Here is a 60,948-nt window from a genome sequence, read left to right as displayed (position 1 = left end):
CCAAATTAGAAATCTATTTCCTTCCAAAATGAGTCAAAAAAAAAAAAAAAGACATTTTCAGACAAATAAATGTTGAGCGAATTTTCCTCCAGTAGTACTGTATTACAAGAAATGACAATTGAAGTTTTCCAGATTGAAGGAGAATGATCCCAGATGGAATCATGGAACTGCACAATGAAAGAAAAAACAGCCAAGTGGATTAATATAACACAGTTTTTAATATAAAAAGACTATCAACTGTTTAAAACAACAACAACTATGTATTGTAGGTATTATAACAAATATATATGTAAACTATATGTCAACAATAGCATAAAGGGCAGGAGGAAGGTAAATAGGTTTATACCATAAGATTCTTACATTGCCCATGAAATGGCAAAACACTAAGTCAAGGTAGGCTGTGATACATTAAAAATCCATATTGTAATTCCTAGAGTACCACCTCAAACAATGTAAACTTTTCCAGGGTGAAGATAATATTGTATATTTAAGTTGTATGAGGGCATGCATTTGTTGAAACTCACCACATGGAAAATTTTAGTTTACTCATTTCATTGAATGCAGAGTTTATCTCAAAAGAAAGTAAAAGCATTTAACAATCAGAATAATTTAAAAGCCAATAGATGAAATAAGATGGAATAATAAAACTACTTGAATTAATCCAAAAGAAGTCAGGAAAACAGAAATAAAGAAACAACAAATAGGACAAATAAAAAACAAAGCATTCAGGGGATAGGATTAAACCCACCTGTAATAGTAGTTACACTAAATGTAAATAGAATAAATACTCCATTTAGAAAACAGAAATTATCAGACAACATAAAGACAAGACAAAATAAGAGATCCAACTAAATGCTGTTTACAAAAGACACACTTTAAATAAAAGGGTACACATTGTTGAAAATAAAAGGACAGAAAATAATATAGCATGCAAACATTAACCATAAAACAGCTGATGCAAATACCTTAGTATCAAACAAAGTAGACATAAATAAACAACAACAAAAAGTCTCTGGCAAAATTGATCAACAAAAAGAGAAAAGGCTTAGAATAATGTAATGAATGAAAATGGGGACATAACTAGAGATACACTATTTTTTTTAAATAATGAGAGAACATTAGTTAAAACTTCATGTCACAGTGATAGATACATAGATCAATAGAATAGAATTGAGAGTCCAGAAATGCACCCATACATTTATGGTCAATTGATTATTGACAAGAGTGCCAGGAACCTTCAATGAGGGAAGAATAGTCTTTTCAAGAAATGGTGCTGGGATTCAACAATGGATAGCCAAATGCAAAAGAAAGAAGTTGGTCCTCTCCCTCACACCATATATAAAAATTAACTCAAAATGTGTAAAAGACCTAAATGTAAAAACTAAAACTATAAAACACAGAGAAGAAAACATAGGGGTAAATCTTTACCTTGTGTTAGGCAAAAGTTTTCTAAATATAACACCAACAGCACAAACAAAAGAAAAAATAAATTGGACTTTATCAAAAGTATAACTGTAAGCTTCAAAGGATATTTTCAAGAAAATGAAAAGACAAGCTACCAAAATGGAAGAAATTGTTTGTAAATCATACATCTGAAAAGGGTCTAGTATCCAGAATATATAAAAAACACTTAAAACTCAACAATAAAAAGAGAAATAGTCAACTTTTAATATGGGCTAAGGATTTTAGCAGACACGTCTCCAAAGAGGATATACAAATGACCGATAAGCATATAAAAAGATGCTGAATATCAATAGTCACTAGGGAAATGCATATCTACACCTAGTGAGATATTACTTCATAAAAACTAGGATGGCTGTAATTAAAAAGACTGCCAATAGCAAGTGTTGATGAGGATGTGGTGGAACAACACTCCACTACACACGCGCGTACAAACACACACACTCTGCTGTGGTGGGAATGTAAATGATGCAGCCACTTTGGGAAACAATCTGGCAGTTCCTCAAAAAGTTAAAACATAGAATTACCATACGGTCCAGCAATCCTATTACTAGATGTATATCTAAGAGAATTAAAATCATATGTTCACACAAAATCTTGTTGGCAAATGTTCACAGCGGCACTATTCATAATAACCAAATGTGGAAACCACCAAATATCCATCAACTTGTAAGTGAATAAACAAAATGCAGTGTATCCACACAATGGAATATCATTTGGCATTTAACAGAAGTAAGTTTTGACACATGCTATAACACGAAGCTTGAAAACGTTAAGTGAGAGATGCCAGACACAAAAGGGGACGATATGGTATGATTCCATCACATGAAATGTTCAGAACAGGTGCCTCCGTAGAGACAGAAAGCTGATTAGTGTTTGCCTGGGCTAGGGTTCAGGAGGAATAGTGGTTATTAATGGGTATGGAGCTTCTTTTGGGACGCTGAAAATGTTCTGGGATTAGATGGTAGTGATGGTTGCACAACTTGTTGATATTTTAAAGAACCCTGAATTGTACACACTTTAAAAGAGGTGAATTTTATGTTGTTTGAGTTCTATCTAAATTTAAAAAAATTGTGTCATTATATTTTTAAAATATGACAATGTGGATAAATTCTTGGAAAAATATAACCTAACCAACCTGATTGAAGAAAAAATGGAAAACCTGGATAGTCTGATTATTCAAAAAAATTGAAGCAGTAGTTAAAATCTTAACCCAAAGAAAATACAAGTCCCAAATGACTTTTGAAGTAGATTCTACAAAACTTTCAATGAACTCTTTCAGAGAATAAAAATTCCTTCTATGAGGCTAGTATACACATACAAAAGCAATGACGGTATGAAAAAGAAAAATGATAAGCTTATTTTACTCATAAATATAGATGCAGAAATTCTAAATAAAATATCAACAAATCAAATCCAACAGTTATAAAAATGATAATAATATCATTTTAATATTTATTTCATAAATAATGAAAATAAAAATGACCAAGATGGGTTTACCCAGCATTGCAGTGATGCTTTAATATTATTAAATAGATGTCACTCACTTTTGTTAAGTAAATGAGAAAAAAAATTTTATACTACATCAATAGTGTAGTAAAATAATTTGATAAAATTCAATACCTGTTTGTGGGAAAACAAAAAGTCTTAGTAAACTATGACTAAAAGAGAACCTATGTAAGCTGATAAAATGTACTCCTAAAAACACATAAAAATCATTCTAGGAGGATGGAGCAGAGGCACTGCCTCACGGAGGGCCTGCATGGGCTCAGCCTTCAAGATCCACAGGTGGGGGGTGCCGCTGGGTGTGGGAGGGAACCCCCACTTTTCCTAGTGGCTCTGTTTCAGCCTCAGTCCAGCAGGTAATAGGGCCCGTGAAAATCAACAAGAACTTGCCATCAGGAAAACATGAAGAAATCCCAGGAAATTAGCAAGGGAAAAAGAAAGGAGTTTACCTTGACTACCTCTCAGAGGAAGCAGAGGGACTCTGAGATCACACAGCACAAGCAAAAGGCAGCTGATGAGAAGTAGTCTGTGCAGATAAGAGAAAAATGCTGAGTGACTGTCTGGAAAGCCCGGTGCTGCTTCCAACTAGATGTATCATAAGTTCTGTGAGCGAGATTTTGTAGAGTGAACAGTCATTACATATGTTATAACAGATCCTTATAAAACTATTTTAAATTTTACTGTACAGCTTGTGTTGGTGTGATGTTTCAGACCCATTCTTCAAAAATAAAACACTAACCATGCATATGAAAAAAAATGATTCTAAATGAAGAAATGTGTAGGAATAAGACAAAGATCCTCACCACCGCCATTTCACATCAACATTGTACTGTATGATTTAGGTGATATAGACAAGAAACAAAATTAAAAGTGGAGAAATAGAAAGAAAAACTGATAATGTTGGTGGATTATATAATGGTCTATACATAAAATCCAAACTAATTTAAATAACTAGAGGAGATTCCTAAATTTTATCATTTCACTGTGGTTGTGTAAGAGATTGTCCTTGTTCTCAATAAATACACGATGCGTTATTTAGAGGTGAAGGGTCACGATCTTTGCAATTCACTCTTTTTTTTTTTTTTAAGATTTTATTTATTTATTTGACAGAGAGAAACACAGCGAGAGAGGGAACACAAGTAGGGGGAGTAGGAGAGGGAGAAGCAGGCTTCCTGCTGAGCAGGGAGCCCGATGCGGGGCTCGATCCCAGGACCCTGGGATCATGACCTGAGCCGAAGGCAGACGCTTAACGACTGAGCCACCCAGGCGCCCCTTTGTAATTCACTCTTGAATGATTTTGCAAAACTAGAATATGAGTAGTAAATAATCCCTATTATATTACATTATGTATCTACACAGGGAGATAAAACAAATCTGGCAAATATTATCTATCAATGAATTTAGGTGAAGGATAATGGGAGTTCATTGTAACATTCTTGCCAGTTTTCTATAGATTTTGGATTTTTTCAAACTAACAAGGTTAATAAAAGTAATCCAAAAGTCTAGTAAGGTAATTGGATATAAGATTAGTAATAAAAGTCAATTGCATTTCTTTGCATTAGCAACCAGACAATTAGGAATTAAAACTTTTTCTAAAGGACTGAATTTTTAATCACAAAACTGTATCACAAAACTATCGCAAAACTATAAACTACTTAGGAATAAATCTAAGAACAAAAGTGTGGAAGATCTATGTAGGAAATCACAAAGCTTTTTGGAAAACATTAGGAAAGGCCTAAATTAATGGAGAGACAAGCCATGTTAATGGCTAGGAAGAATTAGTATCTTAAAGAGATCATTCTCCCCAAATTAATCTACAGATGCAATGCAAGATCAATACAATTACCAAAAGGCTTTTTTGAATTTTGGTTTTTGTGGAATTTAAGAAGCTTGCATGTTATGTCAATGGTGAAGGAGAGACTATTTAAGAAACAGAACTTGTAAAACTAGTTACTTAAAGGGGGAAAAATAAAATTGGCTTGTAAATTATCCATATGTAAAAATCATCTCCACTTGGATTAAGAACAAATGTCAAAAGCAAAACTTTATCATTTTTTTTTTAAGTAATATCTACACCCAACATGGGGTTTGAACCCACAACCCTGAGATCAAGAGTCACATGCTCCACCAACTGAGCCAGCCAGGTACCCCTCAAAAGTAAAACTTTTTTTTTTTTTAAGATTTTATTTATTTATTTTTTTGAGAAACAGAGACAGAGCATAAGCAAGGGTAGGGGCAGAGGGAGAGAGAGAAGCAGACTCCCCAGTGATCAGGGAGCTGACTCGGTGCTTGATCCCAGGACCCCTGAGATTATGACCTGAGCCGAAGGCAGCTGCTTAACTGACTGAGCCACCCAGGTGCTCCTCAAAAGCAAAACTTTAAATGTTTTTAGAGGACAATATTGTTGAAAATCCTTCTGACCTTGAGGGTAAAGAAAGATTGGTTAAGAAACAAAAAATGCAGGGCGCCTGGGTGGCTCAGTTGGTTAAGCGACTGCCTTCGGCTCAGGTCATGATCCTGGAGTCCTGGGATCGAGTCCCACATCGGGCTCCCTGCTCAGCAGGGAGTCTGCTTCTCCCTCTGACCCTCCTCCCTCTCGTGCTCTCTCTCATTCTCTCTCTCGCAAAAAAAAAATTAAAATTAAAATTAAAAAATAAAAATTTAAAAAAAAAAGAAACAAAAATGCAAACATTTTTAAAGATTTTATTTCTTTAAGAGAGAGAGTGAACGAGTGAGGGCAGGAGCAGAGGGAGAGGGACAAGCAAACTCTGGGCTGAGCACAGAGCCCGACATAGGGCGTGATCCCATGACCCTGAGATCATGACCTGAGATAAAATCAAGAGTTAAATGTTTGACCAACTGAGCCACCCAGGTGCCCCCCCCAAAAATGCTAACTTTTTAAAAAAGATTAAGAATTTTGACAATATTAAGAACTATGTTCATCAAAACCTTAAAGAAAATGAAAAAATGAGAAGATATTTGTAATGCCTAAAACTGACAAAGGACCAGATCCATAATATATAAAGAACTCCTACAAATCAATAAAAAGGAAAAAAGAGCTCAACTTAAAAATAGGCAAAAGCCATGACTAAAACATTTCTTAGAAGAAGGAAAACATTTGGTCCATAAATATATGAAGAAATGTTAAATATCAGGGAAATACAAATTAAAACCACAATTATATACCACTATATACCTATTAGAATGTCTAAAATTAAAAAGACCAACCAATCCAAGTGTTGACAAAGATGTGGAAAAACTCAAAGTCTCATATACTACTGATGGGAGTATAAAATGGTTCAACTACTTTGGAAAATAGTTTGGCTTTTGCCTAAAAATTTAATTCAATGACCTAGCTATTCCACTCCTAGGTATTTACCCAAGAGAAATTAAAGTATATATCCAAACGAAGACTTGTATACAATGCTCATAGCTGTCTTATTTGTAATAACCCAAAACTGGAAACAACCCAAATATCCATGAATAGATGAATGGATAAACAAACTGTGGTATATCCATATAATGGAACAGTCAGCAATAAAAGGAATGAAATCGATACTTGCATCAACATGAATGAGTCTCAAAGTAAGTATACTGAGTGAAGAAAGCCAGATTTAAAAAGTATACCAACTATATGCTTCCATTTATATAAAATTCTAAAAAATGCAAACTAAATTATATCAAAACAGAAAGCAACTCAGTAGTTAACTGAGTAAAAGGAAAGAGAAACAGGGCAGAAAGGAGGTATTACAAAGGGTCACAAGGAAACTTGGCGGTGCAATGTTTATTATCTTGATTGTGTTAATGATATCATAGCTTGAAATATTGGCAGTTTGCTGCATGTCAAGGAAAAAAGTTCGCTGTAGCTTGACTGTAAGAGAACAGAATAATTCCTTTTAGAGAGAAAATCCCTCTTTTTATTCAAATACCTCAATGGGAACTTTTTGGCTGGGAAAGGTGAGGTCCCCTGGGCTGGCGTAGGGTTAGAGACTGTAGAAGAGTCATTAGCTCTATGAAACAAAACGCTGGGAATTTTTCATTTTATGGAAAGAGTCCAGAATTCATAGAAGAGAAGGATATGAGAAAGAAGCTTGCAGAGGAATTGGGGAGAATCCATAATCCATGTAACCAGCAGAGCCTATGGAGAATGATGGCCAGTGAAAAATTCTCTGGGGGGCGCCTGGGTGGCTCAGTTGGTTAAGCGACTGCCTTTGGCTCAGGTCATGATCCTGGAGTCCCGGGATCGAGTCCCGCATCAGGCTCCCTGCTCGGCAGGGGGTCTGCTTCTCCCTCTGACCCTCCCCCCTCTCATGCTCGCTCTATCTCATTCTTTCTCTCAAATAAATAAATAAAATCTTTAAAAAATAAAAAATAAAAAAAAAAGAAAAATTCTCTGGGGTGGAGACAGTCATAGAAATTTGATATCTAATATTCATATTTAAGTTGTTTCCTATTCTGTGAAGTAGTCCCTGTTCCATGGTCTCCAAGCCTTTAGTTCAGTCTGTTCCAAACACTAGCCTTGAGTTAATGGTGTTTGGGGAATCCAAGAGGAAGGGACAGTTCTGTACATCAGACAAAACAGAGAGAGAGAGAATGGCAACCCCTGCAGGAATTGTGACATCGGCTAAGATGAGTGGAAGCAGTTTACTGGAGGCAGGAATAAGAGGAGTAACTGGAAGATGTAAGCATTTCATTCAGGAGTGTTGAAATGTGAGTGCAGGAGACAGTCCTCTCTGCAGCATGTGGGATATGAACCATTTTATTTGAGTATTAGAGGAAAGAATGACTCCAGACTGGCTGACTTTGTGAAAGGTACTCTAGACTGTCACAGAGGTGACTCGGCAGGAACTGGGTCACATACAGACAGTGATTCCATACAGACTGGAATTGTCCCTGTGCTGTTAATGCATCCCTGCTTTTTAGGTCAATCCCCCAAACCATTCTGATTCCCTAAATTATCAATAACCTACCTTTCTGCTATCTCTCTTTCTTTCTTATATATTAAAACAAAACAAAACAAAACAAAACTGAAAGATTTCATTTTCTCACCAGCATCATTCTTTCCCTGGCTGGAACAGAAAGGAATTCAACTCTTCTACTCTAATTGACCCTCTTAGTTCACCCCAAATATGAGCTACCAGATCCCTCTATCATCCCTGACTTGGCCCAAGTCCCATCCTTCCTCTAACAAAATATGGTTCGCGAGGAGTTTCAACTGTGAAATAGTACAAGAGGGAATATATCAAGACAGTGGAGGTGGAAGGAAGGGGTTGTGAGAAACGCATTTCTCTCAATTGCCATTCTTTACCCATCTGCATACCTGGGCAATCAGCTTGGAAGGACTTTTGGGTTGATGTTCAAGGTGACCACACCAATCAGACAGGCCCCCTAACAATATAGCAACCACCATAACACAACTACCTCACATGCGTACCAGTGGCTCATAGCTTATCCCAGTGTCCACGTATTTAGCTTGTATAGTTGGCATAACCTTGTTAGCTGTTATATGTGAGGAAATTGCAGCTCAGAAAGGTTGAATAGCATGCCTGATTCTTTCTGAGTCCAAACCACACTGCCTCTCCGCCATCTAAGATGCTTTCCCTAATTAAGTGCCAGGTTTAGTAGGACATTTCCGTCAGAGATTATTAACCTAAGCCCCCACAGGAAAGACCCCCAAAATGGGGAGTCCCTAAGCTTCTTTGGGACTTATTTTCAATCACCTCTAATTGAAATTTGGCATTTCCTTCCATTTTGGATGCAGACAACAAACCACAGTACTGGCAGCAGCCCCTGGGACTCTGTCTCCAGGAGAAACCGTGGACATTTTCATGTCTGCACTGTGGTTGCAAATGTCTCAAAATACTACTGTTTCTACTCATCAGGATTTCAGAATTATGGTTGTTATCAGGTTCCTGCTGGATCTCATTACAGTGCAATAAAAAATAAGCACATATGTTACTTTAATCTAATAATTGTAATTCAATACCATTGGCTTCCCTTGTACCCCTACATATTTTAGGCATTTAGAAGCATTAGGTGGGGCGCCTACGGGTGGCAGAGTTGGTTGGGCAGCCGACTCTCAATTTTGGCTCAGGTCGTGATCTCTGGGTCATGAGATTGAGCCCCACATCAGGCTCCACGCTCAGCACAGAGTCTGCTTAAGACTCTCTCCCAGGGACACCTGGGTGGCTCAGATGGTTCGGCATCTGCCTTTGGCGCAGGTCATGATCCTGGGGTCCTGGGATTGCGTCCCACTTTGGGTTCCTAGCTCGGTGGGGAGTCTGCTTCTCCCTCTGCATCTCCCCCTGCTTGTGCTCTCTCTGTCTCTCTCAAATGAATAAATAGGATCTTTTAAAAAAAAAAAAAATTCTCTCTCCCTCGCCCTCTGCCCCTCCCCCCACCATGCTCACACTCTCTTTCTCTCTAATAAATAAATCTTTAAAAAAAGAAGCATTATGAGAAAGGATCTGTAGGCTCTGCATGATTGCCAAAGGGGTTTATGGTGCACATGTACACACACGCATACACATATATACTCCCACACAGGCTGAGAGTTCCTGATCTAAAGGACGAAGCACGTGGTCAGGAATTGTGTTCTCCTCTTGTTCCTGTTTACCATATTGTATTGCAGGTATTTATATGTCTTTCCCTCCTTGCTAGCATGTGAATTCTAATAAAGCAGGAGTGCTATCTTCTATTCCTTTGGGTCCTCGGTGCCTAGAACAGGGCTTGGCATTCACTGAACGATCATTTATAGAGTATCTCATGTGTATAAGGCTCAGGTCCCATTGGGGGAGGCTAAAGAATGAAGAGATTCAAGGGAGAGCAATAAATTCATTCACATACTTGTTTGAACATTCATTCATTCATTCATTCATTCATTCATCCATTTAGAGAATTATCTAATGGCTATTCAATGCCAGTCACTGTGGTAGGCTTTGGGGAAAATAGGAAAGATGAGATCCAAGTCCTTATTCTCACAGAGCCCCCATTCCAGCTAATGGGAAGAAGAGTACACAAGATTTCTGAAGACAGACAAATGGGAATAAGGTCACTTCTTCTGGAGAGTCAGAGTCATGGGGAAAACCTAGTTCTTAAATCTATCAGCTCTTTTTAGCCAAAAGGTTACTGGGAGAAACTAACCACAGGGTAGAAATGTAGACTAAGATGCCCCTCCTAAGAGGAAAAGTCGGGTCCACATGAGGATGATTTACCTTGTTGGTGTGGCTGCTGGTCTTGCCTAGTAAACTTTGAGGAGAAGTTAGCCTTCCATTGCCCCTGGTGTTTCAGGGGCTGGCCTGTCCAAAGACAGCAAGATGAATGTGTGCCCTCTCAGCAGTTCCGTTCTGATTCAAAGATTCTATGATGCTCTTAATTAGTCAGAATGTGCAAGGTTGCCTAGATACCTTGGGGGTTCTTTTTCTGGTAAGAGCCCAGAGCTGGATGAGCTCCTCAAACCTGCCAAATATGTGGTGAGGGACCAGGTATGGGACAATGTAATGGTCCAAGTGCCTGCATCTCTGGGCCAGCTCACCCATCCAGGTGGGAGGGTGGAGGCAGAGACTCCCATCAGAAGCAGGAGGAAAAGGGACTGGGGGGCTGGGTGTGTCTTACCAAGGAAACAGAGAACTGGGGAGAGATAACAAGGGCAACAGGTTTGGGGTTGATGAAGACAAAATCAGATAAGGTGGAAGATTTCCTGAAAGTATAACTTCAAAATATAAAAAGATAAATTCAATAAATCCATACAACATCTCCCCAGAGAGGTATAACCTTAAAATTAAAAAAAAAAAATTCATTTTGGTAAATCTAGGCCCCACCCACAGAAGTATCTCTCTACATGTTTACTGAATGTATGAAAAAATATTTCCTAGGGAACCTCAGCTCCCTCATCTGTCCCCAGCCCTAGCTGGCCTCTCTAACCCTCCTTCAGCCTCCTCCATTCTGTCTGTCTGAACATCCTGCTTCAACAAATGGTGACAATTATCACTAGGAATTAAGTACATAAATCAAAATAAAATCAGCCTGGATGATCTGGGATATTATCTCTTCAGTCTGTAGCCCATGATAATGGCCTCTACATTTTCCAAAGAAATTTTCTTGGAACACTTCATTTTTCAATCATGCCTCCATCTAGTAAGTGTTTAATAAGAACAGCATCTTCCTGGGTTCACTGGAGCAATACAAAAATGTATTTAACAAAGAGCTTTCAGTCTCCTAGGCTAGATGAGAAACACATACGGGCACCTCTGTGATGAGGTAGGAAGTCACAGGTGGTTCGGATTAATGGGTGGTGGGGAGGTTGAGAAAAAGCAAGGACATCCAGCGGGGAAATGGTCAGGGACAGGTCAACTCCACTTAGTTCTGGAGGCTAGAATGCAGACTAATGGGACTGGTGGGGACGGCTGAGTTCCAGTGAGGTAGAAGTCAGCTTGGAAATCAAAAGGACCTCCAGCCAACTTTAGCTGTTCAAAAGCAAGGGCTGTAGGATCATGTGGTAAATGCCCAGGCACGAGAAGTATTCGTTCAAATGAGATTTGGATAAACTGTTAAAGGTATTATAGAAGATATTCCATATATTTCCCCCTGTTGGGAAGAAGCCTGGGCTAGAGGGATGCTCTCAGAAACTTCAGTGTCCCTTATTCCACCAGCAGAGCATGAAGTTAGCAAGCGAGCCTCCCAAATGAAATATTGATACCTCATGCAAAGATTCTTAGGAAATCAAATATTTTTTATTCATTTACTGGATTTCATATACCTAACAGTCCTTAAAACAACTACCCACAGTAGCAACACAAACCACATGTAAAATGAAAACAGGTGCCCCAAACGGCACCCCTCCCCATCACACATGCAATATTGAGAAACAAAATCCTACAGATGCTAACATAACTCACTTTAAGCATGAAAGGATTTCTGCAGGGCCGCCTGGCAACCAACCCTTCTTCATCCTGGGGCTGATACTCCCAAGTCTTTATTCTCTTTCCATGTTCCAGGTCAGCATGATGAGTTAAGGACAAGTTAGATTAGATCTCCAGTTTATTACATGAATCCCTATCCTTCTCAAATGTGCATCCACAGGTGAGGACCCAATCTACTACAATCAATGGCTGAAGTTCCCCGGTGGGGAGCCAGCCAGCCAGGCCACATGGGCAACAGCCACAGGACCCAAAGCCATAGAGAACTACCAGCTCCGTCCTCAACTGAAAATTTGCTAAAAGGGGACCTCAGGCCCAAATGCTTTGATTTTACAAGTTGGCCCATCTTTGGCCCAAATATGCGAATCAGAAATATCATTTAATGCCCCTGAAAGCACCGAGTAACCAAATGCTAGAAGTACCCGAGAACCCGGGGTTCTCTTTCGGCCATCCAGAATGTGAAGTCAGCTAGAAGCCTGCTTCTGGTCCCTGACCAACGCATCTGCCAGAGGAAAGGCAAGCCAGTATCCAAGGCACATGGGGCCCAAGCCCGAGGGGGTTCCTAGTCCTCCTTCTGGGCCTGCTGTAACCTCTTGGCCACAGCAGTGATCAGAGCGGCTCCTTTTCCACTCCCATCTTCGGACAGCATGAGCGTCACATCACATCGAGGTGCTAGTTCTTTCACAGTTTCCTGTAATATCCGAGAAAAGCTATAAGAGAGAGAAAGAGAAACATCATCAGCACTTACATATAGGATCAACATATTTATGAATGATTCCAATCTAGTTTGTTCCTTCCAGCTTGCTTCTCCAGGCTGTAGAATGGCTTCCTATACTGCTTGCTAAAGAGCTGTTTTAATTGTACCTTTTATTGAGCAGCTACTAATGCCAGAGACTATTCTAGGTGTTTTATATACAGAATATACATATAGTCAAAGTGTAATAAATAACAGTTTTTGGGGGGGTTTGGTTTTTTTTTTTTTTTTTTTTAAGATTTTATTTATTTGACAGTGAGAGAATGAGCACAAGTAGAGGGAGTGGCCGGCAGATGGAGAGGGAGAAGCAGGGAGTCCGACGCGGGGCTCGATCCCAGGAGCCTGGAATCATGACCTGAGCCAAAGGCAGACGCTTAACGACTGAGCCCCAGGCACCCTTAAATAACAGTTTAAAAACAATTATTAGGGGGCGCCCGGGTGGCTCAGTCGGTGAAACATCCAACTCTTGATTTTGGCTCAGGTCATGGTCTCAGGTTCATGAGATCAAATCCCACATCCCTCTCCCTCTCTCTCCCCCTCAGCCCCTCCCCCCCTGCTGGCTCACTCTCTCATAAATAAATAAATAAATAAATAAATAAATAAATAAATAAATAAATAAATAAAATCTTTAAAAAAAAAAAAAAGAAAAAGAAACGATCACTTGGTTTTTGTCCCTTGGTCAAGTTTTGGTTCAAGAGAGAGGCTTGTAGGGATCACATCAGAAATAAGTGACTCTTCTGGAACCAAAGTAGTGAAAATATTCTTTAACTAATTTTGCTAGAATTAGAGTTCTTCAACTCTACACTCCATAGTATATATCACTTCATAAACAATCCCAGCACAATGGACCAACTTAAATAAAGATGTTTATCCAGGGGTCTCATTTGAGAGGACAAGAAGTTCTATTTCTACATCCATTTTTATTTCTATAATCCCAATTCTCTTATACCTAAAATCTCAACATTAAGGATATACTCTCTTTTGATAAGATTGGCCTATTTCCTTTGATTTTAAAATACAGATAAGCCTTAAAGTGTTAGGGCAGAGATGTGGGTGACAGAGGGAAAGGGGTGTGAAGTGCTGGTTACTAAGTAGGTCCATAAACCCTGCCTTTCGGCATATTGACCTTGGTGGTTAGATTGGCCATGGGATGCTTTCTGGTCAATAAGTTATGAATTAAGATTTTAAAAGTCGGGCGCCTGGGTGGCTCAGTTGGTTAAACGACTGCCTTCGGCTCAGGTCATGATCCTGGAGTCCCAGGATCGAGTCCCACATCGGGCTCCCTGCTCAGCAGGGAGTCTGCTTCTCCCTCTGACCCTCCCCCCTCTCATGTGCTCTCTCTCAGATAAATAAATAAAATCTTTAAAAAAAAAAAAAACTAATGATGTAATGTATGGTGATTAACGTAACATAATAAAATAAAAAATTTAATTTCCTTTGTCATTTTTCCATTAATAAAACAAATGAGACAAATGTAAAAATAAATAAATAAATAAGTGATTCTAAGGGGAAAAACAAGAAAAGATACCAGTCCCTTATTTTGGATAAATTAGTCATCATCACAGGAAGAGCTAACGATCCAGGATTACAATAACAGTATATTCGTGTATATGTTTCAGTGTGATTGGAAATTGTTATGAACTTGTTAATACTTTTCCTCTTCACCAAAACAAAATGTTAAACATTAAATAAAAATAATAGCTTTCAAAAAAATAATAACAGCTTTAATGTTGACTTTTTTGTGACATGCCACGCACTCTACAGATACTGTTTAACTTCGTCCTCACAACAACCTATGAGGTAGGTAAGATTTTTGTCATCATTTTACAGATTAAGAACGGAGGCTCAGAGAGGGCAAGAAACTGGCCCTAGGCCTTCCAGCTTCTTCTTCTTTTTTTTTTTTTTAAGATTTTATTTATTTATTTGACAGAGAGAGAGAGAGACAGTGAGAGAGGGAACACAAGCAGGAGGAGTGGGAGAGGGAGAAGCAGGCTTCCCACTGAGCAGGGAGCCCAATGAGAGGCTCGATCACAGGACACTGGGATCATGACCTGAGCCGAAGGCAGACGCTTAACGACTGAACCACCCAGGCTCTAAGTGATGGAGCCAGGATTCAAACTCACATTAATCCTTCTGTCCACTGACTCTGAGCTAAGAAAGTTATAACCAGTTCACACTTGACAAATGCTCTGTGCTGTGCAAAATGTTCAGTTCTCATTACCTCCCTGTGAGGTCAGATGGGAGTACTTAGTACTAATCACTTGTATTTGTTGAGCACTTACTCAGCCCTACGAGGTAGAGATGACTACAGCCTTGAGGAGCATGGGGTTCAGAGAGGATGGCGAGCACTCCCACATCCTAACCACTAGGAAAGAGAGCCACGCGGGCTCCCTTTAGATGCAGTGGGGGCCTCTCTGGGGCACTCACTGCGGGTGCAGCTTGTACAGGGTGCCGTCCACTCCCACGGTGATCTTCAGGTACTCCAGCCCCTGGTCTTGCCTCCTCTTCTCCACGACAGCAGCCAGGCCGGCGCCATAGAGCTGGGCTGCCCGCCGGGACACGGCTCCGCACACCTCTTTCACCACAATGCTGTCCTCACACGTGCTGTCCAGGCCGAGCTGCTGCAGGATCTTCCTGACCTGGAGGAGGGCCAGCCGATCGCTGCAGGCAAGCAGAGCAGGACGTCAGGACCTGCTTCCTGGGGCCCTGGACCCTGCTCCGCGTGGCTCACAGCCCCCACATCCCTATATGCCTTAGGCGGAAGGAGGAAAAAAATGATCCAGGCAATGGCTGCGTTAGAGCAGAATGCCACAGCAGCTGGGACTCAAGGAAGCCTGCGACTCCCCCCCACCACCAGAAGTCCCACCATCTTTAAAAAATAAAGTGTGGCCCCTCTGGTGTTAGGCATGTTCAAACCTATTATCTCACTAGAAGCTATTCTTAGATTCAGCAACCAACACATCAGGTGTACATTTTCAGAAGATGAATCTGAGGTTCAGAGTTGCTAGAGACTTACCCACAGACAGCAGAGAGCGGGGATTCAAGCACATGCCTTCTCACACCAAGTCTATCCTCTCCCCTGTGCATGCCAGCTCCCATTACTCTGGCCCTGTTCACCTGGAGGCCAACTTTCCTTCTACTTAATTTTTCTGATTTTCTGCTTTCTCTTCCCAACTAGACTACATGCTCTTTGAGGGTAAGACTGTATTCTCAGTAGTAACCCGCATAGGGCTGTGTACATTCAATGGGGAAGTGAATAAATTAGTAAACAAAATACAATCAGCACTTCAGTGAACAGGAACCCACACACAGGACCATAAGCACATAAGCACAAAACAGAGAAGCACCTGCCATGGGGACAGGCTGGCCTCAAGTCTAGACCCTGATTATCTCCCAGTGAACTCCTAGAGCTCTGGCTTCCAAGCTAAACAAGGTAAAATTATATCCTTGACTGTTTCAAGGAATACAAAGGGAAGAAGAATGTTATTAAGGGAGAAAAACTGAGAAATAACCTGTCTGGCTATACAGTGGATTCAGCAGGTAAATGGTGGTGTAGTCAGAGAATATAATCCTTTGTAGACCCTAACAATGAGCTTGAGTGACAATGTTTAATGCTATGGCAAACGTTCATGACATATAAGTTAAAAAAATAGATGATAAAATACTATGTGCCATATGATCTTGGTTTGTTGTTGTTTTTGAATGTTTGTCTTTGTGCAGAAAAAAAAAAATCAGAGCAGAAGGAAATCTGTTCAGATGCTGGTAGGATTACTGGTAGTTCTTATTTTCTTCCTTTTGCCTTTTTTTTTTTTTTTAAATTTAAGTAATCTCTACACCCAGGACACCTGGGTGGCTCAGTAGATTAAGCATCTGCCTTCAGCTCAGGTCATGATCTCAGGGTTCTGAGATCGAGCCCCGCATCGGGCTCCTTGCTCAGTGGGGAATCTTCTTCTCCCTCTCTCTGTTCATGTTCTCTCTCTCTGTCTCTCTCAAATAAATAAATAAAATCTTAAAAAAAAAGTAATCTCTATACCCAACTTGGGGCTTGAACTCACAACTCCGAGATCAAGAGTCATATTCTCTTCCAACTGAGCCAGCCAGGTGCCCCTTCCTTTTGCTTATGAATGAGTAATATTTGTATAGGATTAAAAAAGTGGATTTTTTTTTTCAGTATGTAAAATAATAAAACCTGAAATTCCTTCCACAGTCTAGCCCATCACAGTTTACCTAGTTCTTTGACGTACATTCCCCTGCTCAACCCTTGGGTCAATCACTGGGGTTAAACAGTAGAGCATTTATCTTCTATAAGGAAAGAAATTGTCATCCAGGGGTGCCTGGGTGGCTCAGTCGTTAAGCGTCTGCATTCGGATCAGGTCATGATCCCAGGGTCCTGGGGTCGAGCCCCACATCGGGCTCCCTGCTCCACGGGAAGCCTGCTTCTCCCTCTCCCTCTGCCCCTGCTTATGTTCCCTTCTCACTCTCTCACTGTGTCTCTCCCTGTCAAATAAATAAATAAAATCTTAAAAAAAAAAAAAGAAATTGTCATCCAGAGAGGTAATGCGACTTGCCTCAGGTCATACAGCACAAGCAATCTTAAACTCAGGCTTGGAGACTGTAGAAGCCCAGGATTCCCCCCAAGAATCCCTGTTGCATCCATTGGGCAATGTGCTTTGAAATGGGCCACAGTCAGCATAGCACCTCCCATTCCCAACTGGCAGGACATTGGATATGATTTTCTTTTTATTCCATGATGTTTAAAAATAAAATACCTCGAAACAGGAAATCAAAGCATCCAGAACAGACACCTTTTGTGCGGCAGAAGCAAATATTTCTGGAGGCATATAGGTCCTGCTAACTTACTCTTGTCCAAGAACATCTTCCTTTTTATTCAGGCAAAAAAAAAAAAAAAAAGGCAAGGCAAAGATAGTCCATTTGAGGAAGAAACCATTTGCTCCCACAGCAAAAGAGGATCCCTCTGGTCATCAAAGGTGATGGCTTTTAACTTACACTTTTGAATCTAATGGGTTGAAGCCAGACAAAAAGGAGGCGGGATATCTGCTGATCAACATTTCAAAAACACAAAATTGCTGCTGCTGCTACTGATTCTACCACCATCTCCTTAGACGGCAAGATCTGTTCTGCAACAGTCCATCTGATCTCTCTCATTAAGTACACTGCTTTCACTTCTAAAGAGTTTTCCTTTTCTCCCAAAGTGATTTTTGGCTTGCTGGCATCTGGCCATAAAGACCAGTAAAGGGCGCCTGGGTGGCTCAGTTGGTTAAGCGACTGCCTTCGGCTCAGGTCATGATCCTGGAGTCCCGGGATCGAGTCCCGCATCGGGCTCCCTGCTCGGCGGGGAGTCTGCTTCTCCCTCTGACCCTCCTCCCTCTCATGCTCTCTGTCTCTCATTCTCTCTGTCTCAAATAAATAAATAAAAAATCTTAAAAAAAAAAAAAAAAGACCAGTAAAATTAACTGAATGAATGCAAATTGACAGAAATTCCAAATACCAAACTTCTGATAGAACCAGTGCTGGTAGGAAAAGCAGTGAAACTGACATGTTTGTACATAACTAGTGATGGAAACTGGAACTATATTTTTAAAAGTGTGTCCTTAGGGAAATACTTCTTTTAACCAAACGCTTCTACTTCTAAGGAAATAATCTGTGAGATGCGAATGATAACACAAAAAAGAAATATAATGGTGTTACACAGAATTGCGGAAATCCATAAATTACAAGCTAGATATCTTATACTAAAGGGAAAGTTTAGGGGCGCCTGGGTGGCTCAGTCGTTAAGCATCTGCCTTTGGCTCAGGTCATGATCTCAGGGTCCTGGGATCAAGCCCCGCATCGGGGTCCCTGCTCCGCGGGAAGCCTTCTTCTCCTTCCCCCACTCCCCCTGCTTGTGTTCCCTCTCTCGCTGTGTCTCTCTCTGTCAAATAAATAAATAAAATCTTTAAAATAAATAAATAAATAAAGGGAAAGTTTAGTAAATTACAGTATAGCAATATAATGTAACATTACGCAGCCATTTAAAATGATAATTACACCAAAGAGTTGAGATGGGGAAGTTTCTCTTTCTAGAAGTATTCCAGCTAGAAGATGTAGGAGTGTTAGTATTAACTTGTCATCATTTTAGAATCACAGATCTAAGCAATGAGCATCAATGACTGCTAAGATCATAAAAGACAGACAGACAGACAATTCAATGCCACCTATGAAATATTCTTGTCCAAACTTCAATAGTGAATCTAACCAGGCATCTGGGTCTTCCTGTGAGTTTGCAAGAAATACAAGGGAGAGGAAAATGCTAAATGCTGTAATCAGCAAAATCTAGAACACAGGAAACTTCTAGGATACAATGACAGTTTCTTCATCAAATATATTCCAAGGGGAAACAAGAGGAGAAGTCTATACATTAAAAGAAATTTTTAAAAGACATATCAACCAACTGCACTTTATGGACCTTGTTTAGATATGGATGCAAACAAAAATTATTTGTAGGCAATTTGGAAAATAGAAACACTGGCAGGATATTTTGAGATTAAGGTTTATCATTAGCTATTTTAGATGTGATGATAGTATATGGTTATGGGTTTTTTTATTACTTGTTTTTAAGGATTTTTTGTTTGTTTTGTGTTGTTTCAATTTTTTATTTAAATTCTAGTTAGTTAACATATAGTGTAATATTGGTTTCAGGAGTAGAAGGTTATGGTTTTTTCAAAGAACTAATATTTTAGAAATACATTTGAAAATATTTATAGATAAACTGACATAAAATGTGAGATTTGTTTCAAATCAATCCAGTTTGGGGGTGGGAAAAGCAGGAGTATATTAACAGACTGAGTTTGGCTGTGAGTTGATCATTGTTGAAGGTGGTGATGCAAATATTAGATTCATTTTACCATTCCCTCTACTCTTATATATTTTAAAATTTTTCGTAATTATTTCAGAATTGTAACTGAAAATTGTCATGTACAAACACTAAATAAACAATATATAGAATGATATGTGTGGTATGATTGCAATTATGTTTACACACATTTAAAAACTTGAAAGGTAATATGCAAAAATCAAAACAGCTATATTTAATCATGACCATATGGGTGATTTTTTCAAAGAGTTTTCTTTCATATTATGGACACATCATCTTTTCAGAAACAAAAGAGGATCACTTTTTAGCCGAAGTTCACTCCCGTGTAACAGTTTAGGAAGCTCAGGGCTCAGGCACGCGGCTGGCCCTTCAGCTGTGTGCTGTGGTCCCTGATGCAGCTAGAGAGACAGAGCAGCTCTAGGAGGAAACCCCTTGCCCAGCCAGGCTCTTACTGTTTTTATTTTTAAATCTCAAGTCTGCTGGACCCCAGCCTGACAGTAGCACATCCCAGTCAGGGCCTCTAACACCGAGCAGGTGAACGTGATCCCACATCACCTTTCAATCTGGGACAGGAACTTGGTTTCAAAGATGCCCCTAGTCCGGAGACGCTCTGAAATCTGCCCGCGGAAGAGGAGACCCTGCTTGGTCAGGTCAATCAGGATCTGCCGCACAATCTCCCCCAGGTACATCCCACTGGTCATTTTCTCGTATCTGTTTGGAGAATAGGGATAAGGTTGATACAAGCAGGAAAATCAGCACTGGTGAGTGGTTCACAAAAGGACCTTGAGTCTGGGTATGGATGGTATACCATTGGCATCCAACAACTGCCTGGTTTGGAGTGGTTCAGAGTGGGTAGTAGGCCCAGAGAAATGCAATGCAGAAGGCTGCACACTATGGGACAGCCAGTCTTTGGAGCCCGTTGATCGGGAAGAAGCCAGGTCCCAGCGATGCCCCGTACTGGACGCAGGAGTGAGCACAGTGAGCCATCATTCATAAAACAGAGAACTTGATCTCACAAGAGTGTCGGGAGGCCAGCATCTGGTACACAGCGGGCACTGAGCAAAAGCGAGTCCCTTTCCAGGTCCCAAAGCCAGTTCTCCTTGGCTTTGTATTATAAATCTGGTTTACTAGATTCCCCTTGGCTTTGTAATTGAAGAAATCTGTTCCATTAGAGATGCTGCTTCATGAAATACTCTACTTAAACCGCACACACCAGGGGTTCTTTAAGCATGTTGGAAGGGAGCCAAGCCCTTTCTACCAGGCTGTGAGCTCCACGAGGGAAGGAGCAAGAGGAAAAGGGACTTTGTAACCAGCAGGCACTGACCAGGCACTGTGCACGGGCATGAGAGACAGCGTTACTAACAGTGATGAGGAGCTGGACCACCAAGGCCTGCAGGTCAAGTGGGAAGCTGTGTCTGAGACTTGTGTGCTGGACCTGTATTCACTTTACTGCTCAGGACCTCAGCAGTCTAAGGAACCAATACTCAAATAATAGTGACAGCGAAGCAAACTCAAATGTGTTGCCCCCTTAAACTCTCACTCTAAAAATGTGAGCCTCCAATGGATTCAGACACAAAACTAAGTCAGAAGGCACTTACCCCTTGAGAAGAGCCATGATACTCGAATGCCCCAACTTGGGATTCAGAGATAAGGTCCCTTCTTTTTGGAGCAACCCCTGGTTCAGCTGGGCTTCCCACAACTCACCTTCCTTCCAGCTATGAAGGCTAGTGCCGAAGGAAGACCAAGGACCATTAAGGCTGGTCCTGGCCTTGCCCAGGTATCTTCCTGTACAGGATTGTTGGTTCCACAGTTACCAAGGCATCTGTGGCCCACATATCCCATTACATTTCCTATCTGTTCAACTTCGCCACTGGGATATCATCATCATGATAAATCTATATTTTCATCTTATTTTATATACTAAGACACTGAGTTTCATTGTGACAAAGACCATATGGCCTGATAGTAAAGCATTTACAATCTGGTCCTTTAAAGAAAAAGTTTGCTAACACCTGCTGTTCTGGATGGGCCTGAGTTAATTATCAATTCCTAGCATGCTAACTCTATCTCTACCTACCCCTTTCTCTTTGACTCAAGAAGCTAGATGAGAACACAAGTGAAAATGTACTCAATTTTTTTTTTAAGAATCATTCATTGATTTCAGTATTTTTAGTAATATGGCTGGTAATTAGAATCTACCTCCCCAGTGACTGTGACCCATGATGGGACATGACATCATGGTTGAGAACCAGTACTCCCATCCACCACCTGCTCGCACTTCCCCACCCCCAGAACAACAGAGGTCACCAACCTGGTAGCCAGACCTTGAAAGGCTGAGGATGTTGACCTCTAAACTGGATCTACTAGAAGCCCATCCCGAAAGGGCCCACTAAGTCAGCATGCCCCTGCTCTATGACACTTGGCCCACACTGAATGAACTTGGTGACCATGTCTAAATCACTTCCAAAGCCACCACTGGACCTTATGGTACCTTATGGTGATTAGAAAAAGCCACCCCTTCTTTCTACTTCTTGGAAACTTGTCCTGTATTTTGCTTTTGTTCCAATAAGACACTTCACTGACCTCTGATGTGGACTAATAATAAAAATACAAAGCTATAGCAGCTATGATATGAATATAGTACCCCCCCGATCTGATAAAGTCATACACTGCACAACCACATAAATATACACATCCACCCTCCTCACCTCTGTTTGCCAGGGTTCAAGGACCCCTCATCCACCTTCTTGTCATATCGGGTCCGGATGTCATCTATGCAGCCGTTATCTCCAAATGCTCCCCACTCTGTGTTAATGCACATCTTCCCTTCGTCCCCTTCCACCAGTTCAATGTTCCTCATCTCCTCCATGTAGCACATGTTGCTGCCTGTTCCTAAAAGGAAGCATGGAGGGACTTTAGACTTCAAAAACCTCACCAGGTCCTAAAGAGGCAGAGGGGGGCAGCGGAGAGAAATTTAGGCTTGAAGTCAGGTATGACTGGGTGTGAATTCCAGCTTTACACTCATAACTAGGGGACCATAGACAAGTATCTCATCTTTTAGAGGTCCAATTTCTTCATCTGTAAAAAGGAAATAATACCTGCCTTATAGGCTTGTTCTAAAGAAAACAGTGAGATGCTTCCTCCACATAGTAAGTGGTGCCTGAGAGAACACCATCCTCCCCCTCCTCGTCACCACCATCACATTATATCACCATCACATTACATCCTCATCCTCACCATTACTGTTAAGCTATAGGTACACAAGATGGGCTCCCAAGTAGTCACAGTTAGCAACCAGAGCTAGAAGGGACCATGAGGAATTATCTAGTCTTGGAGAGGTAAACATTGATATCTGTAGGCCACTTTCTTTCTCCTTTGCCCCTGACCTGGTCTCAGAACTATTCTCAGTGCAACAGTCCGGGCAACTATTATATGCAATCAAATAAATCTCACCCCTTTGCCCTCCTAATCCTAGCCCCCGCCCCAACAGATGAGGAAACTCAAGCCCAGGCAGAGTAAGTAACCTGTCCATTGTCACAAAGCAGGTAAGAGCTACAGTGAGATGAAACCTCTTAGTTGGCATTGGAGGTGTCTCACTATATCCCCATCTCCTTGTTCTATCCCCTGCTCACCATCGGGAAGCCCAGACAGCCAACTGGAACAACTTTCCCAGATTCCGTCATTACTAACCTGTGCCTGTCCCTTGGAATGCTCATCTCCATCTTCACCTGTTCAAATCCTACCCATCCCCTCACCAATTAGAGAGTCAGCCCCCTGAAATCCACCCTTGCCCTTAATCACTGCCAGAATTCTCCCCAAAGCCCCTTAAATGCCTATATCATGTGCCAGGCCACTCCCTTCCCTTCTAGGTTTCTTTCCAACTCTCCCCCATCCTGCACATCCACAGCCAGAAGAGGTCAGTTAACAGAGGAGGTGTACATTGGAGCTGATGAAAATCAGCCCCAAAACAACAGTGGTCTCTTTCCAGTCTGAATAATCTACCCCAAGGCCCTAATTTGAAAACCCCTCTTTCTACGCTATTCCCCTTCCTCAACAAAAGGACAACGTTGGCTTAGGACCCTTAAGGAGAAAGATATGAAGTAAAAATTTAGAAATTAGGAGACCTGGAATCCTAATCTTAACTTAATCTCTGCGTTGGACAAAGCTGGCTTTAGAAGCTCTGTGTAATGGAACAATGCTCCACCCAACCCCACCCCCACCCCCAGCCCCACACTATGTGAAAAGGAAACCACCAAAAGATCAGACAGGAGTAGGCTAATGGGACATGCCTGACCACTTACCTGCAATCAGGCCAATCTCACAATTAGGATCTTCATAGCCACAGGTCATCATTGTCCCCACTGTGTCATTTACAACTGCAACTATGTCCAGGTCAAACTCCTGCAAAGGGAGTAGCCATACTATAAGTAGGATGTGCACGCCAAACAGGCTCAGGAGGGGCATATCAGCCCAAGGGGGGCAGAGACCAGAGCCATAGGAATGGGCACAGGATGGCAGAGCAAAGGGCCCTGGGAGAAGGTGCAAGGTTGGGCATGAGCCTCAACACCATAACATACATTTCTCCTCTTGATGGCTTCCCTGAGCATGTCCACCATGTCTTCCCCTTCACAATCAGTGGCCTTGAAGCCTTTGGTCCACTCAATGAGTGTTCCCTGAAAGAAAGGAGAAATTTATTTGAGCAATAGTTTGCTGGGACCACTACCCTACCTCAACATCAAAGAGATGCAAAGTGCTATGGTCGGCTGCTAGTCACTGTCTATGTCTATGTCTAATTCAGCCAAGGACAGATTAAGATGTGATGAAAGATAAAAGCTACAACACGTCCATCAAAGCACGGTTCCACAATGAAAAACTAGAGGCAGCCTATCGTTCCAATGATATAGATCTATTATCTTGTGCATCGATATAGGAAATGTTTAAACAGTTATAAAAAATCAGGCTGTCAGAGAACATTGACTCTTAGAGAAAGATGTTCACCATACACGGTAAAGTGAACACAAATTAAACAAATACATTATTCTTTTAAAAACCACACAGACACACGCACACGTGCACACACACATACACACACACTCATATGTAGAAAAAGGTGTGCAACAATGTCCACACCAGGAAGTTGACAGGGTTCTTTCTGGGTGCAAGATTATGGGTGCCTTTTAGTCTTTCCCTTTTGTGTTTCCATATTTTCTAGTTTTCCCAAAGTTCACATGTATAATTTTTATAATACTGAGAAAAAGTATTTTTCATTCTTTTTAAAAGAAAGCCCAAGATTATATTCTTAGCCGGAGGCAGGAGTTAGTCTAGCCTCAGAATCCACAGCCTAGGGCTGCGGGTGGGGTGAGGGCTGGTCACGCTGGGGCGTCTAGGCTCGGAGAGCTCCTGGGATAGGGGAGGGGGCTAGCAGCTCTGATGGCAGTGCCCCCACCCCCGTGGGCTAGATGGCCATCTCACCCTGGGGCCCTCGGCCTTGGTCTCCCTCCTTCTCTCCACAGTCCTTGGGAGGTTCGGCTCCCTCGTTCCTTCCCTGGTGGATGTATGTAGAACATCAGAGATTCACCCCCAGTTGAAAATCTTTCGTCTTAGTTGCAATTACACAAAAATAGTATTTTTTGAAAGTCTTTCTTTTTGCTCCCTAGCCACTGTGGCTTTGCTCCCAGCTGTCCGTTTGTCTCCCCCTCCCTCTTAACTGTGTATCCATGAATCTGTCAGAACCCCTGGGAGAGGCCTAGAGACCCGGTGTCCTGGTCAGGAGGAGCGGCTGTGCCTGGGCATGCACTGATCATTCAGGACTGTGGACAGCGGCACACGGCTGTCTGAATGGCGTGTTAATTTTTAATGGCAGCAGTCATACAGCGATATGTCGCCCTTGTAAAAAATTAAAGTGTTACTGATAAGGACAAAGTCCCCTTTAACTTACCATCCCCCCAGTCTGAGAGGTAACCTCTACTATCAGGCTGATAGGACTCCCTCCAGACCCTTCTCTCTCCATTTACATGTATTTTAAAATAAATTCACACTGTGTGTGGACTACTGTAATTTGGTTTTCCCACTTAATAATGTATCTTCTAGACCTTTCCGGGTCAGTTAATATGGATCTGCCCCCTCCCTTCACGGAGTGGAATATTCCTCAAATATAACTGCATAGAAATAAAAAATACCTATGAAATAAGTACTATTTTATCCCCGTTTTTCAAATGAGGAAACGAAGGTCCAGAGGGGTTAAATAATTTGCCTCCAGTCACACAGTCAGTAAGTGGAGAAGCCAAGATTCCATGACCTTCCAGACCCAGGCTCTTAACCACCGCGTTCACTCTGCTGCCTCCAGTCAGGTGGGCGATGTCCGTGAGGCACTTAAAACAGTGTCCGGCACCGAGCATGCACTATGCATGTGCCTGGTAAATGCAGATCAGGTAAGTAATTCCTTATGATTGCTCTGCCAGAGTTTCTTTAGCCATCCTCCACTGCCATGTGAGCGATTTCTCATGTTTCCTTATTAAAAAGGGGGTGCTATAGTGAACATCCTTGATCACTCCTTCTCGGCGCATGTTTGAGAAATGGAATCCTAAGAACTGGATCTTCTGGCTCTTAGCATTCTGGCATTTTTAATTTTAAGAGAGCCAGCCGTATGACCAGATAATTCAGCCCTTTGAGCCCCTCTCTCCCCATTCTCTGAATAATAGGGTGGGAAGGAACTGCTTGCATGTGTGCTTCCATGGTGTTCTCAAAGCCCTGAAGAGATCTGTTCCAGTTCTGATTTTGTACTGACCCATCAGATGAGACCTGCGTGGCTTGAGTTTCTCATATGCAAAATGAAATGGGATAAAAAATAGAGTGTAATGCATACAATAAGAATATTATTTCTTGATCTTGGGGTTTTAATTATATATATGTAGGTGTACTCTGTATTATAGCCAAGATGGTTCCAGGACATTGATTCTGGGTCCTGGTTTCCCCAAGGGTAAAGTGCAAGAGCCTGGGCTCTCAGGCCGGTGTCCTGGGTTGGAACCTTCCACCACTGTTTATAGATGTGGCAACTTGGACAACTGACTCAACTTCTCCGTGCCTCTGTTTTTCTTAACTACAACGTGGCAATTAAAGATAGTGTGTAACCAGTCAGAATGGCTAAAATTAACAAGTCAGGAAACGACAGATGTTGGCGGGGATGCGGAGAAAGGGGAACCCTCCTCCACTGTTGGTGGGAATGCAAGCTGGTGCAGCCACTCTGGAAAACTGTATGGAGGTTCCTCAAAAAGTTGAAAATAGAGCTACCATATGATCCAGCAATTGCACTACTGGGTATTTACCCCAAAGATACAAAAGTAGGGATCCGAAGGGGTACGTGCACCCCGATGTTTATAGCAGCAATGTCCACAATAGCCAAACTGTGGAAAGAGCCAAGATGTCCATCGACAGATGAATGGATAAAGAAGATGTGGTATATATATACAATGGAATATTATGCAGCCATCAAAAGGAATGAGATCTTGCCATTTGCAACGACGTGGATGGAACTGGAGGGTATTATGTTGAGTGAAATAAGTCAAAAAGAGAAAGACATGTATCATATGATCTCACTGATATGAGGAATTCTTAATCGCAGGAAACAAACTGAGTGTTGTTGGAGTGGGGGGTGGGGTGGGAGGGATGGGGTGACTGGGTGATAGACACTGGGGAGGGTATGTGCTCTGGTAAGGGCTGTGAATTGTGCAAGACTGTTGAATCTCAGATCTGTACCTCTGAAACAAATAATGCAATATATGTTAAGAAAAAAAAAAGAAGAAGAAGAAGGTAGCGGGAGGGGAGGAATGAAGTGGGGGAAATCGGAGGGGTAAACGAACCATGAGAGACGATGGACTCTGAAAAACAAACGGGGTTCTAGAGGGGAGGGGGGTGGGAGGATGGGTTAGCCTGGTGGTGGGTATTGAGGAGGGCACATTCTGCATGGAGCACTGGGTGTTGTGCACAAACAATGAATCATGGAACACTTCATCTAAAACTAATGATGTGATGTATGGGGATTAACATAAGAATAATAAAAAAAAAGATAGTGTGTATACATACAATGAGCTATTTCATAGAGCTCATTCATATATATATGAATATACTCATAGAAAATATTAAATGGTTCAAATGCTTAGTTATGTTTCCCCAGCTGCCCTGAACCTGAGACCCTTAAATTAGGCAACAAACAGTGACCCAGAGGTACTGCAAGTTTCCTCTGGTGGACAGCGCACCGGGCTGTCTGGAAGGCTGTTGGGCTGTCTTACCTTGTCGATGCTCGTCTGCCTGCAGGGAAATGAGAACGTGAAGCCCAAAGGCAGCTGGGCTCCCTTGAGGCCCATGTAGTCCAGGAAGTCAGCAATGCACTGCACAATGTGGTCGAACAACTGCAGAGAGAGAGCAGCAGTCATCCCAGGCCCGCAGCGATACGGGGGGCAGGCGGCACCTCGGGCACAGAACTCCCCCGCCCCTCCTGTACCTCCTCGCCGGTGCCCTGCATGATCTCCAAGGGGATGGCAAAGATCTTGTTGTACATTCGCACCGACCTCCGTCCACTTCTGATCTTTACCAGGAGGACTCGAAAGTTGGTCCCCCCCAGATCCAGAGCAAGGAACTTCCCTTTCTCTGTGGTGGAGAAAGTGGGAGCTGCATTCCACCAGCATGCACAGAGCAGGGGCTCATGTGGAGGCACTGAGAGGGAGAGGAGCCGCCAACACAGAGCAGACTCAGAGCCTTCTCCCTTGGGGCTCCCGAGCCAGAGGAGCGTGGGTCACCCAGCACAGCATCCCAATGCTGGACGGGCACTTGGAGCCTGTCTGAGGCCAGCCTGCTTTTCTTGGTATCTGGTAAAGGCTATGTATGATACTTAAGCTCAAGGAGCCTCTGAAGATGAATCCAAGTCAGGCTACACTGACCGCAGTGAAACCTGGAGGATGTTTCCATCTTATCTCTATGGCCCACAGGAATTATTCACCATGAGCATGAAATGATTCTTCCTGCCCCATGCTCCTCCCATTTGTGGATTCCCACACCTGCTCCTGACTCATAAGAAGCCATGTCGAGGCTGATGCCCCCCACTATCATCCAAGGCCACCCCAATAGTATCTCTCATTTCTCTGACATAGCAGAGCATCAGAGTCTGTCCTGTATGATCTTTCACCTTGCCCTCTGCCTCTCTCACTCTGTTCTGTCCATAGTGGCTATTCTGCTGTTTCTTGAATTTGCCAAAGACATCACTCCCAGCCAGCTCTCTAATCCCTTCTCCTGCTCTATTTTTCTTTGTAGCACCTGCTGCTACATGGCCTCATATGGCATTTATTGTCTGCCAGCCCAACAGAATGTAAGCTCCACAAGGGTGGGGATTGTGTTTTACTCCCTGCGCTATCACCCTGCCTGGACCAGAGCTTGACATATTGTAGATGCTTAATGGAACTTTGAAAAATGAAGGCAGGGGCACCTGGGTGGCTCAGTCGGTTAAGCATCTGCCTTCAGCTCAGGTCATGATCACGGAGTCCTGGAATTGAGCTCCATGTCAGTCTCTCTGCTCAGCAGGGAGTCTGTCTCTCCCTCTGCTCCTCACCCTGGTCTCGTGCTCTCTCTCACTCTCTCTCTCAAATAAATAAATAAAATATTTTTAAAAAATTAAAATTAAAAAATGAAGGCAGAAGGATGAAAGGAATGAAAGAATAAACACTTGAACAGTGTCTTTTACTGCTCTTAGTTTCTTTCCCATGTAGACTCGAAGGATATTGGCTCTGGAAAAGATCTCTGTTGTTGAGAGACCCCAAGTGCGGCTGTGCGACCTTGAGTATGTCATCTGACCTCTCTGAGTCTCAGTTTTGGCAGCAATAAAATGGGAATCATTTTTTCTTTGTGTAACATACAAAGTGGTTGTGAGGATGAGATGAAATTAAAGATTCCAAAACAAATTACAAGATATAAAGCATTTTACAAAGGTCATTATTTCCAGGTGAGGCTCTTGAGGTTCAAAGAGGTGAAGTCACTCGCTTAAAGACCTGACCCCTCTTGGCTGAGCACAGGGAAGAATCAAGGATCAGAAAAGTCAGGGGCAGAAAACAATGAGAGCAGAGAGGAAGAGCCAAGCGCCAGGAGAAGAGAGAGAGGGAAGCAGGCAGGAGACAAGCCAGACGAGTCCAAGTATCCAGATGGCAGCTCCGGGGGACAACACCTGGGTCTTCTGTTTGCCAGCAGCATGGGGTACACGGCATGTTCTCAACTACGCAGGCACGCACATATAACCTCACTTAGGTATTCTTCCATTGCAAATGCCTGGGATCCACCAAGGCAAACAGATTTGGAAGGAGTACTGACCTCCTACCTTACTCCCCCTCCCTCCATTACAGAAATGAATCCAAGGCTTTTAAAACTAAAAACCTGGGGTGCCTCTGTGGCTCAGTCAGTGAAGCATCTGCCTTTGGCTCAGGTCATGATCCCGGGGTCCTGGGATCAAGCCCTGAGTCGGGCTCCCTGCTCGGCGGGAAGTCAGCTTCTCTCTCTCCCTCTCCTTCTCCCCCTGCTCGTGCTCTCTATTTCTCTCTCTCTCTCTCAAAGAAATAAATAAAATCTTCTTTTAAAAAATTAAAAAAATAAAATAAAACTAAAAGCCTAACTGGATTGAAGGAGTTTTGATGGGAACTCTGGGCGCGGCCCACCTGTGCCATCCGGCATCCCGCAGACGTAGGTGGGCAGCATCTTGACTGTGGCCATCAGGTGGGTGTCCTTTTTCAGCCCATACTCAAACTCAGTCCTCATCTTGCTCTGCACATCCATAAGCTGCTCTCGAGTCAGCCGGAACAAAGCCAGCACCTCATCGATCTGCTTCCGTTGGGCCTGCACACGGGAGGCCACCGCGGTCACCATGGCAGCCCCCTTGGCGCTGCCACTCTCGGACAAGAGGAAGCGGACGTCACAGTTCGGGACCAGTCTCCTCACCACCTTGTGCAGGCGTTTCGGGTATCTGAAGCAGGGGCGATGGCAAAATATGTAACAATCATAAAGGCCCAGGCCTGGACCATGGGAACAGACGCAGGTATAGCAGTGGAATGGGGGTCCTGAGGAGCCTTGCTGGGCTGGGTTTACCCCTTTAGTTGCCGGATGATGATGGGGCAAGGGGCTGACTGGGGGAGGGACTAGGCCAGCTAGGGTAGTGGAAGGGACACTTGGAGGATCAAAGAAGTGGTTATTTTATCACTAATATTTCCATCAGTAGGGCACGTCCACACATAATGTATTGACTGAGCATCATCTGCGTCCAAAGGGGAAGGGTCCTTTCCCCAGCTCTTTTCATTGTGTACCTGCCTGACTCCCAACACCACCTCTATTAGCTGGAGGGGCTCTCCCACTCCCTCCTTCTGGGAAATTCTCATTTCCCTGCATTTTCCTACCAGTATCCTTCCTGCAAACTTGGCAACCTCTGCCCTTCAGATTTTTCCCCATCTGTAACTGAGTGTATTTTACTTTCCAATATTAGCAGGTATTCAATAGTAATAGACAGATAGCTGGAGGGATAGATGGACAGATGGATAAATACCTGGATGGATGCCCTTCTAGTCAGGCAACTGGGCTTAGCAGAATATCTCTTTAAGAATGATCCCCCCAAATAACCCAGCCAGCTAGATGAATACGGTCTCTCTTTGCCCTGTAAACTCAGCACGGAGAGGAGATGGTTGGTTCCAGCCATACAGAGAAGCAGCGGAGTTTGGAGAGAATGCTAGGTCTCTGTCCTGGGGAGACTCGCTGGCGGGGGGTGTGCGCCCCAGGCAGCACTCACTGAGGGTGTATCTTGTAGACCGTGCCATCCATGCCCACCGTGGTCCTGAGCCGCGCCAGCTTCTTGTTCTCCCGGAGCCGTGTCAGGATGGCTGCCAGGGCTGCTGCACAGAGGTTGGCTGAACGGAAGGAAACAATGGTGCAGACATGCTGGACCGCGATGCAGTCGGCCTCCGAAGGCTCCAGGCCCAGATCTGTCAGGATCTCTCTTGTATTGGCAAGGCCTTCCTTATACCTGGCCAGGGGACAGGAATGAGAGGGTCACGTTTCTCCATCCCATGGAAGTTCCCTCAGAGAACCAGCTTTCCCACCTCTCAGGATTGTGAAAATAAATAAGCTGACACATCGTGATATAATAATGAAAACTGTATCAAAATCATCATAGCAGCCACCGTTTACTGAACACTCACTATGTGCCAGGCACTCGTCTGAAGATTTGACAGGCATAGAGCGGGTTACTTGTCCACACTTACATAGCTAGGAAGTGCAAGGGTCAGGATTTGAACTCAGGCAGTTAGATCATAGAACCCACCCTTTTAACCACCCTTTTAACTTCCACAGAAACTCAGTCCCTGCCATGCTCTGCACAAACAGATTCTAGGAGTCAGATGTCACTCTGCTGAGCTCAGAATCTAAACTCATTACAAAGCTCAGGGCAATGCCAGGGTTTCTAAGCCAGAGGAACAGGACCCTGAGTGGACTGGAGCCAGCTGCCTTCACCAGCCATCTCCCCATTGCAGGGACCTCTGTGTGAGGCCTCAAATCACCAAAGCCAAGGCCAGTCCCCAACAGTACCAGGTAGAGAAGCCTCTTGCTAGAGCAGGAGTTCGTAACTTAGATTCCATGCATGGGCTTTAATGGGTCAAGGTTGTCCTAATATCGTAAGGAATATTGAGTACAAACACGCATTTTTGTGGTAAAGGGTCCAGAACTTGAATTAGATCCTCAAAGGGGTCTGGGACCCTAAAAAAGCTTTAAGTCACCACTTTGGGGAGAAGGAAGGCAGCAAAATATAAGAAAGGAGTAGATCTCCAACTGCGGACTCCCTGGCCAATGAAACCAACAAGAAGCTGCATCAGAGTCACGGAAGGCATTGCTAACCCACCCAAACCTGGGCCCAGGTCTGAAGCTGTCCTGGTGAAGATCGGGATGGATCTGGTTCCTTCTGCTGTGCCACTACCATGAGCATACCACGCCTTGGCTACCCACCCTAACTCTCTGCGGACTCAAGGTGAAGGGACCCAGCCAGCAGCTTACTTCTCCATGGCAGCCACGTGCCGTGTTTCAATCTTGCCCTTAGTGTGGAGAGCAGAAGACTTCTCACCGCTGAACAGGAGACCTGCCTTGGCCATCTTCAGCAAGATGATCCTGACAAGTTCGCCCAGGTACAGGCCGCTGATCATCTTCTCAAACCTATGATTTAGTGAACAGATCAGTAACAGCTATGGTTATGGTTATGTAGCACCCTTTCCCTATGCCCACAAGCCATGGCCCATCGTCAGGACCATGAGCAATGGAAGGACAACTCCATGGCTCAGGGGGCCTCAGGCCCCATCCCAGCCTGGGGTGCCTTTGGGAGCTCACTTATCTCCTCTGGGCTACACTCCCCTCACCTATAAAAAGAGAGAACTATACTAGAGGAGATCTAAGATTCCGTCCTGCTCATGAAGTGCTTGAATCCAAGAATTTTTATCACAAATCACCCCTGGCCATGGGGGTAGCATTCTCATATTAGGCATAGGAATCTCGAACTCAGGAAATTCAGGTGATCCCAAGATTGCCAACCATGGCGTGACAAATCCAAATTTCAGATGCTTCCAATGCCTACACCATGCTTCTGGCCAAGAGAGAAAGATGCTGTATCTGGGAGTTGGGCTTGAGAGGCTCTACAGCCCCAGAGAGGTTCTATAATAGTATAGATGAAATATCCCTGCTACCTACACCTCAACTCTGAATCTGCATCCGACAAGCAATGACTAACTGTTTCCCAGGCAAACAACTAAATATAATTTTTATTCTCCAAACATAATAGGGCACAAAATCAAGGACAACCTGTTTTCTAACCAACTTAATCTATTTCATTAGAAAAAGTCATAGAACATCGCAGAAACAGAATACAGTCAAAAGAAATCCAGGTTGGGTTTGGGGAAATGAAGTTCATTTTAAGTGAAATGGAGAGAGTGAGGGTGATAAGGTCCAAAAAAATGGTCCTACTTTCTTGGGCCATGACTGCTCTGTGTCACCAGTGAAATGGGTGTGTGCCTGGGGGAGCAGTTATGTCCAAAGCAAAAATTTGCTTTCTGGGTATGCAGTGCTAGTGTTTGAATGGTTTCTAGGAGGTACTTTAAATATTCATTCACCAGAGCTTCTTGGAAAATTGGCCAGGACTAGCAAAATGCACAAGGAGTCTGGAACATTTACTGGGCCAGAAAATAAGGAAGTCTGTAAAGAGTGATGTGAACACATCGAAAGGACACAGGGACCAGCTTGAAGGGGCTTCCATTGGCCAAATGTGAAAATATTTGAGCATCAAAATAAATAATGATAGGAAGAAATGATACCCCATTAAATAAAAGAAAGAATCCCTGTGTTCCTATGAGGATAAACAGATCAATGGAAGAGATAGGAAAGCCATGATTTACAGGAGGTTCACAATGAATAAACATGATGGATTTAGAAATTTGTTAATGGATGCTCAAAATAAAGAGTGAAAGTTTAATGGGAAAGGGGATATTTCCATAGTCACAAAGTATCTCTTCACCAGATACGTATTCACAACAGAAGGAATAATAACAACCTTCTGGGAGAGAAACCTGTTGCGCAGTTCCTTGGCCAAGTGATCTGAGGGAGCATCTCAAGTAGTGAACAAACATCGAGGGCCTCCAGATACGATGCACTGAGGAGGACACACATCCCTTCTGTGATAGTTCTGCCAAAAACACACACCTGAATCTACTCATGAGGAAACGGTGGACAGTTGAGGGACATTCTGTATAATAAACGGCTTGTATGAAAAACAAAGAGATACTACAGAGGCTTTCCAGGCTCAAAGAGAAAGGCCACAAGATATCATGTGTGATCCTGAACTGAGCCTGGACCAGGACCATTCTTTTTTTCTTTTTTTATAAAGGACATTAATGGGGCAGCTAGTGAATTTTGAGTAAGGTCTGTAAATTAAATATTAGAACCAATTAAGTGTTAATTTCCTAATTTTGATAATTATACTTTGGTTATATGACAGAATATACTTGTTTGCAGATAATACACTTTGAAGTATTTACTTCAAAGGGATATTATGTTTGTAATTTAGTCTCAAATGATTCAGAAAAGTAATTTTATTCAGACATTTTGTGTATATGTGTATGTATATACATAAACACAGAAACAGAGAGAGAATATTAGTATTTAAGGAATCTAGGTGAAGGGGAATTTTGTACCACTTTTGTAACTTTTCTGTAAGCCTGAAATTATTTAAATTTTTTAAATGCCTTTTCATTCAACAAAAACTTAATGAACTACAATAATGTGTAAGACACTGCGCATAGAAAGGAAAGAAAAATCAGATGTGCAGCTCTGAGGGCTCAGCATGCAGGCAGAGCTGAGGCAGACCCAGAGACTTCTCCTGGTGAGCATGGAATGAGAGCCGAGAAAGACTCCCCAAGACCTAAGCTAGGAAGGCATCACAGCAGGTGCTGTGATTAGGCCTCTGAGAAAGTGGGGTGGCAGGGAGCACTGGAAACACAAACGAGGAGCTGGCCTGAGTCCTGCTCCCTTGGGCTGCACTGGTTTTGTTCTATTTTTGCTCATCTGAAGGCACCGAGAGGGCAGGACCTGAGTCACCTGGTTCCCAGCTGTATCTCCCCTGCCCCACACATACACGCTCCAGAAATATGGACTGAATTAGAATTGGGGTTATGACCTAGGGGAGATCACTCCATTTCCTTGCCTTCACTTTCACAGGTGCCCGATGAAACTGAAACCCAAGCCTCACCTCATAAACTCCTTGTGACGGGTAACTGGTCACAACTAGAAAGCCTCCCAGGTTCAAGATGTACGTGAGTGACTGGGTATTTACTGATGCCAATGCCCAGATGACAGCACAAGGGGACTCACAGTTGCTTCCCGGGGTTGAGAGAACCAAGGTCCAGCTCCCTGTCGAACTCGGTGCGGATGTCCTCCAGAGCCCCGTCATCCCCGAAGGCCCCCCACTCCGTGTTGATGCACATCCTCCCCTCATCGCCTTCCACCAGGTCAATGTTGCTCATGTCCTCCATGTAACATGCATTGGTGCCAGTGCCTGCACGAGGGATCAGAGCAAATACGCAAAGACCGAAAGGCTTCCAGCTGGGCAAAGACATAGAGAACTCTTAACTGCCTGAGAGCCCTCTGAATGTACCACAAAGTGCTTTTGATCCACTTCCTGGGGCCGGTTCTCACTGAGGGAAGCAGCTTTGGCAAGCCTGGAAGTTCATGAGGAATAAAGCTGACATGCCAAGTCTACACTTCTCAGATGTTAATGGTTTGCTGTCATGAATGGGGTCGATTGTGAAGAAGTCCCTGATGAATATGTATGAAAGCTGACAAAGCACATTTACAAAAAGGATGAGTTAACCTAACCTTATAAATTAAAAAAAAAAAAAAATCACCAACCCACAGTAATTTTTTTAATCCTTTCCTTAAGCTACTTAGCCTCTTCTCTATTTGATACTAAAAATATTCTTTACTCTGCCTGCCACAATTTGTTCCTAGCAGAAGCTACATCCTTATCTTTGACAGTTATTAGCTACCACATAAGAAAGCAACATTCCACTATTCAAACACAAAATCACCCCAAGGAAATGCCTCAAACACTAGAATATTGGGGAGTGGCTACAAATTGGGCAGTCTGTGTGGGACCCACCAGGATGATGGAAATGTTCTACAACTGGATTGTGGTGATGGTTAGGAAACTCTACATATACTAAAAATCACTGGATTGTCCCCTGGCCAGACTTATCAAAAAGAAAAGAGAAAGGACTCAAATAAATAAAGTCATGAATGAAAGAGGAGAGATCACAACCAACACCAAAGAAATACAAACAATTGTAAGAACATATTATGAGCAACTACATGCCAGCAAATTAGACAATCTGGAAGAAATGGATGCATTCCTAGAGAGTATAAACTACCAAAACTGAACCAGGAAGAAATAGAAAACCTGAACAGACCCAAAACCAGTAAGGAAATTGAAGCGGTCATCAAAAATCTCCCAACAAACAAGATCCCGGGGCCAGATGGCTTCCTAGGGGAATTCTAAAAATCATTGGATTGTACACCTTAAATTAGAGAAATTTTTATGGCTCAAAGCTGCTAAAAAATTATTTTTTTTAAGTATCTTCCCCTGTCTAATGCTCTGGTTTGAGGATTTTAAAGCCAACCTAAGAAATTTCTTGAGAGAAGCAGAATGTAATGCAATACCTGGAAAAAGCTTTTCTAAGAAAAGTGTGGACACAATTTAGGCATGTGCAGCCTACCAGACACAGTCACTGAGACACAGTGGACGGTGGCTAGAAGCCATGGCTGGCATGCGCCCATCCCATTGTGAGCTGTGGGGCTCCGGAATTAGGAAGGCAGATCAAGCCCCTCAGGTGTAAAGATCCTGCCCCTTGGAAACTCCAGATGAGGAGAAGGGTTGGAAATTACAAAAAAGCAATTCAGAAAACTCTCTCCAATAGTGGTAAGGGAATGGGGAGATGGTAGGAACTATTCAAGAAGAGCTGATAAATCCAATCCGTTTGGCTTTATTGTCTCCCACACTGCCTTCTCACAGACGCCTCTGGCAGAACCCTGCCAGCTCAGGTGTTGAGGACCACACAGCAGACACCTCCGCTGTGCTGCAATATCCCTGATCTAGGCCCCATCGTGTCCTACCTGCATAGGGGAATGGCCTCTTGGCTGGTCATCTTGCTTCCATTCTTGCCCCCAGTAGTCAAGTCTCTTTGTCTGACACAGCAGCCAAAATGAGCTTCTTAAAAATGCACACCCCCTTTATCCATCCCCCACCCAAAGCCCTCCAGTGCCTTCCTTCCTGCCTCCTCTTGGGATAGAAGCCAAAGACCTCACAGTGACTATGTCCTGTGTCCGATGCAATCTGCCCAGCCCTGTCCACTCTCTCTGGCCTGAAAAGCCCACTCCTTTCAGCCTTCAGTCACTTTGGTTCAGCCACTGTTCAGCTTCTTAGGGTTCCTGGAGCATCCCAGATGCAATCCCACCTCAGAGGCCATAGGTCTCCTCTTTACTTTGCCAGGGCCTCTCCATCTCCACTTTGCTCCCTCCTCCTCATCCCCAAGGTCCCTGCTCAAATGTCTCCCTCAGAGAGACCTGCTGTGACCACCCCACCACACTCACTCTCAGTCACCTCAGCCTGCTTCACTCTTGTCATCAGCCTGCTTCACTCTTGTCATCACACCAACCATGACCTGACATTACCTGTCTGGACCTTTCAGGCCTTTCACCCACCTCCCTGTTGAAAGCTGCACAAATACAGGAACCTCTAGGTATTAACTCCACTGCAAACCCAATGCAGAGCACAGGGCCTAGCACACAAGACGCACTCAGCAAATACTTGTCAAATGAATGCATTAATTTTGCATTTCCCTACGTTATATCTCATAAACACAAAGTGCCAATACCCTCCCACAGAATGTACTCAATTTGCTAAAACTAAGCCCCAGACTAGCCCCTTTCCCGACCTGGAAAATCAAGTCAAACTGAATTACCAATGATGACACCAACTTCACAGTAGGGATCATCATAGGCGCACGTCATCATGGTCCCCACGGTGTCATTGACCAAGGCCAGGATATCCACGTCTATGTCCTGATGGAACACAAGTCCCAGAGGGCATCAGGGGGTGGGAAGGGGGCATCATCCCTTTATCTTTCCCCAGAGAAGAAGCAAGAGCAGTGAAGGTGATGAGACAATCACTAGCTCCTTCCTGGAAGAGACAGGGCCTCTGTCAAGTTCAGGGGTCTAGAAGAGAGAAAGGGCAGTTGGGAACTGAAGAGTAGAACCCAAGCTCCTGGTTTATGGCTGAAGGCCTCTGTGCAATGGAAAAATGAGGGACAGACCACTAGGAATCCTGCCTTTATTGGAAAGACCCCCAAGGAAAGCATGTTTCTCCTGGGAGCAAAGCCCTCCCTCGCCCATGGGGACAGCTTAACCAGCCTCAGCCAAGTCTTCTCCATGGGCAGCACCAGGGATTTCTCATCTGGGTTTCCCATGTTGATAAGTCAACTTGGATTATTACCCCAAGGTAATATGGTTCCCCAAGGTTTGGGGGAGCATTCTAAAGTGAAATGAAACAATAAAAGAAAAACACAGGATACAAAATAGTATGATTGCCTCTTTAAGGAGAAAAAAGACTAGAAGGGTATCCATCAAAATATCACTCTTGCTGTCAGGATAACAAATAAGTTGGGTTTACTTGTGTACTTCTCAGCTCAGCAAGGAGCATGTCTTGCTTTTTCAGTTTAGATTATTATAAAATTTAATCAACGAATAGAGCTAACCCATGAATAGAGAGTAGAAAATAGGAGAGACAGCCAGACTGGAAAGAAAGCAATATTTTAAGCAAAGAGGAAAGGTGATTAGAGTATTACACATGCACGGGATCTAACGGAGACCCTCTGAGGGGGCTGTGGCAGCTGGGGAGGTCCCAGGGAAGCATGGGGCCACATTTCAACAGCCACAGGAACAAGCACCATGTACCGAGGCTTACTGGTAGGTTTACCCAAATTGGTCACAACTGGCCACATCTATACCACAATGACACCTGCCGCAAGATCAATTCCTTCTGATTCTCCTTCTAGGACACACACAGTAGGAGACCCCACCTGGAGAGAAAGGGGCTATGACTGGGAGGCGAACCCCTCACCTTGTGTTTTCTTATGGCTTTGGTCAGACAACTCACTACATCTGTGCCTTGAACTCCCCGTGCCTTAAACTTCTTGGTCCATGAAAGCAGGATACCCTGGGGGAAGATTTCAGAGCCAGTTAAAATGAAGAAGGCACTCAGTTCTGAAAATGAGTGGCAGAAATTTCATGCGTAAAGTGCATCCCCACGGGCTTCTCCTCTTGAAGCTGAATCACCCCCAATTCTTTCAACATTCCTTCAGCTTTTTCTAAACCAAATACACATCTTTATTGCATCTGAGCAGTTTGAGACAATATACGTAATGGCAGAAAGAACAATCACTGAGAACATGGACGCATAAGACATTAGTCAAGTCATTTAACCTCTCTGAGCCTCAGTTTACTCATCTGTGAAATGGAGAAACCTCATTTCCGTGCCTCTCTCACAGGAATGCTCTGATGGGAATACCAGGCCTGTGGTAGGTACACATTATGTGCACAGAATGCATGGATTGCCAGGTCCACAGAACAGAACTAACGTGGTATTACCTGGTAGGACTCCCTTGGGAACTTAAGTTCAACTTAGAAAAATGGCTCTCTACCTGCATTATCAATTATGTGCATAAAAGTGGTGTTTCCTGGGGTGCCTGGCTGGCTCAGTCAGTAGAGCATGCGACTCTTGATCTCCGGGTCATGAGTTCGAGCCCCACGTTGGGTGTAGAGATTACTTAAAAATAAAATCTTTTTTGGGGGCGCCTGGGTGGCTCAGATGGTTAAGCGTCTGCCTTCAGCTCAGGTCATGATCCCAGGGTCCTGGGATCAAGTTCCGCATTGGGCTCCCTGCTAGGCAGGGAGCCTGCTTCTCCCTCTGCCTCTGCCTCTGCCTCTCTCTCTCTGACTCTCTTGAATAAAAAAAATAAATAAATAAAAAATTAAAATAAAAAAAAATAAAATCTTTTTTTTTTTTAATGTTTTAAAAATTGGTGTTTCTCAAGAGTTTTGTAAAATAGCAAATAATCAGAATGTTTCAGACTGGAAGAGAATTTTGGAGACTAAGAGATTTGCCCAAGGCCACACAGTCAAAAATAGCTGAGCCCAAACTCACAAACTCCCCACCACACCCTCCCAATCCTCTCAGTTTACGGATAAAGCTGGGAGGTTTTCAGAGGAAGGAAACTGCTCTAGATCTCAGTGAGTGAAGGACAGAGTCCAACTGGAATGCAATGGTCTAACTCCTGACTAGGGACCAGGGTTTGTTCCCTGCACCACAGCGCTGCCTACTGGCAGCCCTCCCTAACTTCTGCCTTCATAGGTCAGGGAAACATCCCTGCTTCATGGGATAGAGGAGTAAGAGACTGTAGGGTGGCATCCCCCCAAAAAGGGTGCTAGGGACAATGTGGGATGCATTAGGAGCAGGATGTATGGGGGAGTGGAAAATAAATGCTTGTGATATATAGTTAAGTGGAAATTTTAAAAGGACATGCAATTATATTTTTTAAAACTGTGCATACAGCATAACTGTAGCTGCAATTTTTCTCAAATATGAAATGGAAATAATAATATCTACTTCCTATGATTGCTTGGGGATTTTAATGAGATAATACACATAAAGAGTTCAGCACAATGCAAGATACACTGCCAAAATCTGGGGTATGGTGTTGCTATTTTTTTTTTTTAAGATTTTATTTTATTTATTTGACAGAGAGAGACACAGCGAGAGAGGGAACAGAAGCAGGGGGAGTGGGAGAGGGAGAAGTAGGCTTCCCGCCGAGCAGGGAGCCCGATGCTTGGCTTGATCCCAGGACCCTGGGATCATGACCCGAGCTGAAGGCAGACGCTCAACAACTAAGCCAACCAGGTGCCCCTATTATTATTATTACATAAAGATGCTGGTAGAGATTTGGCTTAGAAAAATGCCAAAATCTTGGATAAACAAACCATACATTCACCCCCCAGGTATCAAGAAGATATGTAAGTTTGGTTCTCAAACTCAAATGAATTCCAGCAGAGCTTGAGAAGTCTCTTCCTTCTTCCTGGGGTCTCCATTTCTGAGCTCGGAGAAGATCTGTTTAACTACTCCGTGAATCTGATCTCCATCTCGGGGCCTGATTCCCCATGACTCCTCCTCCTACTTCCTCTACAGATTCTGGGACCTCTGCTCCTCCAGTCAACAAAGACGGTGACACCTCACAGCCTGACTCCACCTGGCCTCTTCTCACATTCTCTGAAACCTTCTTCATACTAGTTTTTTCCAATCCTTTTTTTTTAAAAATAAAATAATAAAAATGTGAACCTCAGCCCATCCCCTGTCTGGATAGATCACGGCAAGTTCCCACTCAGTGGAATCAATTAAATGATTGATTGTACTTTTAATTGTCAGATAGTTAACAATCACCTATAAAATACAAGACATCATGCTACAGACCCTGCAGGTGGAGAAAAATATAAAACAGGGGCGTCTGGGTGGCTCAGTCGGTTAAGTGTCTGCCTTTGGCTCAGGTCACGATCCCAGGGTCCTGGGATCAAGTCCCGCATCAGGCTCCCTGCTCCGCGGGGAGCCTGCTTCTCCCTCTGCCTCTGCATCTCTCTCTCTGTCTCTCATGAATAAATAAATAAAATCTTTTAAAAAATAAAAAAAAATAATATAAAACAATGCCTGCCCTCCAGAAACATCTGTTGAGTCAGGGGACAAGGTACAAAAGTACCAAGAGACCAGTGACATAGGGACAATCCTTGTCGTGGCCCTGCAGCTACGCACCAGGCACAGTCTGGGGCCCGTGGCAGAGGTTTGGTCTAAGCTTCCCTTCAACCCGGCAAGGAGCTATTATTACCCCTGTTTTCCGGATGGAAAATCAAGAAGCTTAAGAAGTTATGTAACTTGCCCCGGGGACACAGCTTGTTCTGAGCCATGATTCAAAGACATGTGTGTGGGACGTGATAACCCATTCCTTTTCCACTCTTCCCCACTGATAAATGGCCCATGCCAGCAACAGCAAACACATCCCAGGGCAGTGCATGATATCAAGGTGCTCCATGAACTGACCATCAGCTGGGCGTCATGACCGGCACGTGCAGGAGGAGATCACGGGCTCCCACCCCAGAGGCGTGGGGCCTGGGGATACCTGACTCTTGACCATGACTCGCTGACCCCAGAAAACTCATTGTCCTTTTCTGTGGCCCCTTACTTATTCTCACAGATCTATATAAGATTGGGTTTGACCTCTCCCTGTTTATCAGTTGAACGTATGAGGCACACAGAGATGAGACCCCCGCTGGGTAGTGGCCCAGCTGAGACTGTACATCCCAACATTGTCATTCCAATGACCCCATCTGCATCCTCTTCCTAAGGGCTCACTGGAGATTGAGATTCCCTGAGCCTTCCTCCTCTTATTCTAGTCAGCTATGTCAGGGGTGCTAGGTGTGGTCCCCAGACCACCAGCATCCACATTCATCACCCAGGAAGCTGTTAGAAATGCAAATCTGAGGCCCCACTGATTAAGGAACTCTGGGGTGGGGTCCAGCAATCTGTGTCTAACAAGCCCTCCAGTGGATTCCCATGCAACCAAGTCTGAGAACTAAGGGGTAAAAATTGTTCTGCTGCCTTGTGCCGTGCCCACGTCAAGTGCAAAATCAAGGCTGCTGCATTTACGAGTTCTCTGCCTCACATTTCCACCTCACTGTGCAAAAAAAGAAAAAAACAAAACAAGAAGACTCCTGCTGATCTCTCCTGTTCCCAGCCTGACTCCTTGAACATGCCCACACTCCCCAGCCCCAAACCCAAATCCTGTACAGCTTCTTCCCTCCCCGGCATGAACCTTACCTCTTCCAATTTAGTCTGTCTGCAGGGAAAAGAAAAGGTTAGGCCAAGGGGCAATTTCTTATGCTTCAACCCTTTCGTCTTCATGAAATCTGCCAGACAGTCAGCTACGTAGTCAAATAGCTAGAGAGAAGAGAAAGCACAGGATGCTGCGCTAAGGCATGGTCACTTATAAACTTGATGCCAAGGCCATCCCCCATCCCCTGCTTCATAAGAGCCCCTGCCCGATACCTCTGAGCCATTCCCTCGGATAATTTCATTGGGTGTTGGATAGAACTGACTCTCCATCTGGACATTTCTTTTCCCCTCTTCAGAGACTTGCACCTTCAAGACGCGAAACTTGGACCCTCCAAGATCCAGGGAAAGAAACTCCCCATTTTCTATGAAAAAAGAAACAAACAAAAAAGTTGTCATTTATGGAAGGCTGTTCTATGGCCAGCTTAGCTTTAGAAGTCGGGGCATGACCCAAATCTGCCCACCAGGCCATGCTGGAGGGCGTAAATGTGGAGAAGGCAAATCTAAACCCACTTCAGGCAGGTAGTATCAGACATGGGCCTCGAGGGTGGAGCCGAGTCCAGAATGCCAGAACCAGGCTGAAGGAGCTGATACTCCAAGTGTGGGCAAAGTGCCGGTAAGGCAGGAGGAAAAGGCAGGGAAGCGTGCAAGGAAGGGAAACCAGCCCCATACAAGCCTCAGTCTCTTGGACAGATGGAAAACACCCCAGGAGGGAAAAGAGACAGGGACCAACGGATGGACCCTACAAGCCAAGGATCTTCAGATTTGGGGCCAGACCCAGCCTCATGCAAGACCAATGCTATTAATAAAAAGGTGGATATGACACATGTGTTAAGGAGAGGCAGCCCACTTCAGTGACTTCAACTCGGGATCCAGCCAGTATTCCTGCCAGGACACCTGCCAGTCTTCTGCATTGGCCACAGATACAGGATAAGAATGCAGGTGTGCATACTTGTGAACCAACAGGCCTTTGTATAGAATTATCTGTCCCTGAAAAGTGGCAACAGGTACCAGGTGTGTTTCATGATATACGCCCAAAGCACATGTGAGTGAAATTCCAGGACCGCAAGTCTGGTCCCCCCAGTGGCCTTGTTTTGTACCACATGACCCTAGATACAGCTGCATGCAGATAAGGGACCAGCTGGCCATTCAGATTTACTCCGTGTAACATGTGAAATAAAACAGTGAGAAATTGCTAGTTCATGGTAAAGACTGAAGTGGAAGCATCCCCCAAACCAGAGGTTAGCTGGGTAGCCAAGGTGGCCCCATGTATGTAGGCTGAAACCACAGAGGAAGACCCAAGTCCCACCCAGTCCCCTTGCGGCCTGAGAGGACCACAGCTCCTGCCCTTGGAGTCCCACAGGACCCTACGTGTCCCCCTTTTTGCTCTCCGTGTCCTTGTACAACAGACCTCCTTTTCTGACCTGGCTTGACTGGGTTCTCTGCTCCTGGCAATCAAAGAGCTAGAGACAGTGCTCTGCAAACTTGAATGTGCATGTGAATCTCCCAAGAATTTTAACATGCAGATTGTGATTCAGTGGAGGTGGGGTCTGAGATTTTAGTGTTGTTGTTTTTTTTTAAGTTTACTATTTATTTATTTGTGTATTTGTTTATTTATTTATTTAAGTCCATCTCTACAGGGGCTTGAACTCATGACCCCGAGATCAAGCATGCTAGCAGGGCACCCCGGAGATTTTGTATTTCTAAACAGGTTCCCAGGTACTGCTGCTGCTGGTCTGTGGACCACAGTCAGAGTAGCACAGGCCTTAGTCATTTCCAGACCCAGCTAGCAGGATCTTTTATTTTTGTGGAGATTATCTGGAAAGCAAGATTCTTATCTCCCTAGATCTGCCCCCAAAGAAGCCTGATGGAGCCATTTATTATTCAGGAAGGGAATCCAGGGACCTAATATTGTGCAACTTTTGTTAGCATTCATCACATACCAAGCAAGAGATGCTTTCACAGATGTTATCTTGTTGAGCAGGAAATAGGGTAGATCACACAGTCCATGTACGAACATTTACTGAGCGCAACTCTGTGCCAAATAGTATGCCAAGTGCTAGGGAAGCACAGGGAGCGCTATCTAAACCCCAGGGGAGGGGGGACAGAGCTGAGTGCAGAAGAATGCAAGGGAGGGAGGCAGCCAGAGCAGGTCCCAGGGAGAGGAACGGAGCCAAGGAAGGAGCTCACATAGGGAGGGCAGGGTCTGCTTTTGAGGAAGGAGGGACGTGTGACAGAAATGAGGCTGGCATGTAGTCTCTGGATAAACTAGGAAGGATTTGGGAAAACTGGCCCACCCCAAAGAGCTTGAGCTTTCTCCAGAAGGTGAGGGGGAGCCACAGAAAGATTTTAAGCAAGGGAGTGCCAAGTTCTGATTGAGATTTGGGGAAAATGCCTCTGGCACCAATCCGGATGGACGGGAGGATTTTCATAAAAGAGGAGGCTCCTGTGCTGCGATTCAGGTTGGAAGTGATCTGTGAACCCTCGTGCAGCCTAGCACGGAGTCATTCCTTCCTCTGGCCTCCAGGGCCACTGTCGGCGTGCAATCACCTGGCTTCACCAGTGACTCAACACGCCATTTCCTGTAAACCGGGTGGGACCCTTTCTGTGACTTTGACCCCAGAGAAAGGACTCATTGGGCCCTGAGGGAGGCAGGACCTGCCCAGCAGAGGCAACAGCGGCAGAAGGGCCATCAGGATCTCTACAGTAATTATTAAGATTATTATGACCTTCGTCATGGGGATGGAACGTACAACGTGGTGACTACAGTTAAGAATAACACGCTGCATATTTGAAAATTGCTAAGAGGGTAGATCTTAAAAGTTCTCATCGGAAGAAAGAAGAAATTTGTAACTATGTGTGTTGCCAAACGTTATTGTGGTGACCACTTCGTGATATGTCCAAACATCAAATCATGTTTACACCTGAAACTAATATAATGTTATGTCAATTATATCTCCATAAAAAAATTCTTTTAAATAATAAAAAGATATCGATCCGCCTCTGTAGATAATCCTCCTGTGACCTTTCAGGGGCTCCAAGGTTTCCTTCTCCTCATCCGTCCCCAGGGCAAATGCCCCAGCTCCTTCCCATTCCCTAGTGCAGCGTCTCCCAAAGATGCACAGTGACTGACTGTGTCGATTCCTAGAGATTCAGGAAACCATATGTTTAGGAATTGCTCCAAGTGAGTCTTATACTAGGGGGAGAGCAGGGGACCCCTGTCCTAGGGCAGACCCCAGGGCCCACCAGCCGACCACATCAGGGCTCCCTGGGCTCCCCTTCAAGGCCCCCCCCTCAGTAGCAGCAGCTGGAGTTGGGCCTCCAGAACCAGAGACCCCCTCACAAGCACGCGATGGGCACCTCCGGTCCCCCTTCCCTGTGGCTGCTAGAGGGTAAGGCACACTTCTCAGCCACTTTGTAAGAACAGTCGATTGCAGCTCCCTGACGGAAAGGCTAGGGGGAACCTCATCTCATAGGTTTGGATGAGAGGACAGAGAGTAGGTGAACCCGGTATTTCTCTGGAAACTGCATACATTTTTGAAATGGAAGCTCCAACAGATTAGTAGCATTTGTTTGCTTTTGTTAGTGACCATGAAATTACACCACTAGCTCACAGGAACTACGGAAGACTTGGGCAATATTTTGGAAATTTTAAAGTACTCCTTCCACATGACTTCATCTGATCCTAACAGCCCTGATCTTTTTACTGATGCGGACAGGAGTGCAGTTGTCCTGGGACTTACCAAGGCCCCCTGGCTGCAGGGACCCTGGGCTCCAAGACCTCACTGCCACAGGCTCACTGGTGAGATTTATTATGTGATGAGATGTGAGATATTATGTGATGAGATTTATTATGTGAGGAGACAGTGAGGAAAGGAGGTGGTGCCTCCTGGCCTGAGGAGGGTTCTTCTAAAATTTGGTCCATTTCACTTCCAAACCTTCCTGAAGCAGCCAGGGCCAGGAAGACTCATCCAGTCCAGCATTCTCCAGACCCTCACAGTCACTTTCCCTTGCTTCTGGGGACACACCTCTGCAGGAGGAGCCAAAGCACAGGAAGCCAGGAGGACTTCGCCCTGGTGCCCCCTCCCCCCGACACACCCATGACTCAGGTGCTTACTCTGAATGGCCCTGGATGACCTGTCAAGGACCACAGTCCCTCGGCACTCTCATAGAGCAGTGTCTGGAACTCAAGCAGATTTCAACTCAAGCAAATTTCAAAGCAAGACTGTCTCTGTCCAAAGCTTATGTCCCTCCAGGGTGGACATAGCCCACCCCGTCACGCACCCACCATTGAGGGAAGAGGCCTCCCCCATCACAGTTCCCGGGGACCTCTTGAATGGTAGAAGCTATTTTGACCCCGTCATTGGCCCAGAGGGGCCCAGAACCTGGCTGATCTAATCAAAGTCCCTGAGAGCTCCCCAGACTTCAGCCCCTGCTCCTTCAAGGGCCCCAAAGCCCCCACTGGAGCTTGGTCAGAGCACTGGGACTCTGACATTGGTCCTCCATGCTCTCATCTGACCTGGGCATAACAGTTACACTTCAGGGTTCTTATGGGGATTATGTGAGAAAGTGAGTTCCTAACACCCCTGACCACAGAAGGTGCCTTGCAGATTCCACTTCCTGTCCCTCCTCTTGCTCTGCCCAGAGGCTGAGAATGGAGGAGTTGGATGGAACCTCCTGGATTCCATCCATAAAGGTCTCTAGGCTGTGGTCAGGAAAGTAATAGTTCCCCAAAGATGTCCACATCCTAATTCCCAGATCCATGAATATGTTAGTTAACATGGCAAGGAAAATTAGGTTACAGATGGAATTGAAATTGCTCATCAGTTGACCCTGACATTAAGAGATTATCCTGGATTATTTGGGTATGCCTAATGTACTCACAAAGTCTTTAAATGTGGAAGAGGGAAGCAGAAGGGTCAGAGTCAGAGGGAAATTTAAAGATGCTATCTGGCTGGTTTGGAGATAAAAAGGGGCATGAGCCAAGGAATACAGGTGGCCTCTGGAAGCTGGAAAACACAAGGCAAGAGATTCTACCCTAGAGCTTCCAGAAGGAATGCAGCCCTGCTGACACCGTGATTATAGCCCCGTGAGACCCATTTCAAACTTCTGACCTTCAGGACTGTGAGAGAATAAATTTGTGTGATTTTAAGCTGCTAAGTTTATGGTAACTTATTACAGCAACAATAGAAAACAAATACAGAGGCCAACTCTCTCATTTCACAGATAAAGAAACTAAAGCTAAACATTTTGCCAAAGATCACTGAGAAATGTCAGAGCTGGGCCTAGAGCCCAGGTTTCTTGAATTATCGTTACTCTTCCTTCCACCACATCATGTTGTCTTCCCTTACTTACTATCTTGGGCCTAGAATCTAGGAACTTAGGCATGAAATACCACTTATTATCCATTTGGCAAATATTTCAGGGCCTAGTAGGCATCAAGCACCATGCTAGGTGCTCAGAACACCGTGGTGAAGAAGACACAGGCCCCGTCCTCATGGAGCATCAGCCCAGTAGGGAAACTCGCACACAGCAGGTGTCAGGACAAGCACCTAACCCAGCATGGGAAAGCCTCCTACGTGGAGGTGGTGACCTCTACCCTGAGATTGAAAAGCTAAGTTGGTGTTCATGAGGGGAAGAAGGTTGGGATGCTCCAGCAAGTAAACAGACAAAATGTGTGGGGCCAAGGTGCACAGAGAAAAAGCAGAGTACATTTGAACTTTGGTTCAAAACTTTTGGTACTGAATGGACTGAAGCATAGAGAGTTTGGGAAGAGTATGCACAGAAGGTGGGAGTGATAAGCCAGGGTACAGGAGCAGACTCCAGGTACCCATCAGCCAAGAAGAAAGCAGGGAGATCAGGGTCCCTGGCAGCCCCTAGCCCCACTCACCTGAGCCATCTGGAATGGCCCTGACAAAGGTGGGCAGCATCTTCACAGATGCTGTGGGGTTGGTGTCCTTCCCCAGGCCCTTCTGCATTTCAGCCTGGAAGCGAGCCATGATGTCCAAAAGGGTCTCATCGGAGAGCCGCATGTGATACAGGAACCTGTCCACCTGCAACAGACGCCAGGGTGACCAGGGATGCCTGCTGCGGGGTTGGGGGGGGAGGCAGGTTGTGCTCCAGTCAAGGTTGTAAATTCCCACTCCCATCACAAAGCTATTTTTCTGACTCTGGGGATAGCTTCATGATGTGGAATCCCAAAGATTCCTTGCCTGACTCCTCACCAAGCTGGAGACAAGGTGGGGAGTTGGAAGAATAGAATGGAATGGAAGGTTGGGAGATAGGAATTTATTCCTCTGAAGGGCAAGCTCTCAGGAAGAAAGGATTCTCCCATTTTTCTGATGGGGCAATAGAGGGGGCAAAAGCGACAAGGATTCAGGGTTTCTAATTCCTAGTTCAGGGACTGCACCATTGTCCCATTGCCTCTCCACTGCAAAAGACTAGCTAGAGCTTGAACCTTAAATTCCTAAGCATAGAACCTTTCTTTTCCAATGATGACCGTATATACCCCAAATTGTTTCCGTTTGTTTATGGGCTGCTAGGAAGCTCAGAGCTAAATACAGTTTCCAACAGCAATCTGTAAATTCTAGTTCTTTAAATTTTCATTCTGTTTTTAACTGAGGTTGTTTTAATTAAGATGAAGTTTAATTTTGGGCGCCTGGGTGGCTCAGTCATTAAGCGTCTGCCTTCAGCTCAGGTCATGATCCCAGGGTCCTGGGATCGAGTCCCACATCGGGCTCCCTGCTCAGCGGGAAGCCTGCTTCTCCCTCTCCCACTCCCTCTGCTTGTGTTCCTGTTCTCGCTGTCTCTCTCTGTCATATAAATAAATAAAATCTTTAAAAAAAAAAAAAAAGATGAAGTTTAATTTTTAAAGCCAGCTCAAACTGCTGCTGGAAATGGGTGGATGGACACTCAAGTAACCAGGAAATTGGGGCAAAGGACCACTGCCCTAATGGAGGGAATTTATAAAAATCACTACGGCTAGATGAACCATGAGAGATGATGGACTCTGAAAAACAAACTGAGGGTTCTAGAGGGGAGGGGGCTGGGAGGATGGGTTAGCCTGGTGATGGGTATTAAAGAGGGCACGTTCTGCATGGAGCACTGGGTGTTATGCACAAGCAATGAATCATGGAACACTACATCAAAACTAATGTATGCATGTAATGTATGGTGATTAACATAACAAAAAAAATTTTTAAAAATAAAAGCAGACACAATAATAAATAAATAAATAAATAAATAAATAAATATCACTATGGCTATGCTCAGTCCACTTGAAGGTACTGTGTCGTATCAGAAATGGCAGAACAGCGTCCTCCTTATGCTAATGCTAATCATTTGGAGTGGCAGCCTGGATTCCCAGGCTCGTTGGAATGGATTATTGAGGGGCACAGAAGTAGGGACAGTGGCATAGATGCCCTGTATTTGCCCCTCCTGCTTTATACACATACTGAGCAGCCTCTCTACCCATCCAGGTCACAAGAAGACTTGATCCCAGCACATTCCTGGAGGAGTCACTCTCCCACACTTTCCTCTAAAGCTAAGAACATCTGCAGGAGTCTACAGAGTGCTTTCACATACATCCCCTCATTTAATCTCCCTGCCATTGCTTTGAGGCAGCCCGGTGAGGCCAGAGTTCTTGCTTCTGACTGAGAGGTAAGGACCCCAAGGCTCAGAGCCATGATGCAGCAGTGGGACAGCTGGGGGTGAGGGGCGCCCTGGGCCTGGAATGCCGTCTCCATACTTCTTGCCCCACCGCCTGGTTTTGCTTCACAACTGCATGCAGGACGCAGGAGTCCAACAGAGACATTACACCAAAAGGGCAAGGGTTACCTGACCTATATCACAGGACAGGTGCCTAGCCATAAGCCAGGCCCAGTTGGCAGGCATCCCAGCTCAATCTAGGGCCAATCTGGAGACCCAAGGCAGTGAAATGACCCAGGACTCCAGGGATTCGGGGGCCACAGAGAGTCCAGAAAACCGTCGGAGAGCCATTAACAAAAAAAGGACAATTGGGCTTTCAGTGCATTTGAAGAGATAGGAGGGAACCAGGTCATGCTTCATTAAGGGCTTCCTGTGCACCCTGAGTCTGTTTACGACTAATTGGTTGGCACAGCTACAAACACGGAGCAACCCGATGGAAGGGACGTGACCCAAGTAATTGGGACTTGGGGAAGGGTGAGATGTGCTACACAGCCCCAGAGCATAAAGAACTTCTCCAGCATCCCCAGTGTCCTCCCTCCCGTAGAAGGATGGTTTTGAGGCCCTGCTCGGGTCGTTTGTCAGCTATAGTTTAACAGAGTCATTCAGAACTTTGGGTTCCTGCTCCCGCTGTTTCACTAAGTTAAAGTCATGATAGACAGAATGTCCACCTAGCAAGTTTCTTGTTTATTCTCCGTACCTCCCACAGGCCCTGGTACAGTAGCTAGAAGGGAAGAATGAAACACATGTTGGGGCCAAAAAAAGCTCTATTTTAAATCCAAACAGGTGATCTGGGGTCTTTGTAGCCAGGCACATTCTTTGCAGACACTAAGGGAGGGTGTTTGAGCTGCAGAAAACCAAGCGCACTTTTGGAAAGACTCTGAAACCATAAAACAGGACATCTTCTAAACAAAAGAGCCAACGAGCAGCACATTTAACATAGGAAGAACAAAATTCAAAACTGTAAGCTCAGACCTGCTGAATGACAGAATGTGGGGGCCAGAAGTGACTTTGGAGATCACTTAGTCCAAAGGTCCCATATGAATTGAGAGTCATAAAAAGTTTCACCTCTTTGACCCAGTGATTTCAGTTCTGGAAATCTAACCTTATAATAATCCCAAAGATGGAGAACATTAAACACATTCCTATGTTTTTCAAAGCAATATCTTAATTGTTAAAAAATGTTTTTGAAAGTAGCCGAGTTACGATGAGCACTGGATGCTGTATGTAAGTGATGAATCCATGAATTCTACTCCTAAAGCCAATATTGCACTATATGTTAACTGACTAGAATTTAAATAAAAATTGGGGGGAAAAAAGGTAGCCGAAGAGAGAAAAGTTTGAATTATAGTATATCCAACTGGATTGCATATTGGAAGACATTAGAATGATAATTATGAAGAAATGGGAGAAATGTACATAAGTGGTTACAATATAATAATAAGTGAAGGAGACAAGATTTAGAATTGTAGGTATGATATAACTGTAGAAACATACTATAAGGGCTTCCACAGGGTAAATCTGACAGTGTTTGTGAGGGGGATGGGATTAAAGGTAACATTTCCCCTTTTCGTAATGTTGACTTACTCAACTGTAAAAAGTACACATTGAAAACCTAGCCAGTCCTTCTCTTATGAGTGAACAATCTGTAGGTCAGTGACCAGACTCAGCCCAATGTTATCAATAGGTCAAATAATGTCAATATACTGAATTGGAAAGGAAGCTACCAGAGTGGTTTCTCCTTTCTTCTTCCTTCCTTCCTCCCTCCCTGCCGCTTTCTTCCCGTTTTATTTTGTTTTGTCTTTGTTTGAATGTTGGTGTAGGGAAATGTAAAAAAAAAATTTTCCAGGGTCTGAATAGTAACCCTCACGGCAAATATGGCCCAGGATCCTGACAACTCTGGAAGCAGGAAGCATGGAAACTAAGGAGGGGATGGGCTACCTGACCCGGGAGAGAGAAAGGTCTGTTGTGCCTTTTGACCAGGTGTGTTTTCACCACATGAAGGAGTGCATGAGCCCGTGTTCTCAGAACCTGTGAGTCATCCAGCAGCCCATAAACCAGACGCCCATCCTATCTCAGTCACCTGTTGCTTCAGGTGGCTATGTGGTGCTCCTGGCTTTCCCGACTCCGCTCACTCTTCAGCTTTCTTGAAGGGGTGAGGGAAGGGTCAACTTCAGGCCTTGAAAAAGGCTGACCCTCCTCCCAGACGACCTGGAACGAATCAGTGGAGGTTGCATAACCTCCCTCCTGAGCCTGCACCGTTCCTGATTCTAGGATGTAACAAAAGGCCTAAGAAAATGAAACGAATTTGCAGAACCAAATGTAAAGTTTCCAAAGGCTCCCCTTTGGAGTTTAGACAGACACCGTGCAGTTTTCCTCCTTACTAAGCAGGTAAGAACAGAAAGTGAATCCTTGGGCGCCTGGGTGGCTCAGTTGGTTGAGCGACTGCCTTCAGCTCAGGTCATGATCCTGGAGTCCCGGGATCGAGTCCCACATCGGGCTCTCTGCTCAGCAGGGACTCTGCTTCTCCCTCTGACTCTCCCCCCTCTCATGTGCTTTCTCTCTCATTCTGTCTCTCAAATAAATAAATAAAATCTTAAAAAAAAAAAAAAAGAAAGTGAATCCTTCAGCAGTGCTGTGTAGGACTTTTCTACCTCCTTAAGAAGCCAGGAGAGGACTCTGTGAATCTAATCAATAAATGAAAATTAAGACAGCCTAAATCAGACTGCTTTATAATATTTTAAGATTTGCTATAACTACTAACCCAAATCTCTAATGAACAGAATTCCGTGCAGGTTTCTCCCAGCAAGCACATGAGGGCTGTTACAAGGCCACGCTCTCTCTCTCTGTTCAAAAAGCCAGGAGGCATTGTGGCACAATGGAAAGAATGCTAGGGGAGTCAGAGACTTGGGTTTAATCTTCACTCCACTTGAAATACTTGGGTGACCTTGGCTAAGTCTGCCTGCTGAGAGGGCTTCTATTATCTCTAAGTTGAGAGACACCAGCACCCAGGGAGTGGCTAGCGGGGCAGGCTGGGCTCATGCCAGGCCTCCCGGAGACAATGCCGATGGGCTCCAGTTGAGGCTTGGCAACTGTTAAGCAGCCTACCTTGGAACGTATTTTGTGCAGAGGTTTCTTGAGCAAAGTGACAAACTAATGCACACCAGTAACAGCACATCTTTGGCAAACAGCACATGCCAATAATAAATAGTTCAATTATTGTACATTAAAACCCACACCCCTCTTAGTTCCCATGCTTATATTCCTTCAAGCACATGAAGAATCATGTGATTACTTTAAAAGTTCTCAAAATTTCTCTCCCCTCCTTTGTAGCCTCTCCTCCCAAATACCCCTTATATCAAACACAATCATCTTCAACCTTTCTGAAGACTCTCATCCCCTCCCATCCCGTATCTACCAGGAAGTGCCAAGTGAAATGCAAGGCTCGGAACAATGTGTAATGTCCAGCCTGTGGAGGATTCACTTCCTCCCCCACTCCCATGAGCTCTTTACTGGTCCTCTGCTCCCTGTGTCTTTTCTAATAAGCTTTCTTAAATCCTTTTGGATGCAGGCACAGTATCAATTAGTTCTGTCAGTGAAGAATGAATCTCTCAGCTTTGTGAGTCCTTACCTTCTTGATCTGATCCTCCTTTAGCTTGCTGCAGTAAAATGCCATCAAGTGTACTGCAAACATTTTTTCCAAGTTTGGTTTCTCTTGAGATGGGCAGAGATTTCTGTGCAGTGTTTACTCCTGCGTCTCCAGAGAGCTGCCCACTTCCAGTTCAGGCTGGAGGCCTCCAGGAACTAGGTGCTACAGATTAAATACTACCAGGCTGCTTAGAGTTCAATGATTAAACTTCGCCCCCTTTCTCTGGTCCCTCCCTCCAGCGTACACTTGATTGTCTAACAGGAGGCTTGGAATGGTAGCTGAAAGTTGGTGGAGGGGAGGCAGGGGATGGGTCGCCTGACTCTTTGAGAATTGGGTGCCACAAGATCTCGTTGCCAAGCAACACTCTCAAGCCAGGGCTCCACCAAGCCCACTCAGCCGAGGAAAATCTCCTGAGAAGCTGGGCATTAAACAAAGCCAACTTTCAACCAGCTGAGCTGCTCTGCAAATGTCTGGTCTCGGCCTTTTCTCTCCAATCCTTTTCTTCTCAACGCAGGGATGGAACTCCAGACTCCCTGGCCCTCTGCAGCGCTGTCTTAATTAAGACTAAACACTGCCCTGGTCAGGGAGACTTCAAGAATGTTGGGGCAAATCCCTCCCTTTGTGACAGAGCAGATCTCTTGCCTAACAGCCCATGGTAACGGAAAATAACTGATAAAAATTTATCTATTCCACAATGATAAGCCAGAAAACCTTGACTGCACAGGTGGGGACCCAGGAAAAAATATCCATGAGAGAGGATGAACTGAAGTCACGGGTGCTCACTGGAAAGCTGCTGCTGGAGAGAAAGACTGAAGTCACAGACAGGAAATGTCTCACGCCATGAAGATATCTGGTTTACTCACTCATCTCATGCATCATACTTGATGTGGGAAGGACACAGAAAGGGGCCGATGTGTGAGTACAGTACCTGCACTCTTCCCACAGTCATTGGTCAGCTAACAAAATCAATAACAATTACAGTGTTAACAAGAGCAGCTAGCAAGGATAGAGCACATACTGTTCCCATTTCATAGATGGCGAAACTGAGGCCCAAAAAGGGAAAGTGACATACTGAAAATCACAAAGTCTATAAACGGTACAGTGAGGAATCAAACCCAGGAGTTTCATTCCAGGGCCCAGCTCTTAACCGATATATAATATTGCCTCTCTTCTTCCTCTGTGCAATAGATAATCAACTGACAATTACTAATAGCAGCAGCCTTCTGTTGGGGACTGTCAAGAATTCCAATTACTTGGATAGCTAAATACAGAGATACCATTCCAAGAGGGTCCTCCCAGTGAGGGGAAATAACAAATGAAGGCATCCCTGATCATAACTTCCCAAATATTAATCAACTGCTCCTAAAATTAGCAACTGACCAGATGTGAATGCAGGTCTGCTGGGCACCCCAATGTTTCTCGCTCCTTCATAGCACCTGTTCCTCAATACAAGGGAAGAAACGTGTGTTCCCCGCTGGCTTAGCAGCCTCAGCTTTGTTTGCTTCTCTACTACACAATCTCGTGAATCCAGTGATTACCAAGCACTTGCCTCGTCAGAGAACCTTCAACTGCAGCCTCTTCGGAAGCCACTGATTCTCCAGTCAGCGCCCTTTCCCCATCCACCATATGTATGAGGCACTGCAAGTCTAGCATAAGCACTGTGTTCGATTAAAATTACTCCAGATACTTCCCTCAGACTGCTATAAAACTGTCTCCCAGATTGAGAAACCCTATCCTTTCCAATCTGTTTACCCCTCAGACTATGAACTCTCTTTTAGCTCCTTTACTTTGTCTATTATACAAGCAAACAAAGGTTAACCTTCAGTTGCTAAAACTGTTCAGTTCCCCAAACCATGTGGAATTGTTGGTATCCTGAAACAGACGAGCTCTGCCCGTGTCCGTACAGGCTGCGGATAACATCCAGGGGCAGGTCACCTGCCCATAGGTGATAACAAGACCTGTCTTAATTCCTCCTTTTAAAAAGTAACCTCTGCAGTGCAGTGTGGCACCAACTGCCATTGACTTATTCACACTTGGGACAAGAGGGTACAATGGCCAGGGGACGAAAAGACCCAGAGCCATGACCAAAGGTCTCCACAATGTCATGGCCACTTGTGCACACCAGAGAGGCAGCCTTGGGAATCTTAATCAGGCAGAGGATACCAGAGGATGTTCATCTGTTACATCATTCCGTTTCTGATGTCAGCACATCAGCATCTCCGTTCCAGGTCTGAGGGAGCCAACAAGACTGAGAAGCTTCACAATATAAGGATCACATACATTTGGAGTCATCTGGCTCAGATTTCTAAAGACAAAATAATTTGCTTATTTTACCATTCCTCATCTGATTATTCCAGTCCAACCCTTGGAATTTTTCACTCTTATTAAATTTCTATGTAGCCATTCAAGGACATCTGGGTGCGAGTCTTATAAGCACTTAGATTTTATTTAAGAATACTCATTTGAGGGTTGGCACTGCTGAGTGAGATTTTGGTTAAAGGACAGTACCAGTCTGACTCAAATCTTCCATGGAAGAAGGCAAACTCTCTATACACACCTGTTTCCCTAGAACTCTCCCTTATGGCAAGGCCTAAAGATATTATCTGCTTTCTTTAAAGTACTGAGCATGGTAGGAGGACTAGAAGTATAATAGAATTTATCCACTTATTTAGTAAACACCTGTGTAATATATACTAAGTGTCTTCAATATTAATTTTCCCAGAGCAACTATCATTTCATTCTCTCCAATTTACAGATGGAGAAACTGAGGCATGAGGCCCAACTGGTACATGGTGGAATAAATATTTGAGTGCAGGTAGTATGGCTTCAGAGTCCACGTGTTATACTGGCTCTCACTAACCTGGAAGGAAAGTACAAGGGAACGTGGGACCTAAGCTGGGAAAAGCAGCCCAAAGCCCCAGGCAACACAGTGGAGAGTGCCCATGCCCTGGGATCCCACTTTGGCTCTGCCCTCACTGAAGACAAATGCTCCAGGCTCTTATATGTAAAGGGTTCATAGCTACCCCAGCGGTCATTTTGAGAATAAAAGTAAATGAGATCACGTAAGAGAATCTATGTGGCCCACAGTGGGCGCATTAAAAGCATTTCTTTAATCTAAGCCTTCGCCTGGGGGGGATCCCTTCTTAAAATTGCTCTTTCATCTCATCCCATTTGGTCCCTTCAAATAAGAAAATGTATGCAGCCCTTTCAGTACATTCAGTAAAACAACTGCAAACCATTAGAAGGTACCAGTTCCATTTACTGGAATTACTGGAATAATTAGGAATTTTATAAATATTCTATTACTGTTACTAAAGAAAATAATCTTGAATTCTGTTCCATATTCTTTTTCATGATAAATCCAAAACTAAGTTGTCCAAAATATAAATCAGTCTAACCTGCTGGCATTCCGCTTGCTGCGAAAGAGTAAGAGAGTGTGTAAGAGAGCAAACTTCCATACAAGAAAGTCAATGTAGAAACTTCCAAACCCTGCCAACAGTTACAGTTACTATGGTGTCTCTATGGGAGCAACCACAAATGAAGCAGAAATGTTAACTTCAGCAAGTTTCAAAAGAATGCTACTGATCATTTTTTATATGTTTATTCCTGACCAAGAGAGGACTGGGAATGCTCATGAAGAAATTAATTGCACACAATTATTTTTATCACAGCTACATTAAGAGCTGTATTTGCAAAATACATATCAAGGAGAAACAAGTCATACAAAGAAATGCAATTCATGTGGCTTTAACATTTTTCACAGTAGTTACAATCTCAATTGCACAAAATAGCAAACTTCTAAAAGCAAACAGGACTCTAGTTAAACATGGGGTAAACCCCAAGGCAAAGAGAAATGAAACAGTGAGTAATAAGAGATCTTAACATAATTTTGGAAGACAGAAAGCTGACAGAGACTAGCTTAGCAGAGGAAACACTGAAACACTGCAGAGAGTGATTTTGCTGAGAAATGAGCAATGACATTTTTAACTTTAGAAATGCTCAGGAATGGGAGGCCCTGGTTCCTTGGAAGAGCAAGAGGCAAGACACAGAACCAAAAATGGGAGATTGGCCACAAGTGTATATAAAAAAAGCAGACACCAGGTGTGCTACTCCACCTAGAGTAATGGGTGACCGACCAACCACCAGCCTTACCAGAGAGCTGGGGCTTTTATTCTCTGGAGAGATTGAACCCCAAAGCCTCTGGACTTGGGACCACCAGGCACCATGAGCAGTGGGAGTGAGGCACAAGACTGAAAATATGGCCACCAAATGAAACCCTCAAACTGAGCAAGGAGACCCCAAACCACTTTTTTTTCTGTCCAGTTTCTGCCAGCAGACATCTATCTGTAAACATCCCTTTCTCCCTCACTGGGAGGAGTCGGGGGATTCAGCTTTTCCTCTGGCCTTAGATGTGGAAAAGGCAAAATTATAAAGACAGTGAGCAGATCAGTGGTTGTCAGGGGGTTGAAGAAGAGGATTAAGTAAGTGAAGCACAGGGGAGTTTTTAGGGCAAGGAAACTGTTCTGCATGATGCTGTAACAGTAAATACATAACACAAGATGTCTGCCAAAACCCACAGAACTTTATAGCACAAAGAATGAATTTAATGTATGTGAATTTAAGAAAATACTTAGGAGATCATGGGTGCAATGTAGACTGACAAAAGACTCTAACTGTATTAGAAAGGTGTGAGATAGCCTTACTGAAGGGAATGGGGAGAAAAGATGCTGACCTGACCAACAGCAAAAGGAACTATACCCAAGGAACTGGAGCCTGGGAAGAGTGAGATGTACTACACACACGGGAACTAAACTTGCTCCTTTTTTTACTCCAGGGCTCCTGAGACCTGCCCCTGAACCTATTGCTCATATTTGCTCAGCCCCAGAGGACAGAGAACTTCTCCAGCATCCCCAGTGTCATCCCTCCCGTAGAAGGATGGTTTTGAGGCCCTGCTCGGGTCATTTGCCAGGTACAGTTTAAGAGAGTCATTCAGAACTTTGGGTTCCTGCTCCTGCTGTTTCACTAAGTTAAAGTCATGACAGAAAGAATGTCTACCTAGCAAGTTTGTTGTTTATTCTCCGTACCTCCCACAGGCCCTGGTACAGTAGCTAGAGAAGTAAGGGTGCTGTGCTCTGGTTGCTAAAGCTGTTTCCCCTGGGAGCACAGCTGAACTATTCTGAAGCCACTATACATGGACACTGGAATCGGATCATTAAATGGAGGCAGGCTGGCAGGAGGTGGTTTTCTTACTGTTGTAGTGGGAGGTTACTGACAAGCAAGGGAGAAGGCTACTGTGATCCATGTTACTGGAGTACAATTGAAGAAATCAGTATAAACTCGTGATTAGCTTAATATAGATACATATGGATATATACATATGTGGATGTATAAGTAATTATAAATATATGTACCTGGGTTAGTGTACTCATCTGTTTCCTTGCTCTGTCAGCTGAAAGACCCTAGAAGCAATGATACTCAGTAGCAACAAGCACATCTGGTACCCAGATCTTAGTTTCTAATATCATTCTACACACACACACACAGGAACCTGGGATCCTTGGGAAAATGTCTGGTTCTAGAGCTGGGGCAAGGTATACACAAAATGAGCCTAGAGCATCTTGTGCCAGAAAATAAGTAAATGCTTAAAAAAAAAGTTAGGGACATGTCAAAGGGATAAAGGACCAACTAAAAGACCTCAAAATAACCAAAGCTAGGACAATTTGAGCAATAAAAGTATTATTGGATTATAACTCAAAGTGTAAAATAAATATCCATGAATCCATACTGATACAGAGAATTGAATAAATAAATAAATGGGGGAGAAAAGACAAATCTCCCATGCAGAAGAATTCCAAATAATTTATGTAGATAATTCCCCCTCAAGGAAGTGGAGCATAACACCCCCCTTCTTAAGTGTGGGCTACGACACAGTGACTTCCTTCCAAAGAATACAATATGAAAGGGGGAGAGAAGGGACTAACTTTGCAAGAGAATCTGCTAAAACTCTACCGGTCAGATAATCAAGGTCAACATCATCAGGGATGTCATGTTGATAGTATGTACCTTTGATATGATATGATTAGAATAGCACTTTACCTTCACTTTACCCTCAAACAGCAAAACTCCAGTCTAATCATAAGAAAAATATCAGACAAATCCCAAATGAGAGACATTCTATAGAATATGTGACTAGTCCAGTTCAAAGCTGTTGAGGTCATCAAAAGCAAGAAAAGTCTGAGAAACTATCATGGCCAAGAGGAGCCCAAGGACACATGATAGCTAAATGTGAAAATGTATCCTGGATGGGATCCTGGTACAGAAAAAGGACATTAGGTTAAGAACTAAGGAACTCTAAACAATTTGTGGACTTTAGTTAATTACAACAAACGTAGCACACTGATGTAAGATGTTAACGACAGGCGGAACTGGGTATAGGCTATATGAGAGCTCTGTACGATCTCTGCAACTTCCTGCACATCTAAAACTATTCTAAATGTTTTAAGTTTATTTTTTTAAAACCCTATAAATCCTGATATTTGGGGAATA

The 60,948-nt window shown here is 44.0% G+C and overlaps 1 protein-coding gene and 1 pseudogene across 1 annotated transcript; one reads left to right on the top strand and one right to left on the bottom strand.

The window, feature by feature from the left end:
• The first annotated feature begins 2,165 nt into the window (after positions 1-2,165).
• Positions 2,166-3,519, top strand: LOC118017810 (annotated as a pseudogene).
• Positions 3,520-11,410: 7,891 nt separating this feature from the next.
• LOC118018146 (hexokinase HKDC1) lies at positions 11,411-54,447 on the bottom strand. The gene is made up of 18 exons (XM_035016609.1): positions 54,385-54,447; positions 48,940-49,102; positions 43,266-43,414; positions 43,038-43,157; positions 39,240-39,335; positions 38,083-38,182; positions 35,438-35,621; positions 32,582-32,737; positions 31,326-31,559; positions 30,208-30,512; positions 28,014-28,159; positions 27,802-27,921; positions 24,091-24,186; positions 23,815-23,914; positions 22,222-22,405; positions 20,069-20,224; positions 15,067-15,300; positions 11,411-12,595 (listed from the first exon to the last, which is right to left on the bottom strand). Exons 1-18 carry the CDS (start codon positions 54,445-54,447, stop codon positions 12,448-12,450), a joined length of 2,754 nt encoding a protein of 917 aa, XP_034872500.1. The 3' UTR covers positions 11,411-12,447.
• Positions 54,448-60,948: the final 6,501 nt, after the last annotated feature.

Source organism: Mirounga leonina, unplaced genomic scaffold (genome assembly GCF_011800145.1).
Source record: "Mirounga leonina isolate KUSES-001 unplaced genomic scaffold, KU_Mleo_1.0 Mir_106, whole genome shotgun sequence".
Taxonomy (NCBI): Eukaryota; Metazoa; Chordata; class Mammalia; order Carnivora; family Phocidae; genus Mirounga; species Mirounga leonina.
Note: the sequence above shows the minus strand (reverse complement) of the source record. Positions and strands in the feature narration are given on the sequence as shown.

Excerpts from the sequence above, each read along its gene's own strand:
- LOC118018146 (XM_035016609.1), bottom strand. The coding sequence starts at position 54,447 with ATGTTTGCAGTACACTTGATGGCATTTTACTGCAGCAAGCTAAAGGAG. Across the intron at positions 28,160-30,207 it reads CGGGATGCCGGATGGCACAG|AGAAAGGGAAGTTCCTTGCT; the intron begins GTGGGCCGCGCC and ends TCTCCACCACAG. Across the intron at positions 12,596-15,066 it reads CTGTACAAGCTGCACCCGCA|CTTTTCTCGGATATTACAGG; the intron begins GTGAGTGCCCCA and ends TCTCTCTTATAG.